The 60982-nt window shown below is 45.4% G+C and overlaps 7 protein-coding genes and 1 pseudogene across 7 annotated transcripts; 1 reads left to right on the top strand and 7 right to left on the bottom strand.

The window, feature by feature from the left end:
* Window positions 1–385: 385 nt before the first annotated feature.
* On the top strand, window positions 386–18558 carry LOC136932704 (calcium/calmodulin-dependent protein kinase type II subunit beta-like). The gene is given in 16 exon segments (XM_067227922.1): window positions 386–501; window positions 759–842; window positions 1315–1357; window positions 2713–2805; window positions 6903–6940; window positions 9828–9896; window positions 11906–11950; window positions 12913–12961; window positions 14388–14477; window positions 15377–15456; window positions 15458–15518; window positions 15785–15967; window positions 16487–16562; window positions 16736–16830; window positions 17126–17359; window positions 17500–18558. Coding segments are annotated over 15 exon segments (1305 nt in total). The 5' UTR covers window positions 386–435; the 3' UTR covers window position 17359; window positions 17500–18558.
* Window positions 18559–21049: 2491 nt separating this feature from the next.
* Window positions 21050–23787, bottom strand: LOC136933090 (zinc-binding protein A33-like). Its single transcript, XM_067228471.1, has 6 exons — window positions 23777–23787; window positions 23143–23521; window positions 22843–22938; window positions 22487–22717; window positions 22375–22397; window positions 21050–22291 (listed from the first exon to the last, which is right to left on the bottom strand). Exons 1-6 carry the CDS (start codon window positions 23785–23787, stop codon window positions 21622–21624), a joined length of 1410 nt encoding a protein of 469 aa, XP_067084572.1. The 3' UTR covers window positions 21050–21621.
* Window positions 23788–25383: 1596 nt separating this feature from the next.
* On the bottom strand, window positions 25384–27818 carry LOC136933089 (zinc-binding protein A33-like). The gene is made up of 5 exons (XM_067228469.1): window positions 27615–27818; window positions 27315–27410; window positions 26959–27189; window positions 26847–26869; window positions 25384–26762 (listed from the first exon to the last, which is right to left on the bottom strand). Exons 1-5 carry the CDS (start codon window positions 27816–27818, stop codon window positions 26102–26104), a joined length of 1215 nt encoding a protein of 404 aa, XP_067084570.1. The 3' UTR covers window positions 25384–26101.
* A 9866-nt stretch (window positions 27819–37684) lies between these two features.
* On the bottom strand, window positions 37685–39421 carry LOC136933088 (E3 ubiquitin-protein ligase TRIM35-like). Its single transcript, XM_067228468.1, has 5 exons — window positions 39218–39421; window positions 38918–39013; window positions 38562–38792; window positions 38450–38472; window positions 37685–38365 (listed from the first exon to the last, which is right to left on the bottom strand). The coding sequence occupies exons 1-5, from the start codon at window positions 39419–39421 to the stop codon at window positions 37696–37698; spliced, it is 1224 nt and encodes a 407-aa protein (XP_067084569.1). The 3' UTR covers window positions 37685–37695.
* Window positions 39422–42315: 2894 nt separating this feature from the next.
* On the bottom strand, window positions 42316–44649 carry LOC136933087 (E3 ubiquitin-protein ligase TRIM35-like; annotated as a pseudogene).
* Window positions 44650–45240: 591 nt separating this feature from the next.
* Window positions 45241–48005, bottom strand: LOC136932646 (protease-associated domain-containing protein 1-like). The gene is made up of 5 exons (XM_067227835.1): window positions 47841–48005; window positions 46885–46985; window positions 46620–46729; window positions 46261–46428; window positions 45241–46134 (listed from the first exon to the last, which is right to left on the bottom strand). The coding sequence occupies exons 1-5, from the start codon at window positions 47908–47910 to the stop codon at window positions 46014–46016; spliced, it is 570 nt and encodes a 189-aa protein (XP_067083936.1). The 5' UTR covers window positions 47911–48005; the 3' UTR covers window positions 45241–46013.
* Window positions 48006–49049: 1044 nt separating this feature from the next.
* On the bottom strand, window positions 49050–56711 carry il12b2 (interleukin 12B 2). Its single transcript, XM_067228467.1, has 8 exons — window positions 56694–56711; window positions 53365–53440; window positions 52947–53204; window positions 52525–52627; window positions 52219–52418; window positions 51859–52007; window positions 51179–51289; window positions 49050–49289 (listed from the first exon to the last, which is right to left on the bottom strand). The coding sequence occupies exons 1-8, from the start codon at window positions 56709–56711 to the stop codon at window positions 49152–49154; spliced, it is 1053 nt and encodes a 350-aa protein (XP_067084568.1). The 3' UTR covers window positions 49050–49151.
* A 1793-nt stretch (window positions 56712–58504) lies between these two features.
* LOC136932647 (transcription factor BTF3-like) lies at window positions 58505–60816 on the bottom strand. The gene is made up of 6 exons (XM_067227836.1): window positions 60765–60816; window positions 60040–60108; window positions 59842–59955; window positions 59533–59734; window positions 59042–59101; window positions 58505–58914 (listed from the first exon to the last, which is right to left on the bottom strand). The coding sequence occupies exons 2-6, from the start codon at window positions 60106–60108 to the stop codon at window positions 58868–58870; spliced, it is 492 nt and encodes a 163-aa protein (XP_067083937.1). The 5' UTR covers window positions 60765–60816; the 3' UTR covers window positions 58505–58867.
* Between the last annotated feature and the right edge of the window lie 166 nt (window positions 60817–60982).

Here is a 60982-nt window from a genome sequence, read left to right as displayed (position 1 = left end):
GTCCAGTAAAGCGCTGTGTGCTGTGTGTCAGTGTTTGGGGGTCCAGTAAAGTGCTGTGTGCTGTGTGTCAGTGTTTGGGGGTCCAGTAAAGCGCTGTGTGCTGTGTGTCAGTGTTTGGGGGGTCCAGTAAAGCGCTGTGTGTCAGTGTTTGGGGTCCAGTAAAGTGCTGTGTGCTGTGTGTCAGTGTTTGGGGGGTCCAGTAAAGCGCTGTGCGCTGTGTGTCAGTGTTTGGGGGTCCAGTAAAGTGCTGTGTGCTGTGTGTCAGTGTTTGGGGGTCCAGTAAAGTGCTGTGTGCTGTGTGTCAGTGTTTGGGGGGTCCAGTAAAGCGCTGTGTGTCAGTGTTTGGGGGTCCAGTAAAGCGCTGTGTGCTGTGTGTCAGTTCCCCTCTCCAGAGTGGGACACGGTGACTCCGAAGCCAAGAACTTGATCAACCAGATGCTGACCATCAACCCTGCCAAGAGGATCACCTCCCAGGAGGCCCTCAAGCACCCCTGGGTCTGCGTAAGTACACTCACACACACACACACACACACACACTCACACACCCACACACACACACCCACACACACACACACACACACACACACACACACACAGTCACGTACACTGACATACAGGTGCGCCCAAACAGACACACACACACATACTGTACCAATCTGGTTCTGATCCACTCTTTTGTCTTCCCTCTCTCTCTCTCTCTCTCTCTCTCTCTCTCTCTCTCTCTCTCTCTCTCTCTCTCTCTCTCTCTTCTCCCCCAGCAACGCTCCACAGTGGCGTCTATGATGCACAGACAGGAGACGGTGGAGTGTCTGAAGAAGTTCAACGCCAGGAGGAAACTCAAGGTGAGGCGCGGCGGGCGGGGGTCACGGTGGGCGTGTCTGTGTGGAGCGGGTGGGCGTGTCTGTGTGAGCGGGTGGGCGTGTCTGTGTGAGCGGGTGGGCGTGTCTGTGGGAGCGGGTGGGCGTGTCTGTGGGAGCGGGTGGGCGTGTCTGTGTGAGCGGGTGGGCGTGTCTGTGGGAGCGGGTGGGCGTGTCTGTGTGAGCGGGTGGGCGTGTCTGTGGGAGCGGGTGGGCGTGTCTGTGTGCGCGGGTGGGCGTGTCTGTGAGCGGGTGGGCGTGTCTGTGTGAGCGGGTGGGCGTGTCTGTGGGAGCGGGTGGGCGTGTCTGTGTGAGCGGGTGGGTGTGTCTGTGGGAGCGGGTGGGCGTATCTGTGTGAGCGGGTGGATGCGTGCGTGTAGGTGTTGCTCGTGAATGCGCGTGCCTGTTCCGTAGTTCCATATCGCTGTGATGACGATTCAATCACCTGCTGTTTCAGGGGGCCATACTTACCACCATGCTGGTGTCACGGAACTTCTCTGGTGAGTGACGCACACACACACTCACACACACACACACAGCTCCTTATAGTAAGCCTGGTCAGCTGGTCCTGTCCTGGTTACTTTACAGGGTGACCAACATGTCGGTTGAAGGTTGTAACACTGCTGGACTCCAGGTGCAGCAGTAATGCCCACTGCTGTGAAAGTCCTATAGCATGCATCTCAAGCAGACACTTCTAGAACACAGTAAAGCTTATCTGTAGATCATCTGTATGTGAAGTGTGTGCGTGTGTAAGGGTGTGTGTGTGTGTAAGGGTGTGTGTGTGTGTAAGGGTGTGTGTGTGTCTGTCTGGGATATTTGTGCCCGAGCGGACATGAGTCATGCTGGTCATAACGTCAGGCTGAGATGATCTGAGGTGAACAACCACTCAACCCTCCCACGCCTTTCAGTCACACACACACACACACACATACACAAACACACACACACACACAGGTGTGTCTGCCAGCCACGTCACCTCTCCAGAAATGGCGTCTATGATCAGTGATGACTCACAGCCAGGAAAGGGGGAGGGAGAGAGATGAAGGGATGAGATGAAGGGATGAGAGAGGGTGGAGAACAGGGGGAAGTGGAAGAGACGAGGTTGAGGGGGAGGGAAAGAGGTGAAACAAAGGATGAGAAACAGAGGAAGAAGGGTTTTAAAGAGGTAGGCAGAGAGAGTGCACAAAGAGAGAGAGAGAGAGAGAGAGAGAGAGAGGGGGGGGGGGGGGAGAGAGAGAGTGGGAGAGAACAGGCTGGAGATATTCCCTCTGTAAATACAATCAACACAAGGCTGTCTGTCAGTATTGTTTCCTGTAGCAGGACCTAGTTCCAGAGAGTTCCAGTCTCGTGGAACCGTGGAATGTGTTCTACTGATGTGGGGGGAGACTCGCCCAGGATGAGATGTTGTGGATGTGTGTGTCATTAATCCCTCTTCTTTTTACACTACTGAATCTGGTCTTGTTTCTTCCTCTCCCTCCTTCCTTCTCTCTCCTCCTCTCTCTCTCTCCCGCTTCCTCTCCCTCTCACCTTGTCCCCCATCCTACCTCCCCCATTCTCTCTCTCTCCTTCCCTTTTTCTTTCCTCTCTCTCCCCCCCCCCCTACCTCCCTTCCACCTTCCTCCTCCATCTCACCCCCTTCCTCCTTTCTTCCTCCTCTTCCCCCCGCCCCCTCTTCCCTTCCTCACCCATGTCTCCTTCCTCTTTCCTTCCTTCTTTCCTCCTTCCTTCCTTCCTTCCTTCCTTCCTTCCTTCCTTCCTTCCTTCCTTCCTTCCTTCCTTCCTTCCTTCCTTCCTTCCTTCCACTCCATCCATCCTCCCCACGTCATGCGTCATGTGACTGTGCCGGACCTATCAGTGGGTCGTCAGACCACCGCTCCGGCTTCTGTCACCGCGGCCGCGGCAGCCGTTGCTGCGGCAGCGGGCACCACTGCGGGGCTGGTGGAACAAGGTAGCCTGGCACACCCTCCCCCCCCCCTCTCTCTCCTCCTCCTCCCCCGCCCCTCCCCTCCATCCCTCCACGCGGAGCAGCATGGGAGCTAAGAGCATGCCCCCTCCGCGCCTGAAACTCACCCTCCCGGCTCCATCGCGAGGCCTCATTGGCCGGCCTGGCCTTTCTCTCTTTATTCCCGATAGGGCTGCCGCAGTGTCCATCGCCGCTGTGCCACTGACCCCCCCCCCCCCCCCCCCCCGCCTCATCCGTCTCTCCTCCCCTCACAGCACAGGAGCATGTGGTCCAGTGTGACCTACTGAACAGCCTAACCCTGTTCCCCTCTCTCTGTCTCTCTGTCGGTCTGTCTGTCACCCCTCATCTCTCTCTTTCCCCTCCACCTTCCCTCTCTTACTTTCTTGTCACTTATCTCCCCCCCCCCCCCCCTCCCTCCCTCCATCCCAGTCTCTCCCCTTCTCTGCTCCTCTATCTGTTTTTCTCTGTCTAAGAACGACACTGGAAAGTTCACCCCTTTAGATTGAAGGATGGAACTGCCCGCGCGCTGTCTGTGAATGCTGCATGGGGCACTGGACTGGTGCATGTGCTCTAACCCGGGGGGGGGGGGGGATACGATGCATGTTTAGCTTTGTCTGAGATGAAGCAAGGTTTAACATGCGATGTCTTGTCGTAGTGCAGAGGAAGCCCTTTGGAACTGATGTTGTTATAAGAAGCCTCTAATGTTGCCAGTTTGACCTGGTACACTAACAGGTCACTAACTACATACTGCTTTGGGTATTTTCGAATGTGCTTCATCAATTAATTGTGTTATAAAAATAAATACAAATAGAAATCGTGTTATTATTATTCGCAGTATGGTGACACTGATAATGTCACATGTTGAAGATGGCTCCAGATAGTATTATGAAGCATAGGCAGCTTTCATATTGTTTATCCTTGAAGAAAAAAACAGTTGAGGAGAAAGACCGTTCTTCCCAAAAACGGTATTGAAAAAACTTGATGTGACTATCTGTCCATGTTGAAGCTTTACACTCACCCCTGCTTGGAGCCAAAAACAAGTTTCCCTGCGGCCCAATAAACTATATATTAACTTACCTTATCTTACCCCGAGTCTTCCGGAGACTTCCTGAGTCTTCCCAAGTCTTCTTGCTTTCTCCTTAGTCCTCCGGCATACTCGTAAAATATTAATTCGGAGCGGTCTCTACGTATCAGCTTGGTGGCATCTCTCCAATGGGATCCTCATCTGCAAAGAGCCTGTGCAAATGCGGCCATATTTACTGCTATTCAGCCAAGTTCCGACCCCAGAGACATCGTGGAACATTTCTTCTGTCGTTTTTTGGGTCGCAAAACAGTGATAAAACATGATTTGAAAGGATGCGTTCCGTGAAGTTTTGGAGCCGAGAGCCTCTTTCTGGTGTCGTAACGATCTAATACAGGGAGGATCAATGATAACATCATGATGTTCTGCTTTCATAAGAGAGCAGTTACAGTCCTAAAACCGCAATGAAAAATGTTGTAAAAAAACCCCAAAGAATTTGATAGGATTTTAGTGCTCTGTTATTTCCCCAGCCAACTCCCATAATCCTCCAACAAAGTATTGTCTCTGTTTTCTGCCACAAGAAAATGACAGACTGATACGTCCAATGTTCCATCTGCGTGACTGAAGTCCACTTCCAGGGACTTGGAGGCTGTTCTCACCTGCAGCCCCCCAGCGTTCCCCCCCTCTCACAGGCCTTGGTACCAGAGGGCCTAACCTGCACCAGAGTGTATAATGACTTTTTTTTATAGGCTCTAACCAGTTTGACTCTTCTTCCTTTCTTTTCTCTGTCTCTTTCTCTGTCTCTCTCTCTCTCTTCTCGCTTCATGTGTCATTTGTAACAAGGTAAGGAGCCTTTTGCTTCCTCCCTGGGTGTTAAACATCCTCAACCTTTGACCTTTCCCGGTTGGAGGGGGAAGCCACCGCACCTCCTAGTTGCCCCCTACTTCCTGATGGGAATGTTTACTTCCTGTTATCCATCTACTAACCATCCGTCTTGCAACGACTCTCTTGCAGAGCGGTCTGGGTGGTAGTGAATGCTGGGCTCTGGTGTCAAAAATGTTTTAGAAGGAGGATGTCTTTGTATTTTCATCACCCCCCCCCCCCCCCCCCCCCATTCTCTCTCTTCTCCTTCCCTGTCCTCTCATCCCCCTCTTTCTCCTCCTCCTCTTCTCAGCTCCTACGCGCCCGATCAAGGGAGAGCTTGTGAATTTGGCAGGGTTGTGACCCCTGTTTCTCCTCCTCGGAAACAGTAGGGAGGGTTGTGAGTCAGGCCCCGCGTGTTACAGATAAACATTCCTGTCATTCTGGCCGTCCCCGGGTAACAGGAGCGGGCTCAGACGCCGAGCCAACTGCTGAATGAGCACATCTCTCCCAGGGACACACAGGGAGAAGGAAGCTCTGCGTGAGCTTACAGGGAAGACGAATAGGGGGGGAGGGCACAGCACAGGGGGGAAGAGGATCGTTCCAGTCGCTGCGTTATGATGCGACCTTTGTCTCTCTCTTCCACTCCTGGCCTCTTTCCTCCCTCCCTGCGTCTCTCCTCCTCTCATGTCTCTTTTCCAAGATGTCCGGGGAGAGGAAAATACCTTGTTTTCTCCGGCAGAGAATCTTCTGGCTCTCCTCATCTCTCCTCACCTCCCCTCTGCTCTTTTCTCCCCGGTCCACGCCTCGCCTCACCTCACCTGTCCTTCCCTCTCTCTTCTCCTCTGCTCTCCTCTTCTCTCCTCTCCTCATTTCTCCTCATCTCTCCTCTCCTGACCTAAAACATACTCTGGTTACCAGCCCTTGTGGGACATTAGTGTCTCTCAGTTTCTCCAGAAATCAGTCTCTGATGAAACATCTAATGGAAGCGAAGCAGCTATTCATTGCATGTGAGCAGAGAGAGAGAGAGAGAGAGAGAGAGAGAGAGAGAGAGAGAGAGCATAGGGAGTTGGAGAGAAGAGAGAGCAGAGAGAAACCGAGAGAAAAGACCAGAACACCCCAACTAGTGTTTTACATAACGCTGTTTCTCCTCGTGAAGTGATTGGATGTGAGTGGACTGAATCACACTCCATCCTTCAATCATCCCTCTGGAGGGTGGAGGCGGAGGAGAACAGCAGAGAGACCAGGGGGGAGAGGAGGTGGGGGTACTGGGGGGACTGTGAGGAGACCAGTACAGGGGGGGGGGAGTTCATTAGCGGTTCTTTTTCATTAGAATCTGCCTCTACTAATCTTATGTGTTGATCAGACCCCCTTTACTGTAATCAAATAATTTTCTGAGAGACTGCAGGTTAGCATGAGGTCAAAGACCCACTCAGGAGAAATATGTTTGTGTGTTGATCGCTTTTAACGACTGTGTGTGATAAGATCTGTCTTTTGGTGTGTGTGTGTGATTCTGTCTGTATATGTGTGTGTGTGATTCTATCTGTATACTTGTGTGTGTGTGTGCGCGCGTGATTCTGTCTGTATAAGTGTGTGTGTGATTCTCTCTGTGTGTATGTGTGTACATCAGTGCCGTACACACACTCGTGCCACACTGCATCTGTGCTGGTGTGAGACAGGAAGGATGCTCCGGTCTCCCCAGCTGCTAGGGATTATGGGTATTACAGTCATCAGGCTACTAATCCACAGTATCAGTGAAGATGGCTACCCCTTTCTCTCCCCCCGCTCCCCCTCCTCTCCTCTTCTCCCCCCTCCTCTCCAAACCCCCCATCCCCCCTCTCTTTCCTTCCTCCTTCTCGCCCAGCTCTCCCCAACTCCTCCCCGCTCCATCCATACAACGTGCCACGACAACCGTTGGAACGGGTGACGGTGTGGGAGTGGGAGTGCTGGGTGGGTCGGCTGCCAGTATGTGTCCAGTCAGGAAACTCCACTGGGTGCAGCTCCTAACCATGTGACCCGCTCACCTGTCAGCCCCTCCCACGCTCTCAGGGATTGGTCCAGGAGACAGGCCCCCATTGAATCGGACCGAGACCCCCCAGCTCTTATAGCTGCCGGTCTGGAGTAGTCTGATTGACCCCCCCTTCCCATGCCCACCTGACCTCTGACCCCTTGCTCTCTCTCCCCCTGTCTCCCCCAACAGCAGCCAAGAGCTTGCTGAACAAGAAGGCGGACGTCAAGGTAAGGTTTCCCCCGGTTTCGCCTTCCCTCCTCCACGCCTCCTCTCTCCTCCTCTCTCTCTCTCTCTCTCTCTCTCTCTCCCTCTCTCCCTCTCTCTCTCTCCCCTTCCTCAGCCTTCCGGCTGCTTCTTTCTGTTTCCTTTCTCCTCTCTGTCCTTCTCGCTGAGCTTGCTGTTTCCCGCATACGGGTCTCTTGTTTAGTTATCAGGTCTGTCTTGTCTTCTGTAAAGTGTGTGTGTGTATTAAAGAGAGAGAGAGGCATTGGAGGCATTGGTCCTCCCTGCTTCTCAACCATCCCGGCCGCTCATCCCACAGACAGCGCGATGCGTTTGGCCGTCAGATGGCGAGAGCCCGAGTGTGTAAAGCGTGGGCGTGCGCGCGCTTACATGAGGGGAGGAGGAGGAGGAGGGGGGGGGGGGGGGGGCGAAAGAGTGTGTCTGGAATGTGTGTGTAAATGAGCGTGCGCGGGTGTGTGCGTGCGTTAGCCTGTGCTGCAAGATCTGGCGAGCAGGGAAAGTGACTTGGACTCCGAGAATAGCCATGAGTCTGAACCCGAGAAACTCAGTCGACCGAAATAGACGCACACTTCCCCTGCGCCACTCTCATCGCCTAGCAACAGGCTCCCCGCACACTGGCTCAAACCCTTTTTTGAACGATTTTTCATTTGTTTCCTGACCCCCCCCCATACGCCCACCCCCTCCTCCTCCCTTCCCCCGCCCTCTCATCTCTCCATCTCCTGTCATCTTCCTGGTCGCCTCATTGGCTGCGTTCCTTCTGGCCCGCCTCTCTCTCTGCTTCAGTCATGCAGACCAGCACCTGGCACTCACCAGTCTAGCTTGAACACCTGCTGTAGACAGTCTGGGTCTGGTCTGGATCCTGACTCTGGGCTTTAGACTCCAGTGATGACTTCCTCTCTGAGGATGGCTACTTCCTGTTCCTGTTGTTCCTATCTCATGAAAGCTGTTTCCTGTTCGTCTGCTTGCACATCCTCCACTCCTATCTCTCCTTTGAGAGGGCCCATAGAAATAGTCTTTCCATGTGGGGCCTTCTGAAATGCTCTCTTCTTCTTTGGTGAAGCCAGTGTTATACCAAACAGGTCTGTCTTCTTCTTTGGTGAAAGCAGGGCTGTGTTAGACTGTTCTTCTTCCCGGTGCCTTGTACCCAACATTCTCAGTTCACAACACCTGTCACGTCATCCATTCATCTGTTGTCATTGGTCCTCTCCTTCTCTTCCATCACCTGGAGCAGAAACGCAAGTCCAGCTCCTCCGTCCAGTACATGGTGAGCACGCCGTTTACACTCCTCCTCTCTTCACCTCCTTACCTCCCTCCGCCCCTCCTTCTCATTCAGCCTCCTCTGCTGTCCCTTCGGTTCCTGCTCCCTCCTCCCCTCTCTGCCTCTCCCCACCTTCATCCTCCTCTCCTCCCCTCTCATCCTCTCCTTCACCCTCTCCTCTACCCTTCCTCTCCCTTCCTCTCTTTCCCTCTCATCCTCTCCTCTCCTCCACTCTCTTCTCTATTCTGCTCCCCTCTCGTCCTCCTCTCCACCATGTTTCCATCGGTTCACGTTGAACTAAATGAAGGTATTTCTAAGGAGTCCATCTCAGTGGTGTGGCTCCCGCTCTGAGCATCTACGATTGGTTCCTTTCACGGTGCGTGTGCTGTGACAGCGTGCAGCTCGGCAGCTGATTGGGCACGGTAAATACCTGTATTCTGAGTGGTCAGCACCGGTCAGCGTTTCATCCGATCAGCTTTTTGGGACATGCAGCGTGTCTGTCCGCCCCAGGCTGCTGTCGGGGGGGTCCATCCGTCGTCTGGACGAGCCCCCGTTGGCTCTGTGAGGCTCACTTTGGCACTCTGGCGTCCCCTGGGGACAGGGAGGGACTGAGGCTGTTGTACGGATACTAGTCATTCTCGTCTGGTGGTTCACTTGAGCGATTGAGCGCGCGTGTGTGTGTAGGTGTGTGTTTTCATGTGTGACATGAAAAGGTGTCTCATGGTGAAACCACGTGATGTTGTTTGCTTCTTGTCTTGTGTGTGCGCTCTTGGTTTCTCTCTCTTCTTTTTGTTGTTGTTGTCTCTCTCTCTTTCTCCACTCCTCTATTCCACTTCCTGCCTCTCACGTTAACCGGCTGCTTAATCTTGACACTGTTTAACCCGGGACCTGTCTCTCTGACATCATGGTTCACCCTTTGACCTCTCGCCAAACTGGTTCTTGTTATGTGCTAAAGACCCAGCGCCATGTCACCCGAGCAGACAGGGTTTAAGGTTAAAGGTCATGCCCTTTTGTACTGTAGGAGTGTGAGGGGTGTTAACAAACCCGGTTCCTTCAGACTCCCACAAGCTGGATATACCCTGAATACACCACAGAAGCGAGGGGATTACGTTTAAATATGATCCCACCCTACAGATGGACGTGAATTGACTCCTATCCTATTTACTGCACATGACCGGTGTCTTTGTACATGTCATTCTAAATTTAATTCCTCGTGGTCAAATTGACAAATCTGATTGGTGTAAAGGTTGACAAATGATGATGTCACATGCCTGATGATGTCAGATATTCACCCGCCCATTCATTTCACCAAACAAGTGTCGCATGAACACACCCGCACACCCTCTCACCTTAACACACACCTTCTCACCCAAACAGTACACACACCCTCTCACACACACACTCAAGAGAGCGCACACACCCCCTGTCTCACACACACACCATCACCCTCACACAAATATCCTCTCTCTCACAGACACACTCAAGCGGGCAACCACACCCTCTCTCACACATTCAAGCATACATCGACACGCTCACACTTTCTCGCGCACACACACACACACACGCATAATGTTTGCTGTATTAACACTGTGTTGTGTCTCCCCCTTGCACAGCCCCTGGCAAACAGCACGAAAAACAGCATAGTCACCAGCCCCAAAGGAAACACCCCTTCTCCTGCTCTGGTATTTACCTTCTAACCCCCCCCCTTCCTCCCAGCCTCCGTCTGTACTTCCCTCTGTTTCTCAGCCCCCCACCCCCACCTCCTCCCTCCTCCCGTGTCAGTCGTGGGTTCTGTGAGGGTTCTGTGAGGGTTCTGTGATGGTCCTCTGGGTGTGTTGTGGTTCCGCGCCTCTCTCAGCGTGGTCCTGGGGAGGAACCTGCAAGGGCGGGTGGCGTGAAGAGGAGGGTTTGCTGTTACGGAACTTGATATTGTGTGTTCTGGATGTTATATGTGTCTACAGACACTCAGGTGGAGAGAGGATCTGTGTGTGTGTCTGTCTGTGTGTCTATCTGTCTGTCTGTGTGTGTGTGTGTCTGTCTGTGTGTCTATCTGTCTGTCTGTCTGTCTGTCTGTCTGTCTGTGAGTGGGTGTTGCCCTCTGGTGGACAATAGCAGGAACAGCAGGGTTCCAGACTAGAACAGGCCGCTCAGAAACGTGAGCCTGAGAGGACAACAATGCCAGGCATTCGGTGTACACACCACCACTGTAGCAGATGCAGCCATATATCAGCATGTTTATACGAGACCTCACAGTTGCCCTTTAGCTGTAGGAGGGTAGGGACGCGTGTGTGTGTGCGTGCGTGCCCGTTGCACACCGGTGTGTGTCTACGAGAATTGATGTGCACACTGCACACTGCACATTTGTGCGTGTGTGCATCTGTGTGTGCGTGTGTGTGCATCTGTGTGTGTGTGTGTGTGCATCTGTGTGTGTGTGTGTGTGTGTGTGTAGTGTGTGTGTGTGTGGTCCTGGTGTAGGAGATACTTTTCCCTTGCCTCGATGAGAGTGGGAGGGTGAAACCTCCAAGCTGTTGCTATGGATCCTGATTACTGCTCTGCTAGTTGACTCCAAATTCTTCCGTTGAGGAACATTTACCATACACTGGTCCCATACATCTGGTTTCATAGACTAGTACTTCTTTTTGACTTTAGTTGTTAACTAAAATGTGTGTGTGTGTGTGTAGATCATTTGTACTCAATGAGAAACCAGAAGAGCAGAGTGGCAGGGGGTAGCTCTCTGTAAAGTCCTTTAGTGAACACGTGAGGTGAGGAGTGACGCTCAAAAGTGTCTCTCTCCATGCAGTGGTTCCTAACCCCCCCCCCCCCCCCCCCATCTCCCAAGCTGCTGCCGCTGCCTGTTGCCCAAGGCAACTGTTGACTGTTGTCATGACAACAATGTCATCATCATGCGAAAGACAGCCGGCTGATGATTGGTCATGGGCAGGTGTCATGCGTGCATGTGTGTGTGTGTGTGTGTGTTTTGCCATTCCTGTGGTGCGCATATCTATTTGTGGATCAGTGAGTGCTGCTGTTAAACAGACTCTGTGATGGGTTCCCCTTGACCATGTAACAGAATGTGAAAATTCAGATTGATGATTTCTGTCAAATGGTTTGTGTGCACGTGAGTTTGTGTGTTTGGAAGTGTACTTGCTATCTGTTCCTCTGTGTGACGGTTTTTGTGTGCGTGTAGTGGGTGTGTGTTCAGTTCTCAGTCTGAGTGTCAGTGTGTGTAGTGTTCAGTGTGTGTGTGTGTGAGTGTGAGTGCACATCGTCTGAAATGATTTATAATGACAGTCCTCAGCTCGTCACCCCGTCAGTTGTGGAGAGTCCACATCTCTCCGCCTCTAGAATCTTCCTTCCTCTGTTCTCCTGCACTAGAACTTTCCATCTCTCTCCTCCTCCTCCTCTGCCCTCCTCACTTAGAACCTTCCTTCCTTCTCTCACCGCCCCCTCGAAAACCCCCGTTTTACCCTGTTTCCCGGCTGCATCTGTTCATCCGTTCATCTTTCTCTCCCTTTCCCCCCTCCTCCTCCTCCTCCTCCCCGCCCGCCCTCCATCCATCTCTTTTTTCCTTCCATTTTCTCCCTATCTTCATATTTCCCTACGTCTCTTTCTCTCTCTTTTCACCTGTCTTTCCTTCCCCCTCTCTCCTCATCTCTCTCCATCTCTCCACACCTCTCTCTTTTCTCTGTAGGAGCCTCAGACCACTGTAATCCATAATCCAGTGGATGGGACTAAGGTACAGCCCCCTCTCCCGCCCTCCCCCTGCTGTCATCCCGTCCTCCCTGTCATCCTCTGCCTCATCTGCCTCATGTCCGTGGGCTCCCTCGGCCCGTGTAGAGTGTGTGTGTGTGTGTGTGTCAGGATGTTCAGGATGGTGCATGGGTCGTCTGTACCATCTGTGAGTTTTGATTTGGTCAAATATTTGGTCAAAGATCTGTCTCTTTGTTCAGGTTGTTTGGTCCGAAATCGTCTTTTATCAGGATAAGGGAAATTGTAATGCGCGTATACGACACACACACACACACACACACACACACACACACACACACACACACACACACTGAAGTGGGTGAGACATGACATGTATTGTGGAAGGTCTAAAGACAGCGTTGACCCAGCTGTAGTTTCACTGGAACCATCGACATAGATGTGCCGTAGGCCCTCTGTAGAGATGTGTGTACTTGGTAATGATCTCTGTACTGTCTGTGTACTTAGTAACACTGGTTGTAAAGATATCTGTACTGGGTATATGTATATGTACTAAGTAAGGTTGTCTATATAGATGTCTGTACTTAGTGAAGTTATTTGTATCTGTATCTGCGCTAAATAGTCTGTGTGTGGATCTGTACAGACAGCTCTACTGTATATACCCTAACGTAGACAAGGCTATGGACACGTAGATCTGATATTCCGGCTGGGAGAACAGAGTCCAAGATGTTCAACTCTGCTTGTGTTTTGGTTGTTCTTACAAGTGTGTGCTCTTACATTACAATGCTTGTGTGTGTGCAGGTGTGTGTGTTTGCTTGCATGTGTGTGTGTGTGCAAGTGTGTGTGTGTGTGTATTCGTGTGCTTACACGTATGTGGGTGTGAATTTGTGCGGAAGTGTGTGAACGTGTGTGCGTGTGCTTATGCTTCCGTGCGTGTGTGTGTGTGTAAGTGTGCGTCCTCCTGTCTGACTGTGTTTCTCTGTCCTCCAGGAGTCCTCAGACAGCAGCAACACCACTGTGGAGGATGAGGACGTGAAAGGTGAGGACAACCACACACACACGCACAAACACACACGTCTACATTCTACTGGGTGCAGTGAGTCCCCGGAACGGTTTGCGAACTCAGTGTTTTACTGTTCTGCTACAGAGAACTAAGACCCCCCCACCTCTCCATAGACACTGCCTACGTGTGTGTGTCTGCCCCCACCCTTGCCCCCACCCCTCCCCCCAAAGTAAAAGCTGTACTCTACTTTCCCCGCACCCCCCTACACACACACACACACACACACACACAACCCCTCCCTGCTATGTAGAGGCTCTAGTGTATTGTGTTGTACCTTTCCAATCGCCCCCCCCCCCCCCCCATGCCCCTTTACCCCCCAGAAGCACAGCAAGGGCACCTTTGGGGTGTATTTTTAACTGCTGACAGGAAACAGAGCTGTGGTCGAGTGTGGGGCTTGTGTAAGGAGGGGGTGCAGGCTCTGGACAGCAGGGAAGGTTAGCCACTCTGGAGACTCTGTCTACAGCAGCTAGCTATAGTAGCAAGGGGAGTTAGCCAGTCTGTAGACAGTCTCTGTAGAGCAGCTAGAAATAGCAGCAAGAGGAGTTAGCCAGTCTGTAGACTGTCTCTGTAGAGCAGCTAGCAATAGCAGCAAGAGGAGTTAGCCAGTCTGTAGACTGTCTCTGTAGAGCAGCTAGCGATAGCAGCAGGAGGGGTTAGCCTCTGTACCTCATTCGCTTCGACACTGCTTCATAAACAACAAGGTCCAGGTGAGAACTTTGGGAAGTTTGTGATTGTTTGTGATTGTTTTAGTTACAGCAAATCCTGGTTGGTTATGGATTGGCTAAGGGCTGGGTATATGTATCTGCTGGGGCATTTGTGTGTGCGTGGGTGTGTATGTTTGTGAGACAGCTGTAGATGCAGCACCTGTCCTGTGTTGAGCTTTAGTGGAGCATCTGATGGTTATATTTATCTGTGACAAAGAGTTGTGTTTGTGGCAGGGCTGGGTTTGGGAGCCAGGGCTTGAACGGGGTTCAGGCTGCGTTCCACAGGAGAGAGTGAGGGAGATGGCTCTAACCCTAACCCTCCAGCACAGCAGAGAGCTAGACCTCTCCTCATGTTTAGTATCAACACTATCAATCATCATCATCACCATCATCACCATCTTCGCCACCACTATCCTCCTCCTCCTCCTCATCATCATCATCATCATCCTCTTCTCCATAATCCTCGTTTCTAAATAGCGTTCTGACCGTCTCTCCATTCCTGTAGTGGAGAGACCTTCAGATTGCTTAGTGGCGTGCTCGTCCAATCAGAACCGGCGTTCTCTTAACCCTCCCTCGCCTTCAATGTTCCTGTCCAATCCTCCGCCTCCTCCATCCTCATCCTCTTCTTCTTCTCCCCTCCGCCCGTCCACCCCGCACCCACATGCGACGGCTGGGTGTCTGTGTGTGTGTGTGGTCAGGGAAGAGTTTAGACAGCGGCTCGGTTAAGACCCAGTCCAGCATCAGCTCCCTACCAGACACGGCGCAGGGCCCCTCCCCTGCTGTCTACTGTAAGTGTGCATGTCCCCCAGCGCTGTGTGACACGCACACACACACACACACACTCATCCGAATCCGAATTTGTTTTATTTGCCATGTAAGTTCACACGAACAAGGAATATACTGTGGCAGGAAGGTGCATATGATAAACGGATACTCATACATACATACACACACACACACACATATACACACACACACACACATACACATCTACACACACATACAAGCGTACACAATCCTTTCTCTCCTTTCATCCTGCTCCCCTCTGATCTGCCCACACTGTGTTACTGTAATACCTGCTCACTAACTCTCCCCTGTGGACGAAGGAAGAACAGCAGCAACAGCACCACAGCCCAAGTCAATACGACTGAACTAGTTCTGGTCTTGACCACTTAGTTCCCTCTCTATGAGCCTGTGGTCCATCTGGAGAGCTACAGGACAGATTTATGAATGAAGAATAGAGGATGTGCAGTATTTGTACGTCGCTTTGCATAAAAGCGCCTGCTAAATGAATACAAATGTACATTGCAAATCATTTATAGCGGTTACGGTTAGTGACAACCACTTACAACCACTAACCCATAGTCATTGTTAAGATGTGGATGCACAAACTAACATTATACCATATTGTGTGTGTACAGACGTCCATAAAATAATTGTTTTTATGGTAATAGACTAGGGTGGAGGGGGTTTAAGGGTCAGCCAGCTGGACAGCTGTTCTTGGGCAGGAGCCAGGGTTGTTGGGCTGGACCAGCACACCCAGTGTGTCCTCTCAACCCGACCCGGGCTGGTCGGATCTCTACTTCTGCTTACACCCCTCCTCTCATCCTTCACCCCCCCCTCCTCTCTGTCTCCCTCCGTACCTCTCTCCCTCACCTGTCTCCCCCCTCCATGTGGACCCCCCCAGCCACCAAGTTCTCTGACCTGCTGGGTTGTGTGCGCCGGGGGTCTGGGCCTGTGTCGGACGGGGAGGGTGGAGCCAGTACCCCCCCCTCCTGCTGCACTGTCCGCCTCTTCCCCCCCACACACCCCTGCCTTCCCCATGCAGAGTAAGTAGCCCCGCCCATGCCCCCCCCCCCCACTCTGACACACTCAGCAATCCTTACTTCCTTCATCGGCATGTCTGCTACTCTTTCAATGATTTCTTTTTTTTTCTCACCCTCCTCTCCCTGTCTGCAATCTGCCCCATGCCCTTCTACTTTCTTTCGTCTCTCCATCTTTCCATCTTTCCATCCCACCTTCTCTCCATCCCTCCATCTCTCCACCCCTCCATCTCTCCACCCCTCCATCTCTCCATCCTTCTGGGGGGGTCCAGTGTCTCGTCTCACAGACCTGGTGAGCAGCGTGCGTCGGGCGCCCCCCCCCCCAGCACCAGAGACAGAGGCCGCCCCCGTGGTCTCCAGGCCCACCCCCCCACCGACACACCCCACCTCCTCCCCTCCCCCCCTGTCCCCCCCCCCTCCTCGGACCCCCCCGAGCCCCTCCCTCTCCTCACAGAGTGAGTACACACTGCATGACCCCGCCCCGCCCCTGCCCCTAACACCCTGTGTGCTAACCTAGTCAGGGGACACTGGGAGATTGGCCTAGCAGGACTGTGTGTCAGTGTGTGTGTGTGTGTGTGTCACAGACTGCCTGGAGCAAAGACAAGGTGATCGATGGATAGATAGATTGGAGTTAGATGGTGTTGAACAGAAGCAGAGAGCTTATGATTGTGTTGTTAGTGGTTTTCTTTAACTCCTGTGTGTGTATTTATATGTGTGTGTGTGTGTGTGTGTGTCGTGAGTGTGTGTGTAACACGACTAGCATGCTGAGTGTGCTGTGCACTTCCATTGCCCAACCAGCACTTGACAGTGTGTGTTACTGTGTGTACAGGATGCACCTGTCAGTGTGGGGGAATGTTCCTAAATATGCCCCAACACTCGTTAACAAGCTCAACACACACACCTGGTTCAAGAGACACTCAGCACACACACACACACACACCTGGTTAAAGTGAGTCACTGTGCTCCTTTCCCAGCGCGTAAACAGGAGATCATCAAGATCACTGAGCAGCTGATTGAGGCCATCAACAACGGAGACTTCGAAGCTTACGCGTAAGTCCAGAAGCTTCTTCTGTTTACATGGATTCTAATGTGTGTGTGTGTGTTTCCTCCATACATCCTCCTTCCATACATATTATACTTGTTCATTATATGTTTGGATAGCACTTTAGTGATTATAATTATTGTGTGTGTGTGTGCGCTTGTGTGTTCATCTCTCCCTGCAGGAAGATCTGTGATCCTGGTCTGACCTCGTTTGAGCCAGAGGCTCTGGGCAACCTGGTAGAGGGCATGGACTTCCACCGCTTCTACTTTGAGAACTGTAAGAGTCCGCAGAACGAATCAGGCAGGATGATAGCTGATTATCAACAGCAGAATCATATCTCCATCTGTCTCCTTCTCTTCTCTCCCTGTCTCTCTTCTCTCCCTGTCTCTCTTCTCTCCCTGTCTCTCTTCTCTCCCTGTCTCTCTTCTCTCCCTGTCTCTCTTCTCTCCCTGTCTCTCTTCTCTCCCTGTCTCTCTTCTCTCCCTGTCTCTCTTCTCTCCCTGACTCTCTTCTTTCCCTGTCTCTCTTCTCTCTCTGTCTCTCTTCTCTTCCTCCCTCCCTCCCATCTCAGTCCTGGCTAAGAACAGCAAGCCCATCCACACCACCATCCTCAACCCCCACGTCCACCTGATCGGCGAGGACGCCGCCTGCATCGCCTACATCCGCCTCACCCAGTGTGTGGACGCCCAGGGCCGGCCGCGCTCCAGCCAGTCCGAGGAGACGCGCGTCTGGCACCGCCGGGAGAGCAAGTGGCAGAACGTGCACTTCCACTGCTCTGGAGCGCCCGCAGCCCCTCTGCAGTGAGGTGGGTAGAGGGGGGGGGGGGGGAGGAGGGAGGAGGAGAGAGAGAGAGCAAGGAGGATTAGAAAGATAGTCTGGTGGTCACATGACATTCTGTAATGGAACTGAAACATCTGTGATGACCTTCTTTCTTGTGTCTTCCAGGGGGAGCATGGCGGAGGCCTCGCCTGGCCAGAGTACTGTGCCGCAGAGAGAAGGAGGAAGAGAGAGAAGAAGAAGAAGAAGAAGGAGAAAGATGGAGAGGGAGAGACGAAGGAGGGGATTAGAAAGCTAGTCTGGGGTTGTTGTGGTTCAGTGCCCAGTGCCCCCACACCCTCCCTCCCAGGCTTCCCTCCTAGCACACACACACACGTCTCTTCTTCTACAACTATCGCCCCCTGTCTGTCGCCTGCACCACTGCACCCAAACACCCCAATCCACGACAACACCCCCTCTCCTCTTCCTCCCTCTCCCTCACTAACCCCACTGACCGATCCCAGAACATGACCCAGTATTCTGCTGTGCTGTCAGGGTTTTTTAGGGGGGGGGGGGGGGGTGTCGAGGTTCCAGTGTACCCCTGGTTCTTCCACACTCCCCTCTCTGACCCCTCCTCATCCTCTCCTGAATCCAAACCTGTGTCGTGTTAACACCGCACAGAACATACAGTATGTAAAGTTTTAGGTGAAATCGATTAGTATTATTAAGGAATATTATTATTATTATTAACACAAATATCTATATTATTCATCTTATTATTATTTGCAACTGTATATGTACTTTGTATCATTCGGAATCCTTGATGGTTTCTAGAGTTGAAGAACATTGTTTCGTTTTTTTCTCTTTTTAAGGACGCATGATTTTTCCGGTATTCACAGTGGCTGTTTTTTATTGTGGCTATTAAGTGAAACAATATATATGCTATTGGCAGTTTTGTATTTGCTTCTTGTATACTATAGTATGCCTAAGCTCATGTTTAAGTAAAAATTATTCAATGGGGAAGGGATGTCTGTTTGACTAGGTGTCTGTAAATGTGTGAGTAAGAGTGTGTGTGTGTGTGTGTGACGTTGTAAACACAAGACAATGATGTGTGTTTGTCCAGGGATATTGAGGAGGTAGATTGAGGTTTCCTGTTTGAGAATGTGAATAGGCCAGGGAGCTTGGTTTGGTGTCTTCCACTGTCAAATCATTATTTAACTGTTTGAAAGATCATAAACATTAACAGTATACTGGCTGTATTTATCTTTAAGCTACTTTATTCTTGGTTTATTTATTTTGTATTTTGCCTTTTTTGTGTTGACTCAAACCCCATCTGAGGACAGTAAGACCCTCTTGCTCTGGTGTTGAGCTGGTGTTTATAAATGTACTCTGCTCTGCAGCGCCCCTAGTGGTTGGAGGAAGTGCAGAGTCATCTTTGTAGTAGAGTTAGTTTGTCTGGAGAGATGAGGGCTATTCTAACAGGTGGATTTTGTGAGCTCATGGCACACCCCTGTGTGTGTTCACTTTTTAACTCGCTTTTGTCTCAGTGTTCTGGTTGCTGTTGCTCATTTTAGAGCAATGATATGCGCCTTAGGTCTGACATTTTGAAAGCAGTGTGTGTGTATGTGTGTGTGTGTGTGTGTGTGTGTGTGAAGGGAACCCCCATGGCTTCTGTGTGGGGTTATCTGTGAGACGTGGGAGAGAGGGAAGTTAGGGGAGAAGGTTTGATTTCAGGGGACGTAGAGCCCTCTGTCTTTACCCCAGCACTGACTCCTCCTGTAGTTCTGGTCTTTGTTTCACACGTTTCATATCTTCCTTTTTGACTTGTGTTATAATGGAGTGGTATCTTGTTTTATCATCATGTCTGTGCCTGAGTCAGGAAGGAGGGACAGATGTTTTAGACTTGCTCACAGCCCTTTAGTCATTGGCTGCCTTCATGGGGGTCTTGTCGCTATTGGCTGATTATACGATTCTGAGAGAGGCTATTGAAGTGAAGCCTTCTCATTGGGCAGGCAGACGGTCAGCTGGTTTGGTTAGTCCTCAGGTTCATATTTATTGTGATTATTTATTTCTTTGATCAGACATTTGATTGTGCTTTTCTTAAGTTTTCTCTTGGTTTTCTCCGCAACGTACTGCTCCTGCACGTGTGCAAACACTGTCCCTTCAAGATGAAGAGGACCTATCAGGAGCTCTCCTGCCAAACTCAAACTAACAATATGACGTTTGTGTTGTCTGTGGACTATCCTTTTAAACGTTCTGTAGGTGTGCATCCTAGTTTCCCTCAGACTGTGTCCGTGTGTCTTGGTGTCACTCCAACCCTTCTGTCCAGGATGGGGGTTCATCTTGGATGAGCTCGGGGATAAGTGGGCTTTCCTCACACCCAGAACACTCCCTCTTTCTCATTGGCCGGCCTGGTCACTTCCTGATCCCGTATGGAGGTCAGAGGTCATCAGGAGACGCTGATGAGTTACAGTTCTGACCACACATGTGAACCTCCCTCCACAAGAAGAAGCACGTATAAAGATGCTACTCTTTCTGTTTCTTCAAGGTGTGTTTACTAGCCCTGGAAAGCATTATGAGAAGACACACGTGTTTAACAAGAGGGAGCGTTCAGTATCACAAACGACAACCCGCTATTTAGCTGGCCTTTTCTTTGCATGACAGTCGATGGGACACTAGTTTTTGGTATTTGTTTTGTTTTTTCATTTTCTACGGAATGCTGATGTACTAAACTTTTCTCTATCTATTTTCTCCGCTTTTTAAGTGCATACAACTATTGTGGTCTCAAGATGATTTGATGAAAATGATTGTTACACGGATTGCTATAATGACAAGAAGGAAGATGATATTTATGTAATGATGATTCAATAGCATGCTTTTCTATCTGGGCTCAGTGTTGTCAATGCAGACTGGTTTTATTTTATGGTTGAAAACTTCAGGAGCGCCTCTGACACATTAGCCCAAGCCCTGCATAGACCTCCTGACACTACTGTATCAGGGTTGAAATTGCTCACTGAAGAGTCAAGTTGCCACTGCATTTTGGTGACTTAAACCTGCCACAACATAACAGCGCTCTCCCCCCCTCCCCATAGCAGTGAGTTATCATGGAGGGAGTCAGCAGGAGGAATGTGGTCTCTCTGAGACTCCTGTATCTCCTCCCACCCAGCAGGGAGCCCCTCCTGCCCTGACCACACTGAGCTGACCACTCTGGAGGATCTCTGCCTCCCTGCTCCTCCTCCCTCGGTTTCAAACCTCCTTCCATCTTCTCTCAGCAGTCGGCTCTTTCCAGTTCCTCCTGGGCTCTTTCTCCTCAGTTTGGGTTTCTTCTGTATAATAATATTGATCCTGTATTTCTCTGATTCTTCAGGTTATGGCTCTGTTCTCTCCAATGTGCTACATGTGTTTCTCTAACTTAAGGAAATGTGTCAAGGTGTTATCAATAAAATGAGAATTTAAGTAAGAAAAATGTAACATCTATTTTCTTGTGATTTCATAAGGTGCGACATTATCGGGTACATGTCCAAAAAGGTCAACTTTACTAGACAATCTCTAGTATCTATCCTACATTGTTCTCTGGACTTGCAGAGATTTTCCCGATTCGAGATTCACAAAATCCGGTTGAACATGAGAGGCACGGAACAAACAATTTGCAATCAGTTTACCATTTATTTTACTGCAGAAATCAAACAACACAAAAAGGCATAGGACAACATACAAGCTGCTTAATCCTAAACCCATATTTTAAAATATAATTATTTTAATTCACAAACTTTCTGCTCATCTCAGAGGCTACAAATAACACACTCCCAAATGTCTGTGACAGTGATAAAATCCCCTCGAACATCAATACCTCAGGTCATTGCTACATCACCCCAGAACCCCTAGATCCAGTCATTATTATATAACTCCACTACAAAGATATCTTAACATGAATACATCAACCCCCGCCTTCCACCACACCTCCTTTCAGAGATCTAGATACACGATACATGATCAAGCCCTCCTCCCCACGAAACACACATATAAAGAATATCTACATGTTGTAGGTATGACATCATATCCCCAGTACTGCATCCTACCTTCTCATAGAAGCAGAGGATGACAGAGATACAACAGAGATACAACAGACCCAGTATGAGGGCCGAGGCCCAACTCCAACACCTTCATACTGGATGTGACTAACATACATCTTCCTCTTGCATGTTTTACCATCGTCATCATCATCAACCAGGTTGATTTCCTCAGGGAACAGCAACATGAAACCTGACCACTCAGCAGTTCAGAGGAGTGGGACTACAACTACCACACACCTCACTGGGATGACATCACAGACACAGACACCTCTGATTGGCAGATCTTTACGTCAGGGTGTTTGGCATAACCAGCTTCTCCAATATTGAAGTATGGGTAGAGTTTCTCAGTGAAGGAGTATTTATAAGTGTGGATGTGAGTCATGTCTTCAGGGTCGTAGAAGGACACCTTCCCCCTGTCCCAGTCCAGCTGAACTCGGATCCTCTGGGGTCTCCTCGTCAGAGAGAGAGTCCCTCCTCCTGCAGCTGCATACTCACCACTACTCAGCATTATACACCAGAGTCTATACTCTGGGGATGCATTCAGCTCCCCCTTCCTGTCTACTGACTCTCTGACCACACCTATAGTCCAGTCAGGATGGTCCCCCACCTCCACCTCCCAGCTGTGCTTCCCTGAGCTGAACCCCTCAGAACCCAGAACAATGTAAGACTCGGTGTTCCTCTCTGGGTTGTCAGGGAGCTTCTGCCATGAGTCTGAGTTTCTAACACTGGTCAGATCATCAGACAGAGAGAGCCAGCATGATGCAGTGTTGGGGTCCAGAATGACAGGAGTGAAGCTGACCACCCCCCTCATCTTCTCCCACACTCTGAAGGTCAGGTTGCTAAGGTGTTTGGCCTCGTCTATCAGCGCTCCTGAGACCAGCTGTGGATCCGGCAGTGTGACCTGGGCTCTGGAACAAATGTTCATGATCAGTATTGATGAGGGTGGAGATTAAAAGTTAAACAAAGAAAAGATTATTATAAATTCACGTACTTCTTCTCTGTGATTTTGAAGTGCTGAATGAACAGAAATGAGGAACGATAAGTGTTGTCATCAAAACCATGTTTCAGAATAGCATGAATTGTCAACTGAAACACATCCTTACCTGCAGGAATGACACATCATCTGCATTTAGCTTCTGCTTTATGGCTTCAATTGTGTCTGAAAGTGAGGCTATCTCTCTATTTATTCCCTCAATCTTTTCTTTCATTGTCTCACACTTCTCTTTGCCCTCTCTCCTCAGAGCTGCAGTCCTGGCCTGTTCTTCCTCGTTTAGAAACTGGTGAAACTTGTTGAACTTCTCCTTTATATGCTTCTCTGTGTTTACTGTCTGGGTCTGTTAGAGTCAGAGAATACCTCACATTAGCATTTTATTATTTGTTTTTAAATAATAAACAAATCTTTACTGATTGCTTCAATGCCTGTGGGTCACAGCATTGGCTAACACGTACTGTACTGTACCTCAATGTGTTCTGCAATCTTTTCACAAGTTAGTTTAGCTTTACTACAGTCCTCCAGCTTCTTTTCTAAGGGCTTCAGGGCAGTCTGAATTTCTTCCTGAAATGACACATGACATACATTTAAAATTTGAATCTATAATGAATCAGAAAAGAGAGATTGTAAGTTATTGTGCAGTGGTAACAGAAATAAAAAATAGTTTACACAAGTATCATCCGTTAAAGGAAACTTTAACCACTTCAAGAGTGTCCTTGTATTTGATCTCAAAGCACCATGTTTATCTGACAATCTTCTTCCTCTCACCCTGTGATCCTGGGCAGCTTCATCTACTGGGACACAGGTGTGAGATTTGTGTTTTCTGGAGGTCTGACACACCAAGCAGACGGGTTCTTTATCCTCCTGACAGAAGAGCCGGATCTTCTCACTGTGCAGACTGCAGAGCACCTCAGACTCTCTGACGACACCAGCCACTGTCTTCAGAGAGCTGGTCAGGGTGGTTTCAGCCATGTCCAAACAGTTCTCCTTCAAACAAAACAATCTAACGAGAAGAGAGTACTTATCTTTCCAGTATTGCTGTAAACAGAAGCTGTGTGTGACAGGCTCCTTGAAGATCACAAGGGAGGTTCGATGGATGAGATCCTCCTCTGGAAGCAGTTCTCTACCTCTGTGTCCTTCCAGTTCTCTGTATAAACAGAGAAAGATTATCACGTACCACCTTTCAATTGACAATTGAGTGTGTGTGTGCAGAGTATCCTTATCTTGTCATTTTGACCAGAACAATTAAGTTTCCCTTTCACCTTTTAAAAGAGACACGTAACTCTCAGGTCTGTCCCACACCCTGAAATGGCATTTTGCTTTGTTTATGCAACGTCATAAATCTACTTTCAATTTCAGTTAACTAGTTCATAGTTCTTACCTTGCTATGTTCCTTACCTACAACTCAGTCATTCCGGGTTATTCGTTTCAGTGTTAAAACTCTGAAACAAGTTACAATGGGAAAATGGTGAAATTGATGTTTCACTGGCCTCCAGTATTGTTTGAGGTGCTTGTGTCCACTACAGAAGTATTATTGTGGTTGTTCTTGTGTGTATATATTTTGAAATATGTTTAGCATCTATAGTCTTATTTCCTTCATGAAATGTCATTGTTAAAGGGTTTACATTCAAGAGTGGTAAAAGCAGTACAAAGAACAGTTTATTTTCCTCTGAAACACATGAGGAGGTTAGTTAGTTGTTGTGCCGATCTCACTCCCTTCAATACCGTCTCTTCTCCACAAGAGAGGGAAAGTACTCTTTCAGTTCTACTCAAGTTACACTGGAAAGTCTGGTTTTATGAGGTGTGAAAGGTATTGCTACACTGTAGCCATGATACAGGTACATGTTTTTCATATCCATGTTTGTGTTTTCAGTATCTGTGGGTGTGTTTTAACAATTATTTTGTTTAACCTGAACTCTTGTAAGTATGCTACTGTAAGATGTGGGTTGGTTATTAGAAAATGGATCAATCTGCATCAAGACCAGACAGAGGATAGAGATGGATTCATTTGAACATCTTTTAATGAGACCAAAAACATGACTTCTCTGCAGAACTCTTTTGCTTCTCTCCTTAGAGCAGCAGAACTCTGTTCCTGCTTGGCTGGAGGCAGCAGGGTCACCTGCAGTTCCACCAGAGATCCACTAGGGGGCGGACCACTCATGCACACCTGAAGCACTAACAAGTAGGGAGCAGATTTGCACACCATTGCTAAATGCTGTGACTGCTAATATGTTTTTTATAGACTGTGAAGTTTATATAGAACACCTTTGAACCATGTCATAAAATGCTGTAGCTATTATTCGATTGATTTCACAAAATTCCATGTTCCCAGCATAGACCTACTGACACTACTGTATCAGGGTTGAAATTGCTCACTGAAGAGTCAAGTGGCCACTGCATTTTGGTGACTTAAACCTGCCACAACACAACAGCGCTCTCTCCCCCCTCCCCATAGCAGGGAGTTATCATGGAGGGAGTCAGCAGGAGGAATGTGGTCTCTCTGAGACTCCTGTATCTCCTCCCACCCAGCAGGGAGCCCCTCCTGCCCTGACCACACTGAGCTGACCACTCTGGAGGATCTCTGCCTCCCTGCTCCTCCTCCCTCGGTTTCAAACCTCCTTCCATCTTCTCTCAGCAGTCGGCTCTTTCCAGTTCCTCCTGGGCTCTTTCTCCTCAGTTTGGGTTTCTTCTGTATAATAATATTGATCCTGTATTTCTCTGATTCTTCAGGTTATGGCTCTGTTCTCTCCAATGTACTACATGTGTTTCTCTAACTTAAGGAAATGTGTCAAGGTGTTATCAATAAAATGAGAATTTAAGTAAGAAAAATTTAACATCTATTTTCTTGTGATTTCATAAGGTGGGACATTATCGGGTACATGTCCAAAAAGGTCAACTTTACTAGAAAATCTCTAGTATCTATCCTACATTGTTCTCTGGACTTGCAGAGATTTTCCCGATTCGAGATTCACAAAATCCGGTTGTACATGAGAGGCACGGAACAAACTATTTGCAATCAGTTTACCATTTAATTTACTACAGAAATCAAACAACACAAAATCTGCTTGCCTCAGTCAGAGGACAACATACAAGCTGCTTAATCCTAAACCCTCATTAACATATTTTAAAATATAATTATTTGAATTCACAAACTTTCTGCTCATCTCAGAGGCTACAAATAACACACTCCCAAATGTCTGTGACAGTGATAAAATCCCCTTCAACATCAATACCTCAGGTCATTACTACATCACCCCAGAACCCCTAGATCCAGTCATTATTATATAACTCCACTACAAAGATATCTTAACATGAATACATCAACCCCCGCCTTCCACCACACCTCCTTTCAGAGATCTAGATACACGATACATGATCAAGCCCTCCTCCCCACGAAACACACATATAAAGAATATCTACATGTTGTAGGTATGACATCATATCCCCAGTACTGCATCCTACCTTCTCATAGAAGCAGAGGATGACAGAGATACAACAGAGATACAACAGAGATACAACAGAGATACAACAGAGATACAACAGACCCAGTATGAGGGCCGAGGCCCAACTCCAACACCTTCATACTGTATGTGACTAACATACATCTTCCTCTTGCATGTTTTACCATCATCATCATCATCAATCAGGTTGATTTCCTCAGGGAACAGCAACATGAAACCTGACCACTCAGCAGTTCAGAAGAGTGGGACTACAACTACCACACACCTCACTGGGATGACATCACAGACACCTCTGATTGGCAGATCTTTACGTCAGGGTGTTTGGCATCACCAGCACCTCCAATATCAAAGAATGGGTAGAGTTTCTCAGTGAAGGAGTCTTTATGAGTGTGGATGTGAGTCATGTCTTCAGGGTCATAGAAGGACACCTCCCCCCTGTCCCAGTCCAGCTGAACTCTGACCCTCTGGAGTCTCCTCTTCAGAGAGAGAGTGTTACGCAGACCATCAGTGTACTTACCACTCCTCTGCCATATACACCAGACTCCATCCTCTGGGGATGCATGACGCTCCCTCTTCCTGTCTACTGACTCTCTGACCACACCTATATTCCAGTCAGGATGGTCCCCCACCTCCACCTCCCAGCTGTGCTTCCCTGAGCTGAACCCCTCAGAACCCAGAACAGTGGCATACTTGGTGTTCCTCTCTGGGTTGTCAGGGAGTTGTTTTGAGTCTGTGTGTCTAACACTGGTCAGATCATCAGACAGAGAGAGACAGGAAGGTGCAGTGTTGGGGTCCAGAGTGACAGGAGTGAAGCTGACCACCCCCCTCATCTTCTCCCACACTCTGAAGGTCAGGTTGCCGAGGTGTTTGGCCACGTCTATCAGCGCTCCTGAGACCAGCTGTGGATCCGGCAGTGTGACCTGGGCTCTGGAACAAATGTTCATGATCAGTGTTGATGAGGGTGGAAATTAAAAGTTAAACAAAAAATATATTAATTATGAATTCACGTACTTCTTCTCTGTGATTCTGAAGTGCTGAATGAAGAGAAAAGAGCAGTGATAAGCATTGTCATCAAAACCATGTATCAGATTACCGTGAATTGTCAACTGAAACACATCCTTACCTGCAGGAATGACACATCATCTGCATTTAGCTCCTGCTTTATGGCTTCAATTGTGTCTGAAAGTGAGGCCATCTCTCTATTTATTCCCTCAATCTTTTCTTTCATTGTCTCATTCTTCTCTTTGCCCTCTGTCCTCAGAGCTGCAGTCCTGGCCTGTTCTTGCTCATGTAAAAACTGGTGAAGCTTGTTGAACTTCTCCTTTATCTGCTTCTCTGTGTTTACTGTCTGGGTCTGTTAGAGTCAGAGGAGAACTCACATTAGCATTTTATTATTTGTTTTTAAATAATAAACAAATCTTTACTGATCGATTCAATGCCTGTGGGTCACAGCATTGGCTAACACGTACTGTACTGTACCTCAATGTGTTCTGCAATCTTTTCACACGTTAGTTTAACTTTATTACAGTCCTCTAGCTTCTTTTCTAAGGGCTTCAGGGCTGTCAGAATTTCTTCCTGAAATGACACATGACATACATTTATAATCTTAATCTATAATGAATCAGAAAAGAGAGATTGTAAGTTATTGTGCAGTGGCAACAGAAATAAAAAATAGTTTACACAAGTATCATCCGTTAAAGGAAACTTTAACCACTTCAAGAGTGTCCTTGTATTTGATCTCAAAGCACCATGTTTATCTGACAATCTTCTTCCTCTCACCCTGTGATCCTGGGCAGCTTCATCTACTGGGACACAGGTGTGAGATTTGTGTTTTCTGGAGGTCTGACACACCAAGCAGACGGGTTCTTTATCCTCCTGACAGTACAGCTTCAGCTTCTCGCTGTGCAGACTGCAGAGCACCTTAGATTCTCTGACGACACCAGACACTGTCTTCAGAGAGCTGGTCAGGGTGGTTTCAGCCATGTCCAAACAGTTCTCCTTCAAACAAGACAATCTAACGAGAAGAGAGTACTTATCTTTCCAGTATTGCTGTAAACAGAAGCTTTTGTGTGACAGGCTCCTTGAAGATCACAAGGGAGGTTCGATGGATGAGATCCTCCTCTGGAAGCAGTTCTCTACCTCTGTATCCTTCCAGTTCTCTGTATAAACAGAGAAAGATTATCACGTACCACCTTTCAATTGACAATTGAGTGTGTGTGTGCAGAGTATCCTTATCTTGTCATTTTGACCAGAACAATTAAGTTTCCCTTTCACCTTTTAAAAGAGACACGTAACTCTCAGGTCTGTCCCACACCCTGAAATGGCATTTTGCTTTGTTTATGCAACGTCATAAATCTACTTTCAATTTCAGTTAACTAGTTCATAGTTCTTACCTTGCTATGTTCCTTACCTACAACTCAGTCATTCCGGGTCATTCGTTTCAGTGTTAAAACTCTGAAACAAGTTACAATGTGAAAATGGTGAAATTGATGTTTCACTGGCCTCCAGTACTGTTTGAGGTGCGTGTGTCCACTACAGAAGTATTATTGTGGTTGTTCTTGTGTGTATATATTTTGAAATATGTTTAGCATCTATAGTCTTATTTCCTTCATGAAATGTCATTGTTAAAGGGTTTACATTCAAGAGTGGTGAAAGCAGTACAAAGAACAGTTTATTTTCCTCTGAAACACATCAGGAGATTGGTTAGTTGTGCCGATCTCACTCCCTTCAATACCGTCTCTTCTCCACAAGAGAGGGAAAGTCCTTTTCAGTTTTACTCAAGTTACACTGGAAAGTCTGGTTTTATGAGGTGTGAAAGGTATTGCTACACTGTAGCCATGATACAGGTACATGTTTTTCATATCCATGTTTGAGTTTTCAGTATCTGTGGGTGTGTTTTAACAATTATTTTGTTTAACCTGAACTCTTGTAAGTATGCTACTGTAAGATGGGGGTTGGTTATTAGAAAATGGATCAATCTGCATCAGGACCAGACAGAGGATAGAGATGGATTCATTTTAACATCTTTTAATGAGACCAAAACATGACTTCTCTGCAGAACTCTTTTGCTTCTCTCCTTAGAGCAGCAGAACTCTGTTCCTGCTTGGCTGGAGGCAGCACGGTCACCTGCAGTTCCACCAGAGATCCACTAGGGGGCAGACCACTCGTGCACACCTGAAGCACAAACAAGTAGGGAGCAGATCTGCGCAGTGCGCACCATTGCTAAATGCTGGGACTGCTAATTGTTTTTCATTACGTTTTTTAATGACAGTGAATTTTATACTATTATACTATTGATTTCACATAATTCCATGTTCTCAGCATAGACCTACTCACACTACTGTATCAGGGTTGAAATTGCTCACTGAAGAGTCAAGTTGCCACTGCAGTTTGGTGACTTAAACCTGCCACAACACAACAGCGCTCTCCCCCCCCTCCCCACAGCAGTGAGTTATCATGGAGGGAGTCAGCAGGAGGAATGTGGTCTCTCTGAGACTCCTGTATCTCCTCCCACCCAGCAGGGAGCCCCTCCTGCCCTGACCACACTGAGCTGACCACTCTGGAGGATCTCTGCCTCCCTGCTCCTCCTCCCTCTGTTTCAAACCTCCTTCCATCTTCTCTCAGCAGTCGGCTCTTTCCAGTTCCTCCTGGGCTCTTTCTCCTCAGTTTGGGTTTCTTCTGTATAATAATATTGATCCTGTATTTCTCAGATTCTTCAGGTTATGGCTCTGTTCTCTCCAATGTGCTACATGTGTTTCTCAAACTTAAGGAAATGTGTCAAGGTGTTATCAATAAAATGAGAATTTAAGTAAGAAAAATTTAACATTTATTTTCTTATGATTTCATAACGTGGGACATTATCAGGTACATGTCCAAAAATGTCAACGTTAATAGACAATCTGTAGTATCCAACATGTTCTCTGGACTTCCAGAGATTTGGCCGATTCGAGATTCACAAAGTCAGGTTGTAGATAAGAGGCAGGGAACAAACAATTTGCAACAGTTTACCATTTAATTTAGTACAGAAATCAAACAACACAAAATCTTCTTGACTCAGTCAGAGGACAACATACAAGCTGCTTAATCCTAACCCCTCATTAACATATTTGAAAATATAATTATTTGAATTCACAAACTTTCTGCTCATCTCAGAGTCTACAAATAACACACTCCCAAATGTCTGTGACAATGATAAAATCCCCTCCAACATAAATACCTCAGGTACTACATCACCCCAGAACCCCTAGATCCAGTCGTTATTATATAACTCCACTACAAAGATATCTTAACATGAATACATCAACCCCCGCCTTCCACCACACCTCCTTTCAGAGATCTAGATACACGATACATGATCAAGCCCTCCTCCCCACGAAACACACATATAAACTAGAGAGGGTACAATTTCTGGGGAAATTGTAGGGTGTGCTTGCTTGCGTCGGTTGCACAGGGGTCCGTTTTTGAATGACATTTTTACAACTGATATTTCTGTATATGTTATATAAAAATGCATACTTATTATTTATAAAGATTACATAGATTTAAAAGCATATTTTTTTTGCTGCTCATTTACAACTGAAAATACGAGTGAAGTGTAGAATGAAATAGATGTCTTCTCATTTCCCCTGCAAGAGGCAGCCTCATCGTTGAATCAAAACGAATAAATTTGGCAGACCGGTGTAAAAATTGACCTAATCTCTATGACTTAAACGTCCTTTTAAGTTTTTCCCTTCTCGTGATATTTTCAAGCATTTAGCCTACTCATATTGCATTCATTCATGAATAAAGAACCCCCTTTGAAGATTATTCTACGACGTTACCGGCAGTAGAAGATTGAATCGCGATTCAAACAGTACCATCTGCTAACTGAAAATATGCCCCCCAAAACGTAAATAAGCTTGACATTTATTTAGTGGAAAATCGCTCATTCATAAAAAGCTCACTGGTAGCGACCATTGTCAGTAACAACGCAAAATGCGATATAGCCCTGTGTGGAGAAGCTGCCCCGGTAAATTGTACTACTACGGTACAGTACTAGACTACTGCTGTGTTCGTCTTGGTAGCGATTGCGTTGGTTGAATTGGATTTAACGTTCCGTTGTACGGTTTAGGCTGAAATTAATTATTTTCATGAACAGATTGACATGGTTTAGGCTGTGGCAATGAAGTTCAGGTTAGTAGTTAGATAGACTTTTGATTTAAGTAAGGGGAGTGCCGAACATGTTCTGTCGCCGTTTGACTTCCTAAACAGCTGTGTAGTGTAGATGTTTTTGTAGTGTGTCTCTCGTAAGCTACAGCGTTGCAGTGAGCTACACTGGTTTGAAACGACAGGTAATGGTAATTTCACCAACAAATCGTTTACTAATGTCAGAATAAATCCTACAACGAAAATGTATATGTGAGGAATGTTTATTTTAACGATTGAAAACAGATAACGCTACATCATAGATCACTGTAGTATGTGTTGCCCGGGCAAAACAGGCTAATGTCATGATGCTAATACTTCAGTGAAATAGTAGACTACTGTTTCCGAAAGTAGATGTACTTCCTTAATAATACCAGCTTATATTGTACATTACACATCACAATTGTGTGTCATATCACAAAGTAAAATGAGTAAATAGTTATCACCCTGGCCTCTTTTTTTGTGGCGTTTCTGCAGCTGCCTTGCAGTAAAGCTATAGTTAGCCTAGCTATGCCCCAAGTTAACAGATGCGAAACGAATGTTCTGCCAAGCAAAGGTAGTCACGCGGGTTTTCGTGACGTTAGTGACGTAGTGACGTTAGTAACGTCAGTGACTGTGGCTAGCAAATTAGCCACCGTTAGCTTCACTTTTCGCCACAAAAACTTAACTTCAGCCTAAACCATGCAACGGAACGTAAATTCCAATAGAAGCAACTCAATCGCTACCAAGACGAAACTTTTGACACCTACTTTGTCTATGTAGGCCAAATATTGACTGAGTTTTAGGGGGGCAAAAAGAACTAGAGAGGATACAATTTCTGGGGAAATTGTAGGGTGTGCTTGCTTGCGTCGGTTGCACAGGGGTCTGTATATTTTATATAAAAATGCATCGGGCCTACTTATTATTTATAAAGATTACATAGATTTAAAAGCATCTTTTTTTTGCTGCTCATTTACAACTCAAAATATGAGTGAAGTGTAGAATGAAATATGATGTCTTCTCATTTCCCCTGCAAGAGGCAGCTGACAGGCTGAATCAAAACGAATACATTTGGCAGACCGGTGTACAAATGGACCTAATCTCTATGACTTAAACGTCCTTTTAAGTTGTCCCTTCTCGTGATATTTTCAGGCATTTAGACTACTCATATTGCATTCATTCATTAATAAAGAACCCCCTTTTAAGATTATTGTACGACTTTACCGGCAGAAGATAGAATCGCGATTCAAACAGTACCATCTGCTAACTGAAAATATGCCCCCAAAAACGTAAATAAGCTTGACATTTATTTAGTGGAAAATAGCTCATTCATAAAAAGCTCACTGGTAGCGATCATTGTCAGTAACAACTCAAAATGCGATATAGCCCTGTGTGGAGAAGCTGCCCCGGTAAATTCTACTACTACAGTACAGTACTAGACTACTGCTGTGTTCGTCTTGATAGCGATTGCGTTGGTTGAATTGGATTAAACGTTCCGTTGTACGGTTTAGGCTGAAATTAATTATTTTCATGAACAGATTGACAAAGTTTAGGCTGTGGCAATGAAGTTCAGGTTAGTGGTCAGATAGTTTCCCTACTGAAAGACTTTTGAGTAAGGGGAGTGCCGAACATGTTCTGTTGCCGTTTGACTTAAACAGCTGAGGAGTTGTTGTTAGCTACTCACACTAGTGTCTCGGGTACAGTAGGCTACAGCGTTGCAGTGAGCTACACTGGTTTGAAACCACAGGTAATGGTAATTTCACCAACAAATCGTTTACTAATGTCAGAATAAATCCTACAACGAAAATGTATATGTGAGGAATGTTTATTTTAACGATTGAAAACAGATACATCATAGACCACTGTAGTATGTGTTGCCCGGGCAACACAGGCTAATGTCATGATGCTAATATGTCAGTGAAATAGTAGACTACTGTTTCCGAAAGTAGATGTACTTCCTTAATAATATCAGCTTATATTGTACATTACACATCACAATTGTGTGTCATATCACAAAGTAAAATGAGTAAATATTTATCACCCTGGCCTCTTTGTTTGTGGCGTTTCTGCAGCTGCCTTGCAGTAAAGCTATAGTTAGCCTAGCTATCCCCCAAGTTAACAGATGCGAAACGAATGTTCTGCCAAAGGTAGTCACGCGTGTTTTCGTGACATTATTGCAGACCGGTGTAAAAATTGACCTAATCTCTATGATTTAAACGTCATTTTAAGTTTTTCTCTTCTCATGATATTTTCAGGCATTTAGCCTACTCATATTGCATTCATTCATGAATAAACAACCCCTTTGAAGATTATTCTACGACGTTACCCGGCAGTAGAAGATGGAATCGCAATTCAAACGGTACCATCTGCTAACTGAAAATATGCCCCCCAAAACGTAAATAAGCTTGACATTTATTTAGTGGAAAATTGCTCATTCATAAAAAGCTCACTGGTAGCGATCATTGTCAGTAACAACGCAAAATGCGATATAGCCCTGTGTTGAGAAGCTGCCCCGGTAAATTGTACTACTACGGTACAGTACTAGGCTACTGCTGTGTTCGTCTTGGTAGCGATTGCGTTGGTTGAATTGGATTTAACGTTCCGTTGTACGGTTTAGGCTGAAATTAATTATTTTCATGAACAGATTGACAACGTTTAGGCTGTGGCAATGAAGTTCAGGTTAGTAGTTAGATAGACTTTTGATTTAAGTAAGGGGAGTGCCGAACATTTTCTGTCGCCGTTTGACTTCCTAAACAGCTGTGTACTGTAGCTAGATGTTTTTGTAGTGTGTCTCGCGTAAGCTACAGCGTTGCAGTGAGCTACACTGGTTTGAAACCACAGGTAATGGTAATTTCACCAACAAATCGTTTTCTAATGTCAGAATAAATCCTACAACGAAAATGTATATGTGAGGAATGTTTATTTTAACGATTGAAAACAGATAAGGCTACATCATAGACCACTGTAGTATGTGTTGCCCGGGAAACACAGGCTAATGTCATGATGCTAATACTTCAGTGAAATAGTAGACTACTGTTTCCGAAAGTAGATGTACTTCCTTAATAATATCAGCTTATATTGTACATTACACATCACAATTGTGTGTCATATCACAAAGTAAAATGAGTAAATAGTTATCACCCTGGCCTCTTTTCTTGTGGCGTTTCTGCAGCTTCCTTGCAGTAAAGCTATAGTTAGCCTAGCTATCCCCCAAGTTAACAGATGTGAAACGAATGTTCTGGCAAAGGTAGTCACGCGTGTTTTCGTGACGTTAGTGACGCAGTGACGTTAGTAACGTCAGTGACTGTGGCTAGCAAATTAGCCACCGTTAGCTTCACTTTTCGCCACAAAAACTTAACTTACGCTTAAACCATGCAACGGAACGTAAATTCCAATAGAAGCAACTCAATCGCTACCAAGACGAAACTTTTGACACCTACGTTGTCTATGTAGGCCAAGTATTTACTGAGTTTTAGGGGGGCAAAAAGAAATAAAAATAAAAATAATAATAATAACTAGAGAGAGTACAATTTCTGGGGAAATTGTAGGGTGTGCTTGCTTGCGTCGGTTGCACAGGGGTCTGTATATTTTATATAAAAATGCATCGGGCCTACTTATTATTTATAAAGATTACATAGATTTAAAAGCATCTTTTTTTTGCTGCTCATTTACAACTCAAAATATGAGTGAAGTGTAGAATGAAATATGATGTCTTCTCATTTCCCCTGCAAGAGGCAGCTGACAGGCTGAATCAAAACGAATACATTTGGCAGACCGGTGTACAAATGGACCTAATCTCTATGACTTAAACGTCCTTTTAAGTTGTCCCTTCTCGTGATATTTTCAGGCATTTAGACTACTCATATTGCATTCATTCATTAATAAAGAACCCCCTTTTAAGATTATTCTACGACTTTACCGGCAGAAGATAGAATCGCGATTCAAACAGTACCATCTGCTAACTGAAAATATGCCCCCAAAAACGTAAATAAGCTTGACATTTATTTAGTGGAAAATAGCTCATTCATAAAAAGCTCACTGGTAGCGATCATTGTCAGTAACAACTCAAAATGCGATATAGCCCTGTGTGGAGAAGCTGCCCCGGTAAATTCTACTACTACAGTACAGTACTAGACTACTGCTGTGTTCGTCTTGATAGCGATTGCGTTGGTTGAATTCGATTAAACGTTCCGTTGTTAGGTTTAGGCTGAAATTAATTATTTTCATGAACAGATTGACAAAGTTTAGGCTGTGGCAATGAAGTTCAGGTTAGTAGTCAGATAGTTTCCCTACTGAAAGACTTTTGAGTAAGGGGAGTGCCGAACATGTTCTGTTGCCGTTTGACTTAAACAGCTGAGGAGTTGTTGTTAGCTACTCACACTAGTGTCTCGGGTACAGTAGGCTACAGCGTTGCAGTGAGCTACACTGGTTTGAAACCACAGGTAATGGTAATTTCACCAACAAATCGTTTACTAATGTCAGAATAAATCCTACAACGAAAATGTATATGTGAGGAATGTTTATTTTAACGATTGAAAACAGATACATCATAGACCACTGTAGTATGTGTTGCCCGGGCAACACAGGCTAATGTCATGATGCTAATATGTCAGTGAAATAGTAGACTACTGTTTCCGAAAGTAGATGTACTTCCTTAATAATATCAGCTTATATTGTACATTACACATCACAATTGTGTGTCATATCACAAAGTAAAATGAGTAAATATTTATCACCCTGGCCTCTTTGCTTGTGGCGTTTCTGCAGCTGCCTTGCAGTAAAGCTATAGTTAGCCTAGCTATCCCCCAAGTTAACAGATGCGAAACGAATGTTCTGGCAAAGGTAGTCACGCGTGTTTTCGTGACATTATTGCAGACCGGTGTAAAAATTGACCTAATCTCTATGATTTAAACGTCATTTTAAGTTTTTCTCTTCTCATGATATTTTCAGGCATTTAGCCTACTCATATTGCATTCATTCATGAATAAACAACCCCTTTGAAGATTATTCTACGACGTTACCCGGCAGTAGAAGATGGAATCGCAATTCAAACGGTACCATCTGCTAACTGAAAATATGCCCCCCAAAACGTAAATAAGCTTGACATTTATTTAGTGGAAAATTGCTCATTCATAAAAAGCTCACTGGTAGCGATCATTGTCAGTAACAACGCAAAATGCGATATAGCCCTGTGTTGAGAAGCTGCCCCGGTAAATTGTACTACTACGGTACAGTACAGTACTAGACTACTGCTGTGTTCGTCTTGGTAGCGATTGCGTTGGTTGAATTGGATTTAACGTTCCGTTGTACGGTTTAGGCTGAAATTAATTATTTTCATGAACAGATTGACAACGTTTAGGCTGTGGCAATGAAGTTCAGGTTAGTAGTTAGATAGACTTTTGATTTAAGTAAGGGGAGTGCCGAACATTTTCTGTCGCCGTTTGACTTCCTAAACAGCTGTGTACTGTAGCTAGATGTTTTTGTAGTGTGTCTCGCGTAAGCTACAGCGTTGCAGTGAGCTACACTGGTTTGAAACCACAGGTAATGGTAATTTCACCAACAAATCGTTTTCTAATGTCAGAATAAATCCTACAACGAAAATGTATATGTGAGGAATGTTTATTTTAACGATTGAAAACAGATAACGCTACATCATAGACCACTGTAGTATGTGTTGCCCGGGAAACACAGGCTAATGTCATGATGCTAATACTTCAGTGAAATAGTAGACTACTGTTTCCGAAAGTAGATGTACAGTACTTCCTTAATAATATCAGCTTATATTGTACATTACACATCACAATTGTGTGTCATATCACAAAGTAAAATGAGTAAATAGTTATCACCCTGGCCTCTTTTCTTGTGGCGTTTCTGCAGCTGCCTTGCAGTAAAGCTATAGTTAGCCTAGCTATCCCCCAAGTTAACAGATGTGAAACGAATGTTCTGGCAAAGGTAGTCACGCGTGTTTTCGTGACGTTAGTGACGCAGTGACGTTAGTAACGTCAGTGACTGTGGCTAGCAAATTAGCCACCGTTAGCTTCACTTTTCGCCACAAAAACTTAACTTACGCTTAAACCATGCAACGGAACGTAAATTCCAATAGAAGCAACTCAATTGCTACCAAGACGAAACTTTTGACACCTACGTTGTCTATGTAGGCCAAGTATTTACTGAGTTTTAGGGGGGCAAAAATAAAAAAATAAAAAAATAATAATAATATATATGTGAGAGAACAAAGGTTGTGCTCTCGCCGAAGGCTTGAGCACACCCAATAATATATATGTGAGAGAACAAAGGTTGTGCTCTCGCCGAAGGCTTGAGCACACCCAATAATAAAAAAAATAATAATATATATGTGAGAGAACAAAGGTTGTGCCCTTGCCGAAGGCAAAGCACACCCAATAATATCTACATGTTGTAGGTATGACATCATATCCCCAATACTGCATCCTACCTTCTCATAGAAGCAGCAGATGACAGCGATACAACAGAGATACAACAGAGATACAACAGACCCAGTATGAGGGCCGAGGCCCAACTCCAACACCTTCATACTGTATGTGACTAACATACATCTTCCTCTTGCATGTTTTACCATCATCATCATCATCAACCAGGTTGATTTCCTCAGGGAACAGCAACATGAAACCTGACCACTCAGCAGTTCAGAGGAGTGGGACTACAACTACCATACACCTCACTGGGATGACATCACAGACACAGACACCTCTGATTGGCAGATCTTGACGTCAGGGTGTTTGGCATCACCAGCTCGTCCAATAGAGAAGCATGGGTAGAGTTTCTCAGTGAAGGAGTCTTTATGAGTGTGGATGTGAGTCATGTCTTCAGGGTCGTAGAAGGACACCTCCCCCCTGTCCCAATCCAGCTGAACTCTGACCCTCTGGAGTCTCCTCTTCAGAGGGAGAGTGTTACTCAGACCATCAGTGTACTTACCACTCCTCTGCAATATACACCAGACTCCATCCTCTGGGGATGCATGACGCTCCCTCTTCCTGTCTACTGGCTCTCTGGCCACACCCATATTCCAGTCAGGATGGTCCCCCACCTCCACCTCCCAGCTGTGCTTCCCTGAGCTGAACCCCTCAGAACCCAGAACAGTGGAGTGCTTGGTGTTCCTCTCTGGGTTGTCAGGGAGCTTCTGCTCTGAGCCTGTGTGTCTAACACTGGTCAGATCATCAGACAGAGAGAGACAGGAATGTGCAGTGTTGGGGTCCAGAATGACAGGAGTGAAGCTGACCACCCCCCTCATCTTCTCCCACACTCTGAAGGTCAGGTTGCCGAGGTGTTTGGCCACGTCTATCAGCGCTCCTGAGACCAGCTGTGGATCCGGCAGTGTGACCTGGGCTCTGGAACAAATGTTCATGATCAGTATTGATGAGGGTGTAAATTAAAAGTTAAACAAAAAATATATTAATTATGAATTCACGTACTTCTTCTCTGTGATTCTGAAGTGCTGAATGAAGAGAAAAGAGCAGTGATAAGCATTGTCATCAAAACCATGTATCAGATTAGTGTGAATTGTCAACTGAAACACATCCTTACCTGCAGGAATGACACATCATCTGCATTTAGCTCCTGCTTTATGGCTTCAATTGTGTCTGAAAGTGAGGCCATCTCTCTGTTTATTCCCTCAATCTTTTCTTTCATTGTCTCATTCTTCTCTTTAACCTCTCTCCTCAGAGCTGCAGTCCTGGCCTGTTCTTGCTCATGTAGAAACTGGTGAAGCTTGTTGAACTTCTCCTTTATCTGCTTCTCTGTGTTTACTCTCTGGGTCTGTTAGAGTCAGAGGAGAACTCACATTAGCATTTTATTATTTGTTTTTAAATAACAAACAAATCTTTACTGATCAATTCAATGCCTGTGGGTCACAGCATTGGCTAACACGTACTGTACTGTACCTCAATGTGTTCTGCAATCTTTTCACACGTTAGTTTAACTTTATTACAGTCCTCTAGCTTCTTTTCTAAGGGCTTCAGGGCAGTCTGAATTTCTTCCTGAAATGACACATGACATACATTTATAATCTTAATCTATAATGAATCAGAAAAGAGAGATTGTAAGTTATTGTGCAGTGGCAACAGAAATTATAAATAGTTTCCACAAGTATTATCCGTTAAAGGAAACTTTAACCACTTCAAGAGTGTCCTTGTATTTGATCTCAAAGCACCATGTTTATCTGACAATCTTCTTCCTCTCACCCTGTGATCCTGGGCAGCTTCATCTACTGGGACACAGGTGTGAGATCTGTGTTTTCTGGAGGTCTGACACACCAAGCAGACTGGTTCTTTATCCTCTTGACAGAACAGCCGGATCTTCTCACTGTGCAGACTGCAGAGCACCTCAGACTCTCTGACGACACCAGCCACTGTCTTCAGAGAGCTGGTCAGGGTGGTTTCAGCCATGTCCAAACAGTTCTCCTTCAAACAAGACAATCTAACAAGAAGAGAGTACTTATCTTTCCAGTATTGCTGTAAACAGAAGCTGTGTGTGACAGGCTCCTTGAAGATCACAAGGGAGGTTCGATGGATGAGATCCTCCTCTGGAAGCAGTTCTCTACCTCTGTATCCTTCCAGTTCTCTGTATAAACAGAGAAAGATTATCACGTACCACCTTTCAATTGACAATTGAGTGTGTGTGTGCAGAGTATCCTTATCTTGTCATTTTGACCAGAACAATTAAGTTTCCCTTTCACCTTTTAAAAGAGACACGTAACTCTCAGGTCTGTCCCACACCCTGAAATGGCATTTTGCTTTGTTTATGCAATGTCATAAATCTACTTTCAATTTCAGTTAACTAGTTCATAGTTCTTACCTTGCTATGTTCCTTACCTACAACTCAGTCATTCCGGGTCATTCGTTTCAGTGTTAAAACTCTGAAACAAGTTACAATGTGAAAATGGTGAAATTGATGTTTCACTGGCCTCCAGTATTGTTTGAGGTGCTTGTGTCCACTACAGAAGTATTATTGTGGTTGTTCTTGTGTGTATATATTTTGAAATATGTTTAGCATCTATAGTCTTATTTCCTTCATGAAATGTCATTGTTAAAGGGTTTACATTCAAGAGTGGTGAAAGCAGTACAAAGAACAGTTTATTTTCCTCTGAAACACATGAGGAGGTTAGTTAGTTGTTGTGCCGATCTCACTCCCTTCAATACCGTCTCTTCTCCACAAGAGAGGGAAAGTACTCTTTCAGTTCTACTCAAGTTACACTGGAAAGTCTGGTTTTATGAGGTGTGAAAGGTATTGCTACACTGTAGCCATGATACAGGTACATGTTTTTCATATCCATGTTTGTGTTTTCAGTATCTGTGGGTGTGTTTTAACAATTATTTTGTTTAACCTGAACTCTTGTAAGTATGCTACTGTAAGATGTGGGTTGGTTATTAGAAAATGGATCAATCTGCATCAAGACCAGACAGAGGATAGAGATGGATTCATTTGAACATCTTTTAATGAGACCAAAAACATGACTTCTCTGCAGAACTCTTTTGCTTCTCTCCTTAGAGCAGCAGAACTCTGTTCCTGCTTGGCTGGAGGCAGCAGGGTCACCTGCAGTTCCACCAGAAATCCACTAGGGGGCGGACCACTCAAGCACACCTGAAGCACTAACAAGTAGGGAGCAGATTTGCACACCATTGCTAAATGCTTTGACTGCTAATATGTTTTTTATAGACTGTGAAGTTTATATAGAACACCTTTGAACCATGTCATAAAATGCTGTAGCTATTATTCGATTGATTTCACAAAATTCCATGTTCCCAGCATAGACCTACTGACACTACTGTATCAGGGTTGAAATTGCTCACTGAAGAGTCAAGTTGCCACTGCATTTTGGTGACTTAAACCTGCCACAACACAACAGCGCTCTCTCCCCCCTCCCCATAGCAGTGAGTTATCATGGAGGGAGTCAGCAGGAGGAATGTGGTCTCTCTGAGACTCCTGTATCTCCTCCCACCCAGCAGGGAGCCCCTCCTGCCCTGACCACACTGAGCTGACCACTCTGGAGGATCTCTGCCTCCCTGATCCTCCTCCCTCGGTTTCAAACCTCCTTCCATCTTCTCTCAACAGTCGGCTCTTTCCAGTTCCTCCTGGGCTCTTTCTCCTCAGTTTGGGTTTCTTCTGTATAATAATATTGATCCTGTATTTCTCTGATTCTTCAGGTTATGGCTCTGTTCTCTCCAATGTACTACATGTGTTTCTCTAACTTAAGGAAATGTGTCAAGGTGTTATCAATAAAATGAGAATTTAAGTAAGAAAAATGTAACATGTATTTTCTTGTGATTTCATAAGGTGGGACATTATCGGGTACATGTCCAAAAAGGTCAACTTTACTAGACAATCTCTAGTATCTATCCTACATTGTTCTCTGGACTTGCAGAGATATGCCCGATTCGAGATTCACAAAATCCGGTTGTACATGAGAGGCACGGAACAAACAATTTGCAATCAGTTTACCATTTATTTTACTGCAGAAATCAAACAACACAAAAAGGCATAGGACAACATACAAGCTGCTTAATCCTAAACCCATATTTTAAAATATAATGATTTGAATTCACAAACTTTCTGCTCATCTCAGAGGCTACAAATAACACACTCCCAAATGTCTGTGACAGTGATAAAATCCCCTTCAACATCAATACCTCAGGTCATTACTACATCACCCCAGAACCCCTAGATCCAGTCATTATTATATAACTCCACTACAAAGATATCTTAACATGAATACATCAACCCCCGCCTTCCACCACACCTCCTTTCAGAGATCTAGATACACGATACATGATCAAGCCCTCCTCCCCACGAAACACACATATAAAGAATATCTACATGTTGTAGGTATGACATCATATCCCCAGTACTGCATCCTACCTTCTCATAGAAGCAGAGGATGACAGAGATACAACAGAGATACAACAGAGATGCAACAGAGATACAACAGAGATGCAACAGAGATACAACAGAGATACAACAGAGATACAACAGAGATACAACAGAGATACAACAGAGATACAACAGACCCAGTATGAGGGCCGAGGCCCAACTCCAACACCTTCATACTGGATGTGACTAACATACATGTAGGATCATATGTTACCTGAATTGGACAGGTTGACACGTTTATCATAACAATAATAATGTGTTCATTTAACAGATGCTTTCATCTAAAGCAACATACAGGGAGACATTTGAACTGGCAACCTCTTGCTCTGCTGTCAGAAATATTAATATTTAACAGCACTAACATCCTTCATGAGTGACCTGCAGAGCAGAGGTGGGATCTTCCTCCCGGTTGTCAGACTAAGTCCCTAGATTGCAGGTAGCGGGCAAGCAAGTCTGAAACATCATCATCCTCATCATTATCTTCCCACCTGGTCTCTTCCTCCCCCTCCTCCTCCTCCTCCCCCTCTTCCTCCTCCTCCTCCTCCTCCTCCTCCTCCCCTCTTCCTCCTCCTCCTCCTCCTCCTCCTCCTCCTCCTCCTCCCCCTCTTCCTCCTCCTCCTCCTCCTCCTCAATCATCAACACCTCTGATTGGCAGATCTTCACATCAGGGTGTTTGGCATCACCACCTTCTCCAATATTGAAGTATGGGTAGAGTTTCTCAGTGAAGGAGTCTTTATAAGTGTGGATGTGAGTCATGTCTTCAGGGTCGTAGAAGGACACCTCCCCCCTGTCCCAGTCCAGCTGAACTCTGACCCTCTGGAGTCTCCTCTTCAGACGGAGAGTCTTACGCAGACCATCAGTGTACTTACCACTCCTCTGCTTTATACACCAGACTCCATACTTTGGGGATACTTTTATCTCTCCCTTCCTGTCTGCTGACTCTCTGACCACACCTATAGTCCAGACAGGATGGTCCCCCACCTCCACCTCCCAGCTGTGCTTCCCTGAGCTGAACCCCTCAGAACCCAGAACAGTGGTGTACTTGGTGTTCCTCTCTGGGTTGTCAGGGAGCTTCTGCTCTGAGCCTGTGTGTCTAACACTGGTCAGATCATCAGACAGAGAGAGCCAGCGTGATGCAGTGTTGGGGTCCAGAATGACAGGAGTGAAGCTGACCACCCCCCTCATCTTCTCCCACACTCTGAAGGCCAGGTTGCCGAGGTGTTTGGCCACGTCTATCAGCGCTCCTGAGACCAGCTGTGGATCCGGCAGTGTGACCTGGGCTCTGGAACAAATGTTCATGATCAGTATTGATGAGGGTAGAGATTAAAGGTAAAACAAAGAAAAGATTAATGATAAATTCACGTACTTCTTCTCTGTGATTTTGAAGTGCTGATGAACAGAAAAGGGCAATGATAAGCATGGTCATCAAAACCATGTTTCAGAATAGCATGAATTGTCAACTGAAACACATCCTTACCTGGAGGAATGACACATCATCTGCATTTAGCTCCTGCTTTATGGCTTCAATTGTGTCTGAAAGTGAGGCTATCTCTCTGTTTATTCCCTCAATCTTTTCTTTCATTGTCTCACTCTTCTCTTTGCCCTCTCTCCTCAGAGCTGCAGTCCTGGCCTGTTCTTCCTCGTGTAGAAACTGGTGAAGCTTGTTGAACTTCTCCTTTATCTGCTTCTCTGTGTTTACTGTCTGGGTCTGTTAGAGTCAGAGAATACCTCACATTAGCATTTTATTATTCGTTTTTTCATAATAAACAAATCTTTACTGATCAATTCAATGCCTGTGGGTCACAGCATTGGCTAACACGTACTGTACTGTACCTCAATGTGTTCTGCAATCTTTTCACACGTTAGTTTAACTTTATTACAGTACTCTAGTTTCTTTTCTAAGGGCTTCTGGGCAGTCAGAATTTCTTCCTGAAATGACACATGACAGACATTTACAATCTTCATCTATAATGAATAAGAAAAGAGCTATTGTAAGGTATTATGCAGTGGCAACAGAAAAGAAAAATAATTAGTATCATCCATTAAAGGAAACTTTAACTACTTCAAGAGTGTCCTTATATTTGATCTCAAAACACCATGTTTATCTGACAATCTTCTTCCTCTCACCCTGTGATCCTGGGCAGCTTCATCTACTGGGACACAGGTGTGAGATTTGTGTTTTCTGGAGGTCTGACACACCACGCAGACGGGTTCTTTATCCTCCTGACAGAACAGCTTCAGCTTCTCACTGTGCAGACTGCAGAGCACCTCAGACTCTCTGACGACACCAGCCACTGTCTTACACTCCTCTGAGTGTTTGCTACACACCTCCACCTCCTCCTCTCCTCTCCTCTCTTCAGACGATCCTGCTTTCTGTCTCCCAGCAAATGAGTCAGCTAAATCCTTCAAAGAAAAGTTGATACCTGGAATCTCTTTAGAGGATTTTCTCTTACAGACTGGACAGTTCTTGTTTTTAGCCTGATCCCAGAACTTCTTCAGACAGCTGGAGCAGAAGCTGTGGTGGCAGCCCAGAGACACAGGATCTCTGAAAGTCTCTGAGCAGACGTGACAGTTCAAGTAACTCTCAAATTTCTCAGCCATGGTTTCTGAAAAATGCTGCTGCTAATATTTAAATATAGCCTACTGCAGAGTATCCTTATCTTGTAATTTTGACCAGAACAATTAAGTTTCCTCTTTACCTTTTTTAAAGTTCACAGCATATAACTCCCAGGTCTGTCACACACCCTGAAATGGCGTCTTGCTTCGTTGTCAGAAATCTACTTTCAATTTCAGTTCACTAGTTCATCCCCTTCCTATGTTCCTTACCTACAACTCACTCCTCTAGATGGCGCTGTAGGACTGCAGGATGACTGAAGAAGCTATTCTGTCATGGTAAGCTGTTTAGTGTCATAATTTGAAAGTTTAAACAACAAAAACGATACATCGTAATACCCAACAGTAAAATAAAGGACATCCCTAAGCTGTTGAGTTTAATTTTGCTTGGGTACTTGTAAATGTTTGTGTTAAAATGCTGAAACAAGTTACAATGTGAAAATTGATGTTTCACTGGCCTCCAGTATTGTTTGAGGTGCTTGTGTCCACTACAGAAGTATTATTGTGGTTGTTCTATATGTATATATATTTTGCATCAATTGTATTTAAGTCAGGAAATGTCATTGTTGAAGGGTTTACATTCAAGAGTGACGAAAGCAGTACAAATAACAGTTTATTTTCCTCAGAAACACATCAGGAGATTTACTGAAATTCTTATCCTAAATAGATTTATTCCAAACAAAACAATTTAGACTCCTTAATTTACCCCCCCACCCCCCATCCCCCGACTCCAGAGCAGACTGTACCTGAGTAGCACACAATTATTACAGCAATACTAGCTTGTCATGTGGCCTACAATAGGTGTACAGTATGGGTCAGCAGTCCACAGTCCTTGGCGGTGCAGCCCTTGATTTAACAGGTGTACTGTTACCCTTATTTCTTTTTCTACAATTGGGTTTTAATCAATCCACAAACATAATCAAGCCTGTTACACAGGTCATGTGCTTGTAATTAATCATGGCAACAGCCACACAAGGATGATTTATCAGTCTGGCGACCACCTGCCCACTACCATCCAGTCTCCACTTATTCACAGGTCCACATGTGAGTCAGCACCATCCATCTCAGTGAGATCTGAGGATCTGCAGGCGTGTTTGCGTTCAAGTAGTCCACTCAGAGCATCATCCAGCAATGGGCCGACCCCCAGACCAGGTGTGTCCGTGCGTGTCCCTTTAAGAGAACTCTCCAGTACTAACCAGTCCAGGATGGTAATTCCAGTCACAGTCTAAGCAAATCCAAATACAGGATGGCGTTGTTCCTTCCCAATAATAGCCAAACAGAGTGTAGGATGTCAGAGTTCCTCTCTAATGACAGACAATCGGAGTCCAGGGTGATAGACACTAACACTGTTAGTCTCTCCCTCTTAACCAACCGGAGACTCCAGGGGGTTTGTTTACATCAGGGTGTCTTTGTGTGTTCAAGCACTTACAGAGGCTGTTTGTAGAAGTGTTTGAATGTGCAGGTACCTCTGTGAGTGTGTGTGTGTGTGTGGTCGGGCTACCACAGTGTCCAGGGGGGCTGTTTGAGAGGGAAAGAGGCCAGTGAGGACACATTGACAGGAATGGAGATCACAGCCCAGGGCAGGGCTTGTCTTTGGAGGGACCTTCTGATCATCAATCTAGGAGGGAGACAAAGACAATAACGAGGGGGTGAAGAGTTAGGCAGAGTGTCGGAGGATGAGGGAGGGAGAAGGACAGGTCAAGGACAACAGCGAGGGAGAAAGCAAGCGAGCAAGATCCCTTACCCATCCCGTCCCAGCAGGAACAGAGCAGGTATGCTGGGCTTGGCTGTGCTACCGTCCGTGATCATGTCCAGAAACTGGCTGTCGTTGTCCGCTGCGTCGTCCGCTATGAGCACGGCCGTGCCCCCAGCCTCCTCCACTGCTCGGGCCTTGTGGACAAAGGAGCAGCCCCTGCACACGGACACACGCCAGGATGAGACTGGGAGCCGTCGGGTAGAGGAGGCACGTGAGTTACGCAGACAGCTTTTTCTACAATGGATCGACGCATTACAAAGACAGACACAAACAAACACGATGACCCCCACCCCCCTTTCCGGGAGAGAGTTCGGGTTGTCAGTGCATCACCAAACACACATCATTACCCCCTCTCCAGGAGGATCACTTGTCCGTGAATCAGTCCTCTGTTTTTGAGCTCTGAACATCCATCGGCTGGTTCTGCTGGCACCAAGTAGATCTCATCATAGGAAGACACCTGCGGAGCAGGGGAGAGAGATTGAGAGAGTGAGCAAGAAGAGAGTGAAAGGGGGAGAGAGAGAGAGAGAGAGAGAGAGAGAGAGAGAGAGAGAGAGAGAGAGCGATGAGGGGAGATCAAGGAAGACTTGTTGGCTTGGCTGCTCTCACACTCACAAAGTCTCCTCCAAAATCCTTGGCGGGCGCAGCACTGAAGATGTAGCCTATGTCCTCAGGGCTGATCACTCGGAAATATAACAATTCGTTGACCCCAAGACCTGGACATGCAGAGGGAAATGGGAATGTGTAAGTCAGTGGGTGTTTTATTTGTATTTTTTACATTTTAAGATCTTGATTCTACAGTGTTTGCTGTTGGGATAGAGGTTCAGAACCATATAGAAATATTTATGAGATATAGGCTATAGCTCTAGATAACTTGTATTGCACTTCTGGTAAGCTCACTGTAATGCAAAGCTAATTTGTGATTAAGGTATAATATGGTATAATGCCTACAGTATATTACAAAAATACAAACGTATACTGTTAACCAACTCTTGATGAAGTGCGAAATAAGAAGTTTGAAACATGGTTGTGGTGATGTAAAAGTCATGCGACCGTGGTGTAGTTCGTTCATAGACTGCTACGTTACCTTTGAATTTATGGCAATTACAATTACTCTTCAAAAATCATACAACGTTATGTACATAGGTGAGGATTATATTTCTGAACAAAACGTGTGGGTATCATAAACGTGTGTTTGCTACAGAGTTTATTTTCTGCAATAATCCAAAAGCCAATGGAAAAATCCCATATGAATTTATGTCGAGTGAAATGCGACACTAACTTCCGGGTTGGCCTACAATAAAACGTCATCCCTGCGACACTATATATGCAAGTGAGTTTAGATTATGTATAAAACATGGCAAACTGAGTATTGCTTAATAGCCAGGGAGCTATTGACGGGAGGAGTAAAGAAATCTTGACAATGCAAGATGAATTATCTTGAATTGCAAGCTAACTAGCTAGTTCTCGTGTAAGAAGAACAGTTTCAGTAGCCCATTGACCACAGTCAGCACTAGCTAGCTATTTAGGCTACATATCCAGCTAGCAAGTCAGATAAAAGGTTCTCTCACCTGACACGCAACACCAGTGTATAAAGACATTGCCAAGATATATACACCAGAAAATTCTCAGGAGCTCCATTGTAGTTACAACGTTAATTAAGTATTTTCAGTTGGTCAATGATAATAATTCATACGACTTCATCCGAAAGATATCTCCAAAGGTTTATAGTATACGTAGGCGGGTCTTGACAATGGCACATCTACAGCGATTGGCTAACGAGAATGCGTTCCCTATTCTGTATTGACAAATCTTGAAGCCCGTCTCGTAACAGACAGAGCCATTCAGTAACACTTGCAGGTGGTAGTGGTACCCCATGAGTGGTACACGTAGCTGCTTTACAGACAACGTTGACGGCACAAAGCACACAAATGAACATGAAGAAAAGCAGCGCACCTTTGTTCACATATTAGGAATTTATTTAGTCAATGATCAGCCTCTCTAAACTGATTGAGTTCACACCATCAATTAGGCCCACCAGTCCCAAATCAGAATCAGAATTCGGTTTATTCGCCATGTATGTTATACAAACACGGAATTTACTGTGGCAGGGAGGTGCAAAGCATTAAACATATACGAATCTTAAATTAAGTAAAAGTACAAAAGTTTAACTATTTCTAAGAACTAAACAATCTAAGAATACAACAATTTAAATATAAAATAAAGTATATATAAAAATCAGAATAGAATGAGCACCGTGAGTGGTCAACATAGTGCAATCGGATACTGAGATAAGGTGGCTTATGTATACTGAATTGCCATTAGATGGACTTATAATAGTTAAATAAGTGAATGAATGTCAATGGGAGTCCTTGGCCTTGTTGAAGAGGCCAGTAGCAGATGGAAAGAAACTGTTCTTATGGCGTGAGGTTTTGGTCCTGATGGACCGCAGCCTTCTGCCAGAAATAAGCAGTAGCCTTGTTATTAGAGAAATAATAAACCGTTATTAACACGATTAACTACATTGTGTAAGAGTGTATAGGCTACAATATATTTTAAAATAGGCCTATAGGCTAGCTTCAAGCAGCAATGACGGGGCCAAGCAGCAGGTGAAATAACACAAAAAATTTAAATGCATCAAAAACTTGCTGAGATATATCTTGTCTGGAAACAGATAAGACTAAAGGGGACGCTATTTGGAGGAAACAGACTAGGTTACAGCTGTAACCTGACACTCTACTCAAACACAAGTAAGAGTCAGTCTATGATAAGTTGCAATTGTTCAGCCTTTGGATCAAGACACATGTATTATCTTTTTAAGGTTAACAACCAACAATAATCAACAGTTATTATCCAAAACGCATTTTTGCTTCCTGCAGCTGTCAGTTGTCTGCCATGGCAATTGGCACCAAAAGAGCATTGTCATGGGCCAAATTATGACAAAAATGTCTTCTTCTACATTTCTTCTTCTTGTTTTTGCAGCAGATCCTTTTCTTCTTTTCTTTGCGTTTTAAAGGCACCTGTCAATCAAAGTGTAGACAAGGTTTCATTCACTCTGTTCATAAGTGGGTCTGAGGTTGCGGCGCTGGTGCATGTGTGCTATGAATGAGTAAACTTCCTTACAAAGACACAGTTTGCATCAAATCTAGGCAAATAACAATGGCAACTAAAGTCATATAGTGTGACATATACAGTTACTATACATTAAAATATATTGCAAGAATGTAGTGCTGGTCCTACTGTAAGTCGCTCTGGATAAGAGTGTCTGCTAAATGACTAAATGTACAGTATCTAGGCCAGTGGTTCTCAACCATGGTCCTCAAGTACCCCTGGTCCTGCATGTTTTAGATGTTTCCCTCTTCCAACACACCTGATTCAAATGAATGGGTTGTTATCTGGCTCAGGAGAAGCCTCTTAACGACCATTCATTTGAATAAGGTGTGTACTTAAGGACCAGGGTTGAGAACAACTGATCTAGGCTATGGCTATGTAAGATTATGAATGTAGTCCTGCAATATGTAAGAATATAAATGTATAGTGCTACTCCTGTATATCTGTACTGTATAAAGTATCTAACGTTACATGAGGGGTACTGCTGGTATTTTGTAGTCCTGTGAAATTACAGGCTGTTAGGATTTGCTTATAACCACACAGACTGTGTGTAATCTGAGAATACACCTAGTACTTGTGTTACAGAGGCCCATGATTGTAGTCTACGGCATGGGGGCACGTGCAGCGACAGAATCGTTTTATCGTGAGATTGAATTTGTTGGCTTTGAGTACGAATGTATTTTATAGTTAGTCATTTAAGATACTAACAAATGTAGTTCAGGGCAGCATGTTGTTGGGATGGGATGACAGTTATCTGTGGGTCATAAGAAACCAGCCAACTGTAATCCTCGCTGGTTGTTCATCTGAGTTTCGCTCTAACCCTAGCCTATTCTAGCTGCGACGTGCAAACTGGGAAATAACTCTGACAAATGATGACTGTGATCATGCAACCACAGGGGCCCAGTGTAGTAGTTGACATTATGCTTTTCAATAAGGACACGTCCTAATGATGAATACATTAGCAAATAGCATTTGTAATATGGGGAAAAGTACAGTGTTTACATGCTGAAATAAGGTGTTGCACGCACATGTATATAACACAAAACACACACTCACACACAAATAAACAAGGAAACAGAAGTACAGGGCAGGAAACACAGAGGCTTTTAATAGCCAGAAGATTTGTGCCGCACAAGGGGGAGACCAAACCACCAGGTTACACCGAAACACCATAAGTCAGACAGTGCCACATCTCACACCACAATACTGTACTGTATAGCTGGCTCGCTAACCTAACCTGGCTCTTCTCCATTGAAAGACACAGCAGTTCAAGACTATTGCCTAAATTGTCATTATATAAGAGAAATACCATGGTATTTCAAGTAGATTATGGTTCACTACCACCGTAAAAAAATAAATATGCATTGAATAATATCTTAATTATAATGATAAACCCATTTCACAGTTTCTAGGCCTACTGATAAATTACATGAACAAAATAAATAAATTGATAGATAAATAAATAAATTGATTAACGAATAAATAGTTAAATAATATAGAAATTACGTTTTACGAAAGATAAATAAGCAACCAATCAAGAGGGTAGGGTGGTGAGTGTGGCAGCTAGAGGCACAGAGAGGGAGACGGGTGAGACAGGTGTGACAATGTAGAAGGACAGGGGTGAGGGTGACAGTGCTGAGATCCAGGGAGGAGATGGGGGAGGCAGGGGTGAGGATGCAGAAGGACAGGGAGGCAGGGGGTGAGTGTAATCGTACAGAGTGACAAGGGGAGACAGGGGAAGGAAAGACAAAGTCTAGACAAAGTCGAGGGTCAGGAAGGAAATCTCTCAGTGGGTTACATTTTTCCAGGGGCTCCACTGGCTCCAGGTAGACAGGACGAAAGGGTCTCTGGAACGCACTCTCAGCTCACTCACCTCCCTCGGGATGAGGCCAGTGGTCGACCTCTCCACCTGCAGTGACAGGGGGAGGGAGAGAAAGTAAGAAAGAGAGAGAAAAATAGATGTATATCGAGAGAGAGATAGTGAGGGAGGGAGACCGAGAGAAAGGGGGAAGGAGGAAGAGAAAGAGACATAAGGAAAAGGAAAAATAAAAGAGATGAATTCATTAATTCATGAATCAATTAATCAATCGATTCATTAATTGATTCCACAGTTCGGTGAATCTGATTTTGTATGAGAGTGTTTTCTAGACAGAGTGCATGTGTTTTTTGGTGCATGTATGTGTTTCCGTACATAATGGAACAATGTATAGTTTCATGTTGTTTAATTGTAACTTGTTTAACTGCATGCTCTTATGGTTCTTCCCTTTGGCACTTGGTTTTTCACAATGTATGCTTCATGTTCTGGCTGCTCGCAATGTTTGGGGCTATCTCGTTGTTATGATCAGTGACCTATGCTCTTTTGTAAAGCTCTCTCTTAAGTCGCTTTGGATAAAAGCGTCTGCTAAATGCATAAATGTAAATGTATAGTGTGTGTTTCTGTATCTAACGTAAGGATGTACAGCAGGATAGGTTGAGTACCTTTCCGTCGTCCTTTTTCCGGTACTCTATCTCGTGCTCCAGAGGGTAGAAGCTCCGGGGCGTGGTCCAGGTGGGCGCAGGCTCCACTGTGACCTTTAACATCTGCTTCTCCACCCGAAATTTCACGTCCTGTGGGCTGTCAGGTTGAACTGCAAATATGCAAAGGGCCCTCTGTCAGCTCGTCACAAACTCACAAACGCATCACTCCAGCCAGTGAGCGTACTTAGCTTCACCTGTGACGAAGCGGGGCTGCCAATGGTCTCAAACCTCTCGGGATTTCATCTCAACACACACGTGCACGCACGCACGTGCACGAACACACGAGCACAAACTCACATCCGCGCAAACGGCCCTACTCACCAATGTCTCTCAGGTAAAACTGCTTGGTCTCCCTGAAGTACGAGCGGTCGTCGATGGCCTCTGCGGTTACCAGCAAGGCGGTGCTCTCCTCGGAGGAGGCTGAGAAGGGGTGGAGGAGGGTGAAGGTGTAGCCTCCCTCGAGTCCCTTGGACTCTCCGTTATCGGGACTGACCCAGGGGCAGGAAGGCTTACCCTCCAAACTAGAGACATAAAAGGGAGGCGAATGATCGGTGAGACAGGTCTGTCCGTGTGGATGTGTACTGGTATGTACAGTATACGTTCTGTGTGGTGTGGTTGTTCTGGTACCAGTCAGGGCCCAGTCCCAGGCGCAGGGCGGTGACCTCGCTGTTGTTCCAGGTGCAGGTGAAGGAGCAGTTGTAGGACCTGGCTCGGCAGCTCAGGTGAGACTCTACACATACAGACAACAGGGGCTTAGACAGCAAATAGGGCAGAGACAGGGCAATGCTGGAGAAAAGGAATTGTATCAACACAGGAACCAGGGCAGTGACAGGGTGATACTGGCCAAAACCAACAGAACCGACAGTATAGCACCAAGTACAGGAATCAGAGGTGAGACAGAGAGATAGAGGTACATCTTATTTTTATTGAACACAATGCGAGCATTGAACCTGCTGCTGTATTAAAGTCTATTAAAAATTATTAGAGATCAGAGAAATATGTAGAAGTAGATCACACAAACACACACACGCACACACACACACACTTACCAGTGGTGTCTGCCTCCTCTTCCTCAGCATCAAGCCGCACGTATGAGGAGGACAGCTTGCCGTCTTGGCCCCAGCAGCTGTACTCCCCCAGCATCGGGCCACCCAGGTCAGAGAGCGTCAGGCTGTGCCCCTCCATGTCGTAATCGTTCTCGTCCAGGGTGTACACGTCCTCGCCGCGCTCATACTTCCATTTCACCTCACCTTTCAGCTCCTTGGGACAGTTCAGGGTGACACTGCCTTCACTCTTGCCTACGACCACTGACACCACACACACACAAATCGTTCGCCTGAGTGAGAGGGCATTCATATTCATGATGACAAAGCAAAGCAAAGACACAAAAAGTATAAGATGTAGATCACACGCACATACACGCACACGCGCGCGCACGCGCGCGCACACACACACACACACACTTACAGTTATCAGGGAAAGAGGTGAGTCCGTGGCCCCCATGTATGCAGAGCAGTAGGAAGACCCATGGTCCTGAAATATTCTGAGGATGCCAGCGGAGAGTGGACAAATAATAGCATGCTGAATTAATGAAGCAGAAATTGATATTATTTACAAAAATACTGATATTGTGTTAAATGCTATAAGACTGCTGAATTTGTTCAGCGGACTATTAGACAATAATTACGCCAAGAACTCATCGATAATTGCCATCACAGTTACAGTATGCCATGTTTTAAATTTACGTTTTAATCTAAAAAGCGTCTGTCTATCCTCCTGTTCTTTTTACCATGCTAAAGAAAACTCGTTGCTAGTCCAAGCGTCGACAGAGTCAGATCAGCGATCAAGTTGACAGTTAGTTAAACTGTTGAGGTTTCTTCTGTGTTTTATATGACCCTAATAAGCAATGTGGGTGTCACGGTTTTGCCCACCTCCAACCACACAGCCTTCAATCTCACAACTGTGTGGGTGGGGGGGGGCGGTTTGGGGGTTTCGTTACAATTTCTATGACTGATATTTGGTATTATATCTGGTATTTGGGTAATGGGAGTGGGTGGTTATGGTTGTCGACAAGGAGAAAACTTAACCCTTGTGTTATCTTCGGGTCATTCTGACCCATTAGTCGTTGTGACCCACCGTCGTATTTTATCGCATACAAAAACAAAGTGAAGCATTTTCTTTTAACCGTTGGGCTGTCTCAGACCCCCCATATTGCGAAGGTTAAAAGAAAATACTTTTTATTTGTTTTTGTATTGGGTAAAATTGGGTAAATTGGGTGACCCGAAGCTCCTCTGCATGGTGACCAGTGATACACTGATTCAAAGTGAAAATATGAATTCCTGGGGTGTGTGTGGTGTGTTTTTGTGAGGACGGACTAGGTACTAGGGTTATAGCCTATGTGAATTCCAATAGTGGATTTAACCCCCCCCCCCCCCCCCCCTCTAGTGTTATCATGCTGACTGTGAAACGTCTTCATTAATGCAACACTTTTTATCACCAGTAAACGGTCACGACCGATTAATAAAATTAATTATGTTGTAATAATCAGCCTACATTTCGCTTCTCAAAGCGTTGACACGCACGCGCACGTGTGCCGTACGCTGTAAGGGGGTAGTTCATGGGCAAAATGACACAGAAACTGAGCTGATTGACCAGATAGGAAATACAAGGTAATTCATTGTGCAGCGTGGGATGGCGTGGTGCATTTTCCCTTTTGCATTTTTCATGAAAGTGTTGTTTGAATATGAAGGAAAAGATGCAAAATTGTGAGTATCCATGGGAGGGGGCGGCCTGTGGAGAGTCCCAGGGGTTTCCTTTGAAGAGTGGTCCTTGGAGAGCTAGCATGACGGCAACACCAATAATTTACATTAAAGTCTATGTCTTAGACGGAGCTTTGCAAAGTCTACTGCCCTAGCAACACACATACACACACATATTTGCATATATTGACAACATTCATTTATGTCATTGATGAGAGGCATGTTGGGTGTAAATAGCACCTCTCACTTCGTCAGAGGAGTGTACAGTGTAGAGTCATCTATTATTATTTAGTCACTTACTATCTAGTCATCTATGGTTTGAGGTTTGGTATTCAATGGTGGTCCTTACGCCTTACTGGTCTGCGTTGCTTGTATAGCAGTATACACATCATGCATCATATAAACCAATAACACCATCAATTTAAAAAAAATGGATTGTGACTGAATTGCACTGGGGACAAATGTCCTGCAACCTATTTTGGGGATTCTTGTATTCCATAGCGTCTGCCTACAGAAATCAGCGCAAACTGTAAGTAAAGGGACTGAGCTGAGCTCGCCAACCCATAGATTATTTGATGGAACACAATGCTCTTGAAGCTTACGTATGGCAGCTCTACAGTGCCCTGTCTCCCCTCATTGAGTCATTGAGTTTTATGACGAGATGGTGTCACCGCAAGTCCTTTCTTTGTCTGTGTATAAAAACAGCATGGTTATCACTGAACTCTAGGGGACTGTCTGGAAATGTTACCAGAGAGTTTCAAGTGTGTTGCCCTGTCCACACGTTCTATCTTTATCATTCACGGTAGCAACCAATTTCTTAAAAAAAACAAACGAATGATGCAGAGTAACTTGAGTCTCTACATGTCACAGGGAGAGTGGAGCGGGTGGGCCCAGTTGCTGTGACCGAGGCAGGATCCCAAGAACAAGTGTTGGATACTCAGAAACAGGAAGTGGAAGGGCACGCGTTTAGACGTGGAAAGGGTCCGACAAAGACTAACCACGGAAGGAACCGGAAAAACGCAGTCGGACCCAACTAGACACAGATGAGACCGACTAGAACAGACAAGCAAACTGAAAACCTCACCCAGACACAGACACAGGCCACCACAGACACAAAGAGAACACACAGGTGAACTGGGGCAAGGACGTGGGCATGACACTACAGGGCTCTGCTCCTTCAGTCACTTGAAAAAAAACATACCTAGAAGTATTCTAGGTTTCATTTCCCTATACCAGGAACTAAAAAGAGAACCATCTCCCTTCCCCTATTAGTGTTTGTGGTTAACCAACCCTTTTTGTATCCAATTTAAACAAGTAGGCTATTCATACACGTTTTAAAAGTATCCATTGTGTATCAGGGCTGAAGAAGTCTCTCATTGTACCCAATTGCTGTGAAAGTACCAAGTCAATGAAGTCAATGACCAAATACAAGTTCAAGACAAAATCAAAGTATTTATTACAGATCAGGTGCAGGTGTCCGATCCACTCAATAGAGCATCTCAGAGGACTGGACCAAGAATGAAGGGCAGTTAAATAGAATCACAATATGGGAGGGGGGTGACAATCAACATAGCTTCACAAGCACAGAAAGAAGATGCCACATTCATGGTGCTAGTTAGCTTTTGTTTAGGCTTTAGATAGGGCTCCCCTAGAAATTGCCTTGACGTTCCATGTTCCCATGAGCTAATATAGCAAGGTAAAGATCAAACATTGTTTATTATATTCAGAACATACAAAACAGTATAAAAGTAATGTAATAATCATTATTTGTAATCTTTATTATTGTTAATTGATCAGTGGTCAATGGCAGACCTTTTCAGGGCCAAGAGGGGGTGCACACCCACAATTGAAGGTGTGTGGGAGGATGTGTGTGTGTGTGTGTGTGTGTGTGCATGTGTGTGTATTATTGACGAATGCTTTTTTTCAGTTGCTTGACAAATGTTGTTTGTGTTAACGAGCCAGGCCACATAAAGCTATGCAGCTAATGATGAATATAAAGTTATGTTACATCAACGTTAACTCATGTCAGCTGCATACCTCTCCCGACTTAATCATGTTAAATTAAAGGTCGCGGTACCGCGCTCCTTCACTGGGGTGAGAGAGATGTGAAAGCAGAGAAAAAAGAAAAAAAAACATTAAACAGGTCATAAGCACACGGTACTAATTTAAGAGTGCTAATTTGTCTTGGTCTTGTCTCGGTCTCGATACACTCCGGTCTTGGTCATGACTTGGTCTCGGTTTAGGTGGTCTTGACTACAACAGTGGGGTGTGAATGTGTGTCTGTGTGTGCAAGCTTATCTTTCTGCTTCATCACCCCAACCACTTCATGTGGGAGTCCCATAGGGACCTGTGCTGAGACATCTTCTCTTTTCTATCTACACGATGGGGGAGGGCCCTCACAAGTTCTATGTATGGTCTGGACTTCTTTTTTAATTACTCAAAATGTTAACTGTACAGGTATTAGTGGATGGACATCAGATCATTAGTAACATTATTTGTAAAATAAGAAACTGAAGTGTATCAGTGTGTGATTCCTTAACTCTCATATTGACATTATTTTCAGCTCGCCTATATACAACAGCATAATAGAACCCCTGAAATTTCCGTTTAGGGTTTTTCTTGACTCACACATACACAAAAGCACATACACACATAGGGCCATGCCAGTCATCTGAGAGAGATGACACAGAATACACACACGGGCACACATTGGGCTTTTATAAAAACTAATCATAATTTTGATGACTCAGAAGAAGAGTCTATTAGGTGTCAGGGTTAGGGAGCACTGTTATCGTGCAGCAGTCTACTATATTAACCCTACTGACCAATGGTCAAAACTCTTTGCTTTCTGCATATAACTTACATTCTCTACAATACGATATTACAGAGTTTATAACAGTTTATTTCATCAGAATCAGTTTTATTTGCCATGTAAGTTCACATAAACAAGGAATGTACTGTGGCAGGAAAGGGACAAATATTATAACCATACTATTGCATTTTCTTATAATAATACTACACTTTTTTTTTAACACTGGAAGCACACAAGAGAACTGAACTTGGGTATTTTTGCCATAGTGTGTGTGTTTCTGTTAGACTAGGCACCCTGATATGTCTTAACAATCCCCCTCTTCAGAGGGGACGAGGTGAGAAAGGAAAGCAAAACAGGAACATTTGTGTGTCACTTAGTGGGTGTGATAGATGTGGGTAACCTCTCACTGAGTGGTCATATTGAATGGACCCAAACACAAGTCCCACACCAGTCCGGGAATCCCAGACACACAAGGACAACAGCGATTAGGGAAAACTACTGCTTTATGGTACACAAACACATTACTGTCACGCACACAGGAAAGATCACGTGCATGAACTAGCGTTTTCACTGATACTGATGTGTCAGGTTATTCCTTTTCCTGCCTGTTGTCACCAGAAAGTCTCTTTCTTCCCTTTCCATCCTTCTTCTACTTTCTTTCTCTCCTTCAAACTTGATCAGGCCCCTTGCTGGTGGCAGGCATGTTGAGGCGTCCAGTTCCCTGACTAACAACCTCCACCTACCCAGATGTCAGAGGATTTTGATGTTAGCTTTGTTTACATTTAATCTACAGGGCACCATCCCAAAAAGGGTTACTCAATATCATTTCTATACAGCGTAACAAGGACCCAGCCAGTGGTGTGTGTATGACAACCAGCATAATGGAAAACTACAGTTTTCCTAAAGTTTGTCGCGTTGTCAAGTTTAGCTGGTAGTCCTACAGTGTTGTGGAAAAGCGGCAATATTCTACATTCCAAACCATCAGACTGGTATGGTTAAAATATATAAAAGCACGATATGGACAATAACAGCAATGTCACGTTAAATGTAAATCTTTATTACATAGATATTTGATTCCACCGTACATGTTGTGGTGTTGGTATTGAGTAACAGGAGAGACAGCAAGAGAGAACACAGTGCTTTCTACACATCTCCCACAGTGCACTGGGAGAGCGGAACAACATCTCCCACAGGGCACTGGGAGAGCAGAACAACATCTCCCACAGTGCACTGGGAGAGCAGAACAAGACAGAAGTCCCCGGGGTAAGGCTTCGCTCATCTGGACCAAGAGGTGGAGAACAACCGCTATCCAGGACGTGGTTAAAGACGAATGACAGCTCCAGCTCTTGGGACGCGAGTGTGGGGGGAGTTTGGGGTATGATGCTCCGACGCAGGGTTCTCAGTTGGCCTCGTCCTTTGAGGCCTCGTCGAAGTTCTCCACCAGATCTAGAGAGAGGCGGAGGGAAAGACGAGAACATCCGTGAGCTCGCTACATGGTGAGTGTGCGTGCGTGCGTGCCTGGCTCGTGGACGGCGCCTGAATCCGAGCGGACCGTGGGAGGACGTGAACGTACCAGGGACCTCGTCGTCTTCATCCACCTCCGCAGCGACCATGGGGGCCATGCTATCTCCGGCTGAGGACACAATGACAGGAGTCAGGTGTGGGGGAAGGTGTGCGTGTGAGACGGTGAAAAAGGGCATGGTTGTGTAACGGTTGTCAGAATTCATGAGATCATCAATTGTGTTTTTCAGTCGATGGATCACTCAAGGAATCATCATCCAACTCTTGTGATAAGTTAAGTTAGGCAAACACAAATAAAAATGACCGTACAGTGTTTCTCAAACATTGGCTGGTGCACAACTGCAATGGCTTGAAATAAGACACGCACAAACGTAATATTGGCAAGTAGGTGTTTAGGAATGAGGACACAATGACAAGAGTCAGGTTTGGGAAAGTGTGTGTGTGAGACAGCTGAAGCATGTCAGTGTGTGAGAGAGTGGCTTTCCATGCACAGGCATTGTCAGAGTGTGTGTGTGTGTGTGTGAGAGAAGCGTGAGAGCTTACTTGGTTTAGGCAGGTTCTCCGCCAGTCTCCGGAGGCTGGTCAGGCTGTCGGCTCCCAGCTGGTTGAGGATGCTGGGCAGCATCTCGGTCAGCTGCTTGTTCTCTGCGTGGCCCGTGATGGTGAAGGTGTTGGCTGCCAGGGAGGCCTGCACCTTGGGGTTGTTGAAGTGGATAACCGTGCCCTGGTTGGTGAACATGTTCACCTGAGAGAAACCAAGACATGATGAGGGGGGGGCACTGGGAACCGGAGCATAGGATAAAGGCTGATTCTGTAGTTTAGGGGAGGGTACATTTAAAGCTTGTGGTCTACCTCCTCAATGCCAGAAATGTTGTTGACTCCCAGCTTCTTGAGGGAGAACTGCAGCTTCTTGTCGTCTGCCGATGCTGTTCTGTGCACCACCTTCTTCTTTCTGCGGGCAGAACCCTGGAGAAAAACACATAGAAAAAATGCTGAAGGACACACTGCCAGAGCACTCGATTCAATGACGAACAGGATATGATTGCCTACCTTGCCGCCAATGCGGACTTGCGCCTGAAGTTTGGCGAGCTTCTCCTGGTTCATAATTGACTCCTTCATCTGAGGACAGGTGAATCATACAATCAACACTGACGCCACCTAACAAATTCTAATGAACTATAGATTTTCGCAGAGAATGTTGTCAGAATTCATGAGATCATCAATTTTTCAGTCGATGGATCACTCAAGGAATCATCATCCAACACTTATGATAAGTTAACACAAATAAAATGACCGTACAGCGTTTATAAAACAATGACTGGTGCACGACTGCAAGGGCTTGAGAAGTAACGCACAAACGTAATTTGGTCAAGTAGCTAGGTGTTAAGGAATGCGCAGCTGCACGGCATGCAGTGCACGCCCCTATCAGTCCAATTCCATACAGCAAACTTTCGTTAAAGCAGCTAGTCATCTGTCTGATTAGCTAGCTAATCATAATTTATCAGTGATGATTACAGTAATAAAATCCAATTTAAAAGACACGGGGGGTTACTCATTCCAACTGTACAAAAATAGTCTAGCTAGCCGCCTACAGTAGCAAGTTAGTTAGGCTAGCTAGCTGGGCCTCGTTTATCGTTAAGGTCAAAAAACAAACGAATTGTGTCTCTTTATTTACATTTTATCTAACTGAGGAAATTACATGTTGTTTTCCTTTAAGACTACAAAATAAAAACACGATCAACGGATTTCCTAAACTTTTACAGCTCGTTACCAACCTGGGAGTGTGTAAACACGCGGACCTACAGAACGAGGGGTGGAAGGAAAGAGGGAAAGGAAGTGACGAAATATTCAACGATTATGCCCCGGTAAAATGTGAGAAATTAAATCAACCTGCAACGAAATTACTACTCATATACATAAATACGTTACACGTCTGTTGTACATATATATACACAGTACACATTATAATTAAAGAAAAGACAACAACAGATTT

This window comes from Osmerus mordax, chromosome 24, assembly GCF_038355195.1.
Source record: "Osmerus mordax isolate fOsmMor3 chromosome 24, fOsmMor3.pri, whole genome shotgun sequence".
NCBI lineage: Eukaryota > Metazoa > Chordata > Actinopteri > Osmeriformes > Osmeridae > Osmerus > Osmerus mordax.
Note: the sequence above shows the minus strand (reverse complement) of the source record. Positions and strands in the feature narration are given on the sequence as shown.

What these genes read in the sequence shown, in the direction of transcription:
- LOC136933090 (XM_067228471.1), bottom strand. An exon ending in AGATTGCAGAACACATTGAG is followed by an intron (nt 22,718 to 22,842) that starts GTACAGTACAGT and finishes TGACTCTAACAG; the next exon opens with ACCCAGACAGTAAACACAGA. An exon ending in ATGATGTGTCATTCCTGCAG is followed by an intron (nt 22,398 to 22,486) that starts GTAAGGATGTGT and finishes CTGTTCATTCAG; the next exon opens with CACTTCAAAATCACAGAGAA.
- LOC136933089 (XM_067228469.1), bottom strand. Translation starts at nt 27,818, where the DNA reads ATGGCTGAAACCACCCTGACCAGCTCTCTGAAGACAGTGTCTGGTGTC. An exon ending in ATGATGTGTCATTCCTGCAG is followed by an intron (nt 26,870 to 26,958) that starts GTAAGGATGTGT and finishes CTCTTCATTCAG; the next exon opens with CACTTCAGAATCACAGAGAA. An exon ending in TTCAGAATCACAGAGAAGAA is followed by an intron (nt 26,763 to 26,846) that starts GTACGTGAATTC and finishes CATTTGTTCCAG; the next exon opens with AGCCCAGGTCACACTGCCGG.
- LOC136933088 (XM_067228468.1), bottom strand. Translation starts at nt 39,421, where the DNA reads ATGGCTGAAACCACCCTGACCAGCTCTCTGAAGACAGTGGCTGGTGTC. An exon ending in AGATTGCAGAACACATTGAG is followed by an intron (nt 38,793 to 38,917) that starts GTACAGTACAGT and finishes TGACTCTAACAG; the next exon opens with ACCCAGAGAGTAAACACAGA. An exon ending in TTCAGAATCACAGAGAAGAA is followed by an intron (nt 38,366 to 38,449) that starts GTACGTGAATTC and finishes CATTTGTTCCAG; the next exon opens with AGCCCAGGTCACACTGCCGG.
- LOC136932646 (XM_067227835.1), bottom strand. Translation starts at nt 47,910, where the DNA reads ATGGAGCTCCTGAGAATTTTCTGGTGTATATATCTTGGCAATGTCTTT. An exon ending in GTGATCCTCCTGGAGAGGGG is followed by an intron (nt 46,429 to 46,619) that starts GTAATGATGTGT and finishes GTCCGTGTGCAG; the next exon opens with GGGCTGCTCCTTTGTCCACA. An exon ending in TTCCTGCTGGGACGGGATGG is followed by an intron (nt 46,135 to 46,260) that starts GTAAGGGATCTT and finishes TCTCCCTCCTAG; the next exon opens with ATTGATGATCAGAAGGTCCC.
- il12b2 (XM_067228467.1), bottom strand. An exon ending in CTGGGACTGGGCCCTGACTG is followed by an intron (nt 52,419 to 52,524) that starts GTACCAGAACAA and finishes TTATGTCTCTAG; the next exon opens with TTTGGAGGGTAAGCCTTCCT. An exon ending in GTTTTACCTGAGAGACATTG is followed by an intron (nt 52,008 to 52,218) that starts GTGAGTAGGGCC and finishes GCATATTTGCAG; the next exon opens with TTCAACCTGACAGCCCACAG.
- LOC136932647 (XM_067227836.1), bottom strand. Translation starts at nt 60,108, where the DNA reads ATGAAGGAGTCAATTATGAACCAGGAGAAGCTCGCCAAACTTCAGGCG. An exon ending in GGAGAACCTGCCTAAACCAA is followed by an intron (nt 59,102 to 59,532) that starts GTAAGCTCTCAC and finishes TTGTGTCCTCAG; the next exon opens with CCGGAGATAGCATGGCCCCC. An exon ending in TGAAGACGACGAGGTCCCTG is followed by an intron (nt 58,915 to 59,041) that starts GTACGTTCACGT and finishes GCCTCTCTCTAG; the next exon opens with ATCTGGTGGAGAACTTCGAC.